Source organism: Amyelois transitella, chromosome 12, assembly GCF_032362555.1.
Source record: "Amyelois transitella isolate CPQ chromosome 12, ilAmyTran1.1, whole genome shotgun sequence".
NCBI classification, from domain to species: domain Eukaryota; kingdom Metazoa; phylum Arthropoda; class Insecta; order Lepidoptera; family Pyralidae; genus Amyelois; species Amyelois transitella.
The window spans coordinates 2,838,247-2,899,194 of NC_083515.1; the positions used below are offsets into that span (position 1 = coordinate 2,838,247).

Consider the following 60,948-nt stretch of genomic DNA (forward strand, 5'->3'; position numbering starts at 1 on the left):
ATTTTATTCAAATCACGAAAATCTATGCATAGTCTAGATTTTCTCCCCTCTTCTTTTTTATAAGCTAGTGTTACAGGGGCTGCAAACGAACTATATGATTCTTCAATTAGTTTATTTTTTAATAATTGTGAAACTTGTAGTTCTATTTCTTTTTTATCCTCAAAATTACATCTGTATGGTCTTTTGCTACAATATGTATCTACAAGTAAATCTATATGTGCCTCATAGCCCTTCACTTTACCTACATCGTATTTATCTTTCGCAAATAACGATTTATACTTGTTAATTAATTCATCTATTTCTGATTGTTGTTGAATTTCTAAATGATCTACTGAAATGTTAAAGTTTGTAATTTCTATGTGTTCGTTAAAATTGACCTCATATTTATCATTAATTACTAAATTATCTTCCCCTATGTTTTTCCTATCATTATTTTCATTAACTAAATATTGCATGTTTTGAATTTTATTACCTGTGAAGCCAGGAATGTTTTCATTGCTTATTTTTTTCTCATTGTTTAAGAATTGTTTTATCTCCAAGTTTTCATTTTGAATTAGTTGAAAAGATCTTATGCAATCTAACCCAATCAAAAAATCGTAATCAAAATTTTGTTTATCTACCACAAAAACATTTATGTATTTCTCTAGCTGAAAAATCTTAATTTTTAATGTTACTATTCCTATAGCCTTTTTTACACCATTAATCGTTTTTAAATTTGCCTGATTATTATAGTTATTATGGATATGATAATTTTTTAAGGATAATAATCTGGAATTAATTAAACTAACATTTGATCCTGAATCATAAACTCCCAATGTTTCTAAGGAATCATTTATTAAAATTTTAATTTTGATTAATGGTGGAATTATTAGTTTTTTGGATCTACTTCATTTAAACTCATTTCCAATTCAGAATTATTAACACTTTTAATCGACTCTTTTTTATATTGATTATCATTTTTATTTCTGAACCAACATACAGACTCTGAATGATATCGAATTCCTTTCTTTTCTTTTTCACAGATTTTGCACGGTTTTTCCTTTAAAGATTTTTCTTTAATTTTATTTTCAACATGTACTTCCTTATTTACAAATTTTTTTTTATTTAGATGTTCTAACCCACGAATACTATTAAATAACTGTTCAGTTTCCTTTATATCACTTCTATCAATTTCATCAGCTATAAAATTAGGTAACCCAGTTACAATTAAATTAATTAAAGTGGTTTTATCTATTGACTTATTTGTCTCTAATAAAAGCCTCTCTTTCTTTAAAGCATATTCTAGTAGCGATCCCTGCCTATACTTAAATAAAAAAGCATATCTTACCGGCGTCCAGCCTTTGTTCATATATGTTTCACAAAAATTCTTTTTCCAAATACACCATTCAGAATTCAATGTATACTTTATAAGCATGGAACTATACCAATCTTGACAAGAATCATCTAAAAATAACCTTAACCCTTGAATTTTGTGAGTATCATCATTTATACCCATACGAGCACATTCAGTTTCGAAGATGATCATCCATTGTGTTGCACTGGACGTTTTTTGTGTAAATTTATCGATTACAAACATTTCAGATAACTTCTTTAAATTGAACAGTTTAGGCTCCTTCTCCGATTCCGCAAAATTAGCCAACATTCTTGAAAGAGCTTCTGTTGTCGTGTCCGTAGAAATCTGCTTTTGTGAAATAGATGTAACTTCTTCCAGTAAATAACCTTTAAATTGCATGTTTCCATCTTCATCCATGTAGGCATCACGTAACTCCGGTGTAACAGAAATCCATACTTGTCGTTTTTCATGTCTCCTTTGCAGTGTAGTTCTTACTTTTTGAAAAATTTTTGTCTGTATTACCACATCGTGTAGTTTCACTGATTGTAATTGCTCCGGAATCAAAAAAGTATTTTTATCTGCATCCATAATTGAGGTTATGCACATTATGTTTGTTTTTGGATCTTCAGCCGGTTTTACAACAAACTCGAATTTTAACTTTTCCATTGTTTACAACAGCTATATTAAATGTTGTTTTGTAATAAGTGAAACAATTGCCAAGTTGTTGCTCTGTAAAGAGAAATTTATTTTACAGAAAACGTGTCACAAATCTGCCATACACATTTTAATAAACTTAACATATTTTAAAGAAATACAATGCAAATACTAACCTGTAAAGAGAAACAACATTTAATGCTATTGCTTCAAACAATCTTATTTATTTATAGTTTCTTATTAGTTAACTTATTAGTAAGTAATTAATCAAGTGCAATCTCCATGTTAGACAATCCAGACAAATCGTTTTGCCGTCACCACAGATAATATATGGAGAAAGCGCGGTTAATTTAAATGACGAACCAAAGAGTTTCATTTACATGCATATATACTTCTTGTAAAAACTACATAGAGAAAAACATCTTCATTTAATGATAGTGATTATCATTAAATGAAGATTTGTATACAAAGATAAAAAATAAAGACTCCTCAGAAATTCCGAATCAATTCTTTCGTTGAATCTGCAAACAAACGTATCGGAATCTTAAATTGACATATTTGATCAGGATTCACGATCACGAAAAATCAGTTCGTTAAAATAGGAAATTTATATCTTTATTTGATTCTAAAATTACTTTGTTTTATTTATAACTTGTAACTGATGCTCTGGATGAGAATATATTACTGAAATCTATATAAATAAATTTTGTGTTCCTATAGAAAGTCTACTTTGATTCCTCCAATCTTGGCAGTAATAGACTAGAAATAAGGTATTAATAAAAAAATAAAATCGTTGGTGGTCAAACGGTAAGGTACCTTGGCCATGTAACAATGACTCCTTTCTGATTTATGTACATTAGTTTGAGTGCCAACCGATGCTCTTACGGTGAGAGAAAACATCGTGAGGAAACCTGTGTGTAACCATGATTTTATATGAATTAGTTTTTATGTAAACGTTGCGAAGGTTAGATGGAAGTCGCTTCGTGTAAAACCTGACTCACCCAATCCAGGACTATGGTTGTAAAGGCGCACCCCGGACTCCTCTTCAGAAAGGTGAGGTGAGTATCTACGAAACAAACACCAGGGGGAAGAACATAGTTTTTGCAAAAAAAAAATATTTTTATTGTAGGTTTATATTATCTTTTTAAAAATAAATTTGTTATAATGAACTTAAGTTTATCACAAAAACAAATGTGCTTATTAAAAAGTTGAATAACAAACATTCTTTTCGCTTTCAACATTTTAACAACTCCACCAAAATCGATACCTTTGAACAAACACTTCAAGTTAAACTTGTAACAACGTTATTATTTTCGGCGCAGCGAGAATTTCAGAAGCCGGTATGAACCGGTTCAAACTGGTTAAAAATACTAACTACCATGAACTGCCTGCCTGTCGATATTGCTAACGATGCTCCTACCCAAATCCTGTCGTAACAAGGGGACCTATTATTTAATTCAGTGAGAGTTGAGTGGAGTGATTCTATTTCTGTTTTTAGTCACATTTTATTTTGAATTTCAATGGTCCGATTCGACATTGAACGTTTAGTTAATGTTCTTTGATAGTAAAGAAAAGTCTTAACAATGCTCCCGTTTGCAGTTTCTCTAACGATAAACTTAAATTTACGGTTATTCTTTCCCGTAAGAATTGTTAAAACGTTGTCAATTTTCAAATTTGGATTCATATTATATATATATTTGTAGTAATTTAGCCATGACATGACAGCCTAACCGATGAATTGCAAACAGACTTTCAGTACTTTCTGGCGTATTTCAGTTAAACATCTACTTCAAGAATAGGACCCCGGCTCTGACACCGAATCGTTTATTGTTTTCGTTTCAGTCAGAATCCTTTTTTATTAAGCACTAGCTTTTGCCCGCGGCTTCGCCCGCGCAAATGTATTTTAGATTATAAGGATACGACATAAAACACCCATTTTTTAATCCCGTATCGTGCGGGACTGTTTTAAGTTTATAGTTGATTTAAATTCATATGGCTTCTCCCGTCTCTTCTCGTTCTGTTCCGTCCCGTCACAACCTGTTGTGTCCCGTCCTGCTCCGTCCAGTCCTCCTATCCTGTCCCATCCCATCCTATTTAGTGCCATCCCGCTTTCCGCAACTGACACGTATTTACTAAAACTGTATACATACCAAATTTCATCAAAATCGGCCTAGCGGTTAGGCCGTAAAAGCGGAACGATGATTCACCCCCCCTTTAACTGTTTTGGGGGCTGTTTTTTGAAAAAAAAAGTAGCCTATGTTTGAACTCGTATCTCAATCTATATGCATTTCAAATTTCATCAAAATCGGTTCAGCGGTTCAGGCGTGAAAGCGGAACGATGATTTTCATACAAACTTTTGACTATTTTGGGGGTCGAATTTTGAAAAAAAAAAAAACGTAGCCTATGTTTGAACGCGGATCTTAAACTATATACATACCAAATTTCATCAAAATCGGTTCAGCGGGTCAGGCGTGAAAGCGGAACGATGATTTTCATACAAACTTTCACCCCCCCATTTGACCATTTTGGGGGTCGAAGTTTGAAAAAAAAAACGTAGCCTATGTTGGAACGCGGATCTTAAACTATATACATACCAAATTTCATCAAAATCGGTTCAGCGGGTCAGGCGTGAAAGCGGAACGATGATTTTCATACAAACTTTCACCCCCCCATTTGAGTATTTTGGGGGTCGATTTTTGAAAAAAAACGTAGCTTATGTTTGAACGCGGGTTTTAAACTATATACATACCAAATTTCATCAAAATCGGTTCAGCGGTTCAGGCGTGAAAGCGGAACGATGATTTTCATACAAACTTTCACCCCCGCATTTGAGTGTTTTGGGGGTCGATTTTTGAAAAAAAAAATCGCCTATGTTTGAACGCGTGTCTTAAACTATATACATACCAAATTTCATCAAAATCGGTTCAGCGGTTCAGGCGTGAAAGCGGAACGATGATTTTCATACAAACTTTCACCCCCCCATTTGAGTATTTAGGGGGTCGATATTTGAAAAAAAACGTAGCCTATGTTTGAACGCGGGTTTTAAACTATATACATACCAAATTTCATCAAAATCGGTTCAGCGGTTCAGGCGTGAAAGCGGAACGATGATTTTCATTCAAACTTTCAACCCCCAATTTGACTATTTTGGGGGTCGATTTTTGAAAAAAAAAGTAGCCTATGTTTGAACGCGGGTCTTAAATTATATACATACATACATACATACATATGGTCACGTCTATATCCCTTGCGGGGTAGACAGAGCCAACAGTCTTGAAAAGACTGATTGGCCACGTTCAGCTATTTGGCTTAATGATAGAATTGAGATTCAAATAGTGACAGGTTGCTAGCCTATCGCCTAGAAAAGGATCCCAAGTTTGTAAGCCTATCCCTTAGTCGCCTTTTACGACATCCATGGGAAAGAGATGGAGTGGTCCTATTCTTTTTTGTATTGGTGCCGGGAACCACACGGCACTATATACATACCAAATTTCATCAAAATCGGTTCAGTGGTTCGGCCGTGAAAGAGGAACAGACAGACAGATAGACAGACTTTCGCATTTAGAATATTAGTACGGATAGTATAGTATTTTCATACGAACTTTCACCCCCCCATTTGAGTATTTAGGGGTCGATTTTTGAAAAAAAAAACGTAGCCTATGTTTGAACGCGGGTTTTAAACTATATACATACCAAATTTCATTAAAATCGGTTCAGCGGTTCAGGCGTGAAAGCGGAACGATGATTTTCATTCAAACTTTCAACCCCCAATTTGACTATTTTGGGGGTCGATTTTTGAAAAAAAAAAGTAGCCTATGTTTGAACGCGGGTCTTAAATTATATACATATCAAATTTCATTAAAATTGGTTCAGCGGTTCGGGCGTGAAAGCGGAAAGATGATTTTAATACAAACTTTCACCCCCCCCATTTGACTATTTTGCGGGTAGAATTTTGAAAAAAAAAATTGCCTATGTTTGAACGCATGTCTTAAACTATATACATACCAAATTTCATCAAAATCGGTTCAGCGGGTCAGGCGTGAAAGCGGAACGATGATTTTCATACAAACTTTCAACCCCCCATTTGACTATATTGGGGGTCGATTTTTGAAAAAAAAATAGCCTATGTTTGAACGCGGGTCTTAAACTATATACATACCAAATTTCATCAAAATCGGTTCAGTGGTTCGGCCGTGAAAGAGGAACAGACAGACAGACAGACAGACTTTCGCATTTATAATATTAGTACGGATGTTTGAACGCGGGTCTTAAACTATATACATACCAAATTTCATCAAAATCGGTTCAGTGGTTCGGCCGTGAAAGAGGAACAGACAGACAGACAGACAGACAGACAGACTTTCGCATTTATAATATTAGTACGGAAGTACGGAAGTACGGATTAGTACGGATAGTTAAAAAATTAAAGGGAAAGACTGATAAACTTGGGATTCTTAGGCGATGGGATAGCAACCTATCACTATTTGAAACTCACTTCGATCGTTAAGTCATATAGCTGAACGTTGCTTTTCAGTCTCTTCGGGACTGACTACCCCGTAAGAAATAAAGACATGATTATGTACGTAATTTTATGTATAATAATAATAATTCTATTAACGGTAATTTTTTTTTGAGTAAGTGACTTATATGAATTGAATAATTTGTTGTAGAAAAGAGACAATAAGTACTTTCTTAGAATATTAATTACCTTTAATTTTTATATTGTTTACGTGCTGAATCTAGGTGTTAATTAATTTGAAACTTAAACCACTTTGCCTAACTCAAAAGGTAACAAATCAATTTTAAGACACATTAAAAAAATATATTAGTACTACGTTTCAACACCAAATAAGCTTTTCTGAATAATAAATTATATAATAGGTAGGTAACTTTATCCAGCATCAAGTCCTTCAGTAAGGTCTGCCTCAGCCAAGACAAGAGTCATGTGTGTAAATGTCATAAAAAGCAACCAAAAGATAGGCTAATAAACTGTTGTCACTATTTGAATCTGAATTTCATTAAGAAGTCATACAGCCGAACGTGGCCTTTCATTCATTGCGAGACTGCTGGCTCTGTCTATCCCGCAAGAGATGCAAACGTGATTATATGTAGTATAATCAAGAGCGTATCAAGCTACACAAATACACTGTCAATTCCCCTCTAATATAACCCGCCACCCAGTTGCACTGTAACTTGACATGCTGACCGTACGTATAAGTGTGATAGTAGATCTAAAACCACACAAGATATAGTATCTTAGTCTCCATAGCCGTTGCCTCCCACGGCGATCCGATGAAGGGTAGTTGACCCAGATTGTGGAGCCGGCTGATAAACAAAACCCGGATGTGTAAGTCGGATGACACTGTGTCATATATCTTTGCTTCTTTACTGAGATACTGTTACCCAAGTTTTGGGGATCCTCAGTCTAAAACGATTGTGGGAAAATATATATTTAGGAACCTTTTTTTAATTCACATGTCAATTGTTTTACATACGATTTTTTTTTTTTTAATATGTAATTTTTTTTTAGTTTTGTTGTATTTAGAGAGTAACATATGTAGGTTCTAATAGAAAGTTTTGAATATTATATTTTTATATATTTTTTATACATCCAGACATAGCTTTATAGTCGTATTTCTCCAGACTGATGAGCCTTCTCATAAATATGACATATATAGGTATTTGAATATTTTTTTTATCCACGATTGTATTCCATTTTCACTTAAAACATGCTTAAGTAAATTAAACAAAATATTGAGGCAAGAGTTATAAAAAAAACAATTGTCTATTTTAATTTCGGAATTCATGACGATGATGATGTATGAAGACTGAATTTAAGGAAAGTAAATAAGTAAAAAAAAATTGAGTCCTAAGGTACGTGTAAAAAAGTTCCTAAAATTGTATGTTTTTTGGGATAATTTTACTAAAAGCCTATTTTGTTCTAACAGCTCACAGAATTAATTTAAGAAAATTGAATCTAACACATTTTCTAGATAAACGAAATCCTGTTAGCACAGACTGACCCTTTCATAAAATAGCTAATCTAGTATTTAGACGAAAATAAATGTACAAGCCTATGTAAACCGAACATATTCTGAATGTTCCGTACCTACTCCCTTCAGAGGCCGTAATCTAACCAAATATTTGTCCGAAACGCTGCGGAGGCACTATGAGATATATCGAAAGGCGATAAAATACTCGTTCCCTTAGGGAAACGTCGTGTTTATTTTTACAAGGGCTGATTAAGTGCAAATATTAGAATAAATAATGATTCTCACGATATGTTCTTGCCTGGAAGAGATTGCATAATGCAATAAGGCCCCCTTATGTATATTACCTTAACATAAGTTTAGGATAAATTTATTGTTATAATTTAATGTGTAATAAAGGGTGATCTATCTATCTCTGACAGACAGATAACGTACAGCCAGAACTACTAGGTTAATTTATAGCCTATGCCTATATTTATTCCTAGGGTTGTGGACATGTTAATTGTACCGTGTGGTTTCTGTAACTTCAGAATAGGACTATTCTATCTCTTTCTTATGGATGTAGTAAAAGTCGAATAAGGTAATAAGCACATTTATCAAGTGCATTCTTACTCTGATACAATACGGATTAGTGATTTAAAAAGGTTTCGGAAGTCAGACGGGGGTAATTTTGTGTAAAATCTTGACTTTATTAATCTACGATCATAGTAAAAATGTACAGACTGAGCTACTCCAACAAAGGTTACCGGTAATAACATCAGGAAGAAGAAGAAAAAGAAATAAGTATTCCCACTTTAAATAAACTGAATTTTTTTCATGAACGCGGATGGAGCCGCGGGCGCCGTTATATATAGCATACATTACTTAAGTAGATTGCTTAATCTGTGTCATAAATATCGATCAAACTTACATTAAGTACAAGCAGTGTAGCCAACTTAACAATTTTAACTTTAGTTTCAGTTTTCAGCTTTGCTATAGATAATAATCTAGAATTTTTATCTCTATAGGTTGTTAGGTTTGTATGTGGTCATAAAAGGCAAGGAAATACGCTTGAGATTCTTCTTGTAGGCGATGGGCTACCAACTTGTCACCATACAGCTGAACGTAGCATTTCAGTCTTTGAAGACTGTTGGCTCTGTATACTCCGGTAGGGATATAGACGGGATTATATATATATATATATATATGTTTATATGTAAAGGTTGAATTATCTCATAAAAAATATCGACCGAAAATATAATAGCATATTACTAAAAAAAACTCATTCTGTCAAAGTGGAACAACAGTTAGGTTTTTTACAGTTTTTTGTTTGTATAGTTTACAGTGGGGTTGGCAACACTCGACACATCGATATAACAGTTACAAACACATTTCCTTGTCACTAATTGAGATCAATAAAGTTAAGAACAAATAGGACACCATCGATCCACAAACAATTAAGGAGTGTACATTTTGATACGTCAAAGTCGGAAGCATTTAGTGACGTTCTAACATTTGTTCGGTTTCCTTTTATTTTTGATAATTGTATTAGATAAAGAACCAATGGGGTGAATAGTTTATCTGGGATTGGTTTTTGAAAACAAAGACTTACTGGAAATATTCGACGGCCTCTGTGGCGCAGCGGTAGTAGGCTTGTCTGTGACATTGGAGGTCCCGGGTTCGAATCCCGGCCAAGGCATGATGAGAAAAGAACTTTTTCTGATTGTCTTGGATCTTGGTTGTTTATCTATATAAGTATTTATTATAAAATGTAGTATCGTTGAGTTAGTATCTCGTAACACTTAATATAAAAATTTTTTTTGCCTATTTTCAGTTTTTGGGTTTAAAACAGCATCTTAAAGAAAACCATAGCCCTCTTTTTTTTCGTCGTCGTTCATAGTAAAATTATCGATTCATACTAGGTACATACTAAGATATTATTACCTAAGCGTATTTAGGTAGCTAATGCCCTTAAAAGGTACGGCGAAGATATTTTGTAAAACTTGTAATATTTTATTATTAATACCAAAATGTAATATGTCATTTAGTCCTGTAATTTCGCCAAGGTACAAGCCTATTTATAAGTAGTATGTTATAATTCGTTCGCCAAGCTAGTAATAAGACAATGGCTGATTACAGTATCGATAGTCCTAATCGGTCGAGTATGATCGATGTTGCTTTTAATCGATGTTCGCAACTTAGCGGAATGATTAAATTATATTGCTTCGACATTGTTCAGGCATTTAATAATAATTAATTATGTAACTTTGCTAATATTGATCCCGTACTGAATTGGTATTCTGTGGCTTAAATTACCATAGAGCACTTAAGTCTTTCCCCATCTAACCATAGTCTAAAAACTAAATGCAGATATTTATCATACAATTTTATCTCCATGGTTATCCTCTTTTAAATATATCGTATTGGTATTTATATAAACAGTATTTTCAAGACTGCTGGCTCTGTCTACCCCGCAAGGGATATAGACGTGATTATATGTATGTATGTATGAGAGGAAGTTTAAAATCTGCCCTTGACACTGCTTGAATTTATTATTAAAATGAAAAGTTAAATTATCTTGAAAATGTATTCAGTGGAATACAATAAATAAACCATTTCTTTGCTCTATCGTAGCGCAAATTGAAAATAAACAAAAAATACGGTCTTAATATAAATCATACAAGATCACTGACCTTTTAACTAGTGTTGATCAACGGTTTTCCTTAAAATATATAGTGTTTAGAATTTGGCGTTGTGCCAGATATAACCTAATGCCATGGTTCGGTAAACTATGAGTATCAATAATGACTGAATAAACATGTTAAGAATGATCGATATGAAGTAAGAAAATGCGGGGAATTAGCTATTGTTTTATGTGTGTTTGACTTAATTCTTTAGTAGGTACTTTATGTAGTGCTAACGTTCGCCCGCGGCTCCGACTGACGTAGGTACATACATACATAAATCACGCCTCTCTCCCCGAGGGGTAGGCAGAGACGACATCTTTCCACTTGCCACGATCCCTTCTCTATCTATTAGCATAAAATTTTGTGTCATAATTTTACATGGCATACCTTTGTTTAGCCTAATAATTGTTACTATTTGGCATAAGTTTTTAGGCAAATTTCTTTAAGCATACCTACTATTAGCATAACCTAACCTAACCTAAGAAGTACTCGCCTTATAGCGCATTACACTACATCTGCTCCGCGCAAAAATAAATAAGTCTAAACTATATTTATGCCTATTGAAATAGTAAGCGTCAAAAAACTATTATGACAAAAAATAGTATGCGTAACTCGTTATGCCAAACTAAAATAGGACAAAAAAAATTGTCGAATGAAAGGGATCCCTCCCTGCACGCTTCTTTCGCTTCATCCACATTCATTAATCTCAATTCTATCACTAAGCCAAACAGCTGAGCGTGGCCTATCAGTCTTTTCAAGACTGGTGGCTCTGTCTACCCCGCTAGGGATATAGACGTGATCATATGTATGTATGTATGTATGCACATTCATTACTCTCTTCATGCAAGCTCGTCGGTTTCGGGTACTCTTGACCTGACTTTTTGCTAGAACGTCTCCGATTGGATCCGACGTAGGTCTGACGTACAAATACACTCATAAAATATAAAGGGCGGAATAAATGCTAACAGCATTATCTAACAGTACTCTTGATCATTGTCATGATGTCTGTCCTGGAGAGGACCTCCAGTTTCATATACGATCTACACAAGGTTCAAGTAGTGGATAACATCCCACCACCACCCACGGTTTTACCAACCTTCCGGACACGAGCTGAATGTTGGGAGGAGTGCACTGCTCTCCTCTCCTCTTTGCACTTTGTCTCAACAAAATCTCTTTACTTTCCTGTGTTACTGTCCCCTTAGTCTTCAGCTACGCACGTGTAAAGGTTACCGCAAATTGCGGCCATTTTGGTTCAACCAATATTTTGTGTATTGTACGTTTAATGTAGGTATGTCTTTATGAAGAAATGCGGAGAAAAATTGAAAAATTGTTTCACGTATTTCAATTATAATGAAACGAGTTGAAATAAAATTGATGGCCGCGTATTTAATGAGTGTTGGCCGAGCGGAATATAAAATAAGCGTTTAATCGAGTTCTCGTGATGGCCATCCACAATTTACATTCTGAATCGAAAATGAATGAGGGCGACCGTCCATTGTAACAGTATTGTGACACGGCCATGTATTTTTCATGTTTTACGTGGAATAAAGTTATTTCAGGCGTTTCTCAATTATTCAGTTAAAGGTTTTAATGGTCTAAGGTTCGTCTGTTACCCAGAATCAGGTGGTTTTTCCGTCTAACCCCTGGTGGCCATTTGGCGATTGGCATGGCTACGCGAGGAGTAACGTATGTATATAACTACAGCATATACTAAAGCACTAAAGAGATTGTCTGAGAGTTAAAATAAGGTGCGCTGATAACTGCAAACGCGAGAGCAGCGCACGCCTCCCATGATTAGGCGACGATAGCCTGAAGGGTGTTAGAATCAAAGGTTATGGTAGAAGAGTTCCTGTTAATATCTGAAAGGGATTAAGTAATCTAAGCGAAATATAGTAAGAAGAAAGCAGGTTGACTAAGCAGATATCTGTACTGATATTATAAAGCTGAAGAATTTGTTTGTTTGAACGCGCTTGTCTCAGGAACTACTGTTTCGAATTAAAAATTATTTTTGTGTTGAATAGACCATTTATCGAGGAAGGCTTTAGGCTATATAACATCACGCTGCAACTATAAAGAGTGAAGAAATAATGGAAAATGTGAAAAAAACGGGGAATATTATTCATCCTTGATAACTATTCCACGCGGACGAAGTCGCGGGCACAGCTAGTACAATATATTTAGCTGATATTGACTGACACATCAACAACATGTGTCATGAATTTCCAACAGGAGCGGACCCCCGGGGCGCAACTAGTTAGATAATATTAATAGACTCATCCCCAGAAAATTATTTTCCGTAACATTATACCACAGCCAAAAGAGAGGGGTGTTATTTCCTTATGCGTGAATCACGCAGCGTGATGCGTGCGAACGTTCTCTCTTGACAATGACCTTGGATGTCCGTCATTCGGGACACATTAGGGTGCGAATCTTGTTTTACTACAAAAATACAGTGGGCCAAATAAAGCATCGGTTGTATTATATCATAAGCGGTTTTTATGTTACATACATACATATAATCACGTATATAGTCTTGAAAATACTAATAGTCCACATTAAGCTGTTTGGTTTAATGATAGAATTGGAATAAAAAGCGACTAAGGGATAAGCTTGAAATTCTTCTTTTAGGCGATAGGCTAGCAACCTGTAACTATTTAAATCACAATTTTTTCATTAAACATTACCAAATATAAAATTGTTTAGTTACTGAATAGCTGACATACAAGGCACAGCCCCAAAACAGTTCTTGAAATTAGTAATTTCGCATGTATACATGTGGTCTAGGGATATACTAAGCTAGGGTTTCTCATTCCTGCGGGAATGGGAATTTATGGGATTTTTGTTTGTGAGAGAACACACATATGCAGATAAAGTTAATTTAAAACTTAAAGCTCTAAGTGAAAACACGAAACCACATGATATAAATTCTTGTCAGAATACGAGTTATTGCTTCTGTGTTGATTTATAGCGCCTTTTACCAACTACCCATATTTCAAAAAGCACGCCACCGTTTTATGTAAAACTTTATAACCTTTTTCGTAAAAGAAGTTTGCACTCATCAATTTTTACTTTTAGAATTTATTATTCGTAAGTATACTTAAAAGAAATACATATTTAAAAGGGAAAACTTAATTCTCTACAGTGTTCTTTCTCAATATTTTTTACAAGATTTCTCGAAAAAATCTACATCTTTCGTGTTTACATTTTTTTTTTTCATTACATTTACATGTTTCGTGCTTTTCATTTATATTTTTGTAGATCACTGGCCAGAAAGAAAAATAATTTAAATACAAACAATGAGTAATGAAAAACACATACATCTAAATCGATCGGGCAAGAAATTCTCTTTTAATTTACATGGTAAAAAAAAGAAAACAAACTAAACTGAATATTTAAAATAAAACGCAGAAACTGAGAAAAAAAAAGTTTTTTTATGAATGAACTGAATTCGTAAACAAATTTGTAAATATACTCGGACGTGGATGAATCAACATAACAATGGCGGACAAACTATTGTTTTTACATCATTTGTTTTACAAACAGACCAGCAATCTGAGTTGAAGAATTATGACAGTGTCCACAATTCTATTTTAAATTTGGTTAAATTGTTTAAATTGACGTTATTGAAGTAAATGCTGCAGTTCTGTTTGTTACCGCGTCTTCTGCACTGACGTTTTGGAAGCGGGATTACAGTACAGTTTAAGTAATTTATTTGACGGCAACGAATGTTATGAAACAAAAAATATGACAATGAATAAGTAATGTTTGAAACGTCCCATGATGATGAATACAAATAGCGTGGAATAGGAAAAAAGACAAAATGTACTTTTCACACGGTCGGAGCCGCGGACGAAAGCTAGTAAGTATAAAATAAAAGAAAGCCTTCAATTTATACCAAAGGTATTTTTCATTCTTCTGTTCACAAAACCACTCGGTTCGCTCAGAGCCATACATCATCTCTAATGCTGCAAAAGACGGCGGAATGCATTTGCGTTTCTATTCCAGCACTAGCATTGGCTCGTGCCTTCGCCTGCGTACCTTTTAGTAAGAGTCGTATTCTTTAGTACCTACTGTTTTGTTGTCAGAATCAAAAATATTATATTTTCATCTTCCTCATCATGTGTGCCGTGTGGTTCCTGGCACTTGAAAAGAATAGGACCACTCCATCTCTTACACGTGAATGTCGTAATAGGCTACTCAGGGAATAAACTTGGGATTCTTCTTGTAGACGATGGGCTAGCAACCTGTTACTATTTGAATTCCAATTCCATCAATAAGCCATAAAGCTGAACGTGGCCCGTCAGTCTTTCGAGGCTGCTGGCTCTGTCTACCCCGCGAGGGATATAGACGTGATTATGTGTATGAATAAATGAATATATTCCCATTTTTCTCCTGTGTGTTCTGACTAGATCCTCATTTTTCTGCAGAGAAGCCTAGTAGTAAGTCCGCCTGACTTGGGTAATTCAGTTTAAATATGCAGGTACTCCACTCCGAGTACCGGTAAGTAATAAAACTAATGTATATAACTCAGAAATGAGTACCAAACATATTTGATCTAATACTATGTTTTAAATATGACTTAATAAAAAGGCGCGAAAATTATCAACAATAACGTCTTACCACGAAAATAGGTATTTCTCTAAAAATGGAATCATAAAAATAACTATTCTTCGTGCATAACCTGAATGATGCATTTGCGGTTATGCAACACAATGCGTTTTGAACTTTATTTCTATAGTGTTAAGACGTCTTTTTTATCTTTTTCAGTATGACCGTGTGTGTAACATATACCAAAGCCACAGATAATGCAAGTGACAGAACTCAGTAGGTCACTCACTCAGATGTATGAATAAGTTATCTAGACACCAACTTGGGAATAAGATACGAATTGGATTGTGATGCATAAGATGCAGTAGTTTTCATCTACATGCATACAAAAATAACAGACGACGTGTGTTATAGATACTTAAAATGTAATATTTGTCTATTTGTAGTTATGAAATAAAAAAAACTAACTTAACTGGAATTTTGCTAAGAGATAAACTTAATATACTTACCTACACATTGAGGAGTAAATTATTTGAATGTCAATTCTATCATTAAGCGGTCTTTCGGCGGTTATCGGTCTTTTCAAGACTGTTGGCTCTGTCTACCCCGCAAGAGATAAAGACGTGACTATATGTATGTTTTCAGGAGTAAACTAGGCTTTTACTTTTAGAAATCCTCTCTTGACCTATGCCCCCGGTAAATACGCACATTTGACGTATTTATTAATTACTTGGTAGGGCAGTCAATATAGTCACAAGACTCGAAAACCAACCTCTAGCGGGATGTCTAGATTTGAGAGTAAAATATTTCAGAAGAGACAAATATGAAATTATTTTTACCGGTGACTCGTTTTTTACAAAAATATTTGAGCTTTCTTAATATTTGGAGACGCGATGAGGGCGGTCCTGCCACACAATTTATAATTTTAACTCCATAAACAAGCGCCTTGTTCTGCTAAGCTCTTCTCCCGGAGCCCTCTCACGACTTGTTTCACACCTTCAGTTAATTAGAACAAGAGAGGAACAACACTTTAAATGAAATTTCTTGTCAAAACCTGATTATTATTAAAAACAAAATCAACATTAACAAAACAATGTACATTTGTCTTATTTTTCTTACACTACATATCGTAAAAATCAGAATAACATTGGCTGCCGGCTATTAAATATAACAGAATTTTTTGAGAAAATCCAGTATGTTGTAGAAAAAATTGCCGCATAACACTAAATCATTCCACTATCCCGTAGTTAGTCTCAGATAACATTCAAACTTATAAACCTTCCTATTGAATCAGTCTTTCTATTAAAAAAAAAACTGCATCAAAATCCGTTTTGTACCTAGATAGTTTTAAATATCTCAGCATTCATAGACACATACGCATAGACAAAGGGCACAGACGCGCGAAGCGACTTTTCTTTATACTATGTTATGATTTTTTTACACACCACAATTTATCCTTTTCGCTAAGTTCAGGTTCTTATGTTAGAAGTAGTCACTTCTCTCAAGTACATTCTCAAATCACTGATCAAATAACCTACGTATGGTGCCTAACCTTTGCGAATAATTATTACAGCAATTTGTCTCAATTTATAAGGGTCGCTACATAATTACGATGGTATTGTACTGCCCTTCAAATAAGGCCTATTCATAATATATAAAGGTACGTATAATTAGCTTTGCAAAGGAAAGATAATATTTTTCCAGTAAATCCTAAGTGTAATTCGGTAGAGAAATAATTTTATTTCGTAGGATAATTGAGGAGATAAAAGTACTTATTTCTACTTAGGTATAAAAGGAGATAGGGTAGAGCCACCAAAGAGTACGCACTTTTTAAACTTTTATTTCTAGAAAAATCAACTTTGATCATACACTTTGTACTTATTATTTATTTAAAACTTTGATTAATTAGGAACATTCTTTGAAATCTCATTCTTGAGTAATAACATTAAAAAATACTTAAAAACGCTTAAACTTAGAACTCCTACCATGCGTACTCTTAGGGTAGTGCTTCGCAAAGAGTACGCGCTGAGTACCTTTCATAGAAGGTAACGCAGCAGTACGCATGAAAGCAGAATGAGATCATCAGCTCTAGCAGTCATCACACGTGAAGGATCCAAACCCGACATAGTCTGTGCACTCATCATGCCACCAGGCTTCATATTTATTACATTGGATCCAATCCTCTTGTGGCGGTTCAACGTAAGTTTCAAGACAAAGAGGGCATCTAATTACTTCTTATTAATAATTAAGGCGTAGGGACGTGACGACCCCATCGCCCTCTGTGGAAGGGTTTCCTTCCCAGTGCAGTCAGTTTCCGCGGGGCGGCTTGTGGCGGAGCCGTTGGTGAGTGGCGACACCACAGACCCTACCTCCTGGGGAACATACAGACATGCGCTGCGCTATACACACAAATACACACAGTGACACTATCCCTGCCTCTGGCTTGCCTTAACCGGCCGGCCACAGTGGAGTCGCAAGAGCAGATCCTATGCTCCAGGATGGAAGTGTATAGCGTAAAGGCGTAATAGCGGGGAAACCAGCACGGGGTCATACCCGCCGCATGGTGGCTTATTAAGGGTGCCCACAGGCTGCTGTATAGCCAATGAGCAGCGAGTCACCATCTGCCTAATCAAAATTACGTGAGAGATTTTCGAGGCAGATGTCCGTATCTCACTCCATAGCCCTAGTAATCCAATCCACTAGCATCCCATCCGCATGACCAAGACTAACTAAATCCCTCTCTGGCAATAGTTTGGCAGCTGTGGAGGGCTGTCCGTTGGTGTATCCCAATCAAGGGATCTCCACAGCTGCAGCCATCTCACTTTTGAACGTAAGGTACCAAAGGGCCTCTTCATGTTGGCTTCGGCCCCATGAACGCCTCCCAAATGACCTCCAAAATGACCCTATGGGCCCGTGCACATTTTACATGTACCAACATAATAATAATATTACTAATTTTCTGTTGGATTTTCTAATATATTTACCCATGATGATGCCAGGTCCTGTTAAATATAAAAAAAACCTGAACAAACCCAAGCAATATAAATTTTTGCTACACACAAGGTAAGAGTACGCGTGCGCACTCTTTGGGTGCGTACTCTTACGAAATAGGGGTATTTAATCTATGGTCATTATAATTTTTGAAAGCAAGTGTTGTAGCGACATAACCTATGAATAAAAACAAAATTTGGAACACATATTTTATGTAAAACAACATTTGATAGGTATAAATTTATAGCCAGTCTTATAAAACATATTTTAAATTGTTAAAAAATAAGATCAAACTAATCTAAAAACTATTTTTAGTTATAAAATTGTAAATAAATACCTCAATGAAGCGCATCCTTGTCCGGTACTTTGATATTACATTTACCACTGACAGATAAGCCAGTCTTTCCAGTACAAGAATAAAAAATACTTTTATGGGCATTGCGTACTCTTTGGTAGCGCGTACTCTTTGGTGGCTCTACTCTATAGTACTATAACGACCTGTCCTAATTCTGCGTTTGAAATAAATTCGTATTTAAAATAATTTGGCGAAATAATTAATCTATACTAATATTATAAAGCTGAAGAGTTTGTTTTGTTTGTTTGTTTGTTTGTTTGTTTGTTTGTTTAAACGCGCTAATCTCAGAAACTACTGAACCGATTTGAATAATTCTTTCACTGTTAGATAGTCTATTTATCGAGGAAGGCTATAGGCTACATTTTATCCCAGATTTCCTACGGGAAACGTCAACAATGCAGGTGAAAGTTGATTGAGTCGGCCATCTGCGAGCTTTCCACGCCAACGCTGCGCAAACCAACAAAGATATAGTAAAACAATGTACTAAAGATGTGAAGTACTCATTTTTTGCCACATAAAAGTCCGCGAGAGCATATATCTATCTCTTAAGGTTTACTTACAATAACCACTTTTATGTTCATTTTTTAAGATTATTTTTTCATTATAAACATAAGTTATTTTGAAACCAATTTTCTTTAATTCAGTATTAATCCTTATCCAAATAAATATGTTTATTACTTTCGGCTTTTCATGTAGACTAAAATTGCCATTTACAGTATATAAATCAGACGAATAGGTTTTGAGATATAGTCGTTATAAGCAATTTGCAGCGAAACATTTAATACGGCGAACCAGCGTTCTTTCTAATACGCGTGGTCGCCTGACCGCCCCCACCCCTTACCCCGCATCTTTCGATCGCCCTGCTCTATCCTACTTCCTATATATAGATAGGTATCATTCTACGTATAGATAATACTTCCTTTGTATGTTTGTCTGTTTGTACCTCTTACCTACTTTAAACTGATTATGTCACTATCTTTTAAGATTGTTGTTGATTATGAGTATTTAATTGTAAACACAACTGTCTTTGATATCACTTAATTTCAATGAACATCTTAGAAGATATTGGTTTGCACAAACAAACACACAAACGCACAACCTCTCACCCTAAACGCATATATACGGTCTCCGTTCGGTCGCGGGTTATGATGAGGGCCAAGTCGTCGCCAAGTCGCATAACAATTAGCAGCTATAATTGATAAAGCCGAGGAGGATGTTTGCAAAAATAAATATGATGCCCAAAATAACTATTCCACGCGGACGAAGTCGCGGGCACAGCTAGTGTAAATTATATGGTAGGGACGGTACAGAAAATTGGACGCGATCTAAATATATCAATTGTCATTGTTGTTCTAGAAGACAATTAAAGAACATGCACAATATGTTATGATAAAGTTTCAAAATCTTCACATGTCGTTATGTCCTACAGGGTAGACAGAGTTAACAGTGTCTAAAAGATTGAAAGACCTCGTTCAGCTGGATCAATTTGTGATCGAATTGAGATTCAAAAAAAATATTTCAAATCTACGACTACCTAAGATAATCTAATTAATTTTTTTGATATTTATGAATTAATTATTTTTAAATTGTACATAGCTTCATTCATTCACAAGAACAACGATATTTTATTTTGCCTGTGATAGTACTATGTCCAATAAATTTTACTTCTCCGCCAAGAGGGCTATAAAATGTTCAGAAAATTCTTCCCAAATTAGAATGGGTGGATTTCACCAGGATTTTCGGGCTTTGTGAATTTTGTCCAGCGCCTTTACGACAGACTTCCTGGAACGTATTTTATAGTGTGAATATCATCATTATCAATTTATTTATAACGTCCGTTATAAAAACCACAAATATTTTTTTTATGTTTTCATCTTTTGGTTTATACGTTTGTTGTATCGCCAATAGAAAACTAAATTACTAGAAGGTTTTGACACCTGATTTCTTATAATTTATGTTTTCGATTTTCATTTAGGTTTGTCTATCTCTTATCTGCGTTTTGTTATATAGAAGTTTTGCTACAGGAGTGATAACTAGCTATGCAGGTTTCTCATTAGACGTTTCGCTTTGTTTAACATTTTGTTTCAGACTCTCTGATCGGGAGGGTAATTTTTGTATGAATGGTAGGTAGTTAATAATATGAGAGCAAATAAAACCTTCATTCTACTGTAAGAAATAGTTGTAGTCCCATTATTTTTGAGATTATTAGCTCTATCTACCCCGTAAGGGATCCCTTGATCAACGTTTACGATCCAAATGTAAAGCGATCTAAGTAAAGTTTCGCCCTCAAACACGTTTCATCGTCTTAAATTAAAATACTTTAACAAACAAAGTTGCTTTGCAGAAATTTGAGGCACGCACGAATGTGTGAAGTTTTAAGCTCCAAGGTTGTGAGTTATATCATATACGTGTAAAGTGAGTGATTGCAATTTAATATTACTTCATAGTCCTAAAATATATCACGTTACTCGCCTAAGACCTCTGTAGTCCACAAAATACGTACGCAAAAGTTCATGGAGGATGAACCGTCAGAGGTTTTGACGTAAAAGATGGGCAAACAAAGACACTTTTCTATTTATAAACCTATCCCTTAGTCGCCTGCTTCGTCATCCATGGGAAACATATGGAGTGGTTAGTCGGCAACAAAGTGAGTAGAGGTGGTTATAAACCTTAGAAAAATGCGTGATAATGTTAGTGTTATACATACATACATACATACATAAAATCACGCCTCTTTCCCGGAGGGGTAGGCAGAGACTACCTCTTTCCACTTGCCACGATCTCTGCATACTTCTTTCGCTTCGTTAGTGTTATTGATATAAGTAAACCTGCAATTTAAGCTGTCGACTTGTTGATTACGTAAAACTGTGAGAAAATAAGCGAATGAATTACTATCCTTACGTAATGGAGTCTTTTGTGATGATGGGGTAAAATTGATGGTTATAGATGTTGCCTGGCAAATTTTATGTAATGTTTGCATGAGACTTAGCTAACCGCCGGTCCATCTTTCGATGTTAATAAAAACATTTCATCTGACTTCATATAAGAAGGGGTTCTCAGTAAAATTTTTGTTGTTATGCTTACTCTGCACATGAGAAAATTCCCAAAAAATTCCAACGAGAGCAAAGCAAAAGCTATAATAATTATAAAGGCATTATGTTACATGTCAATGTTTGCGTCACATCTTTGGTCAGATGATAAGCATGACAGATTTTATTCCCATTCTAAAAAGCAGTAATAAGTAAATAGAGTAAAAGGAAGTGCGAATCCGTTATAACTTCTTTCTATAATTTCTGTCATAGACAAGCTAACATCAGATTTAAGTAGAACAAGTTATTTCCTCAGAGCCGGAACATCTCGTGGGAAATATAGAAAATCCGGTTTGAAAGGCTTCCTATCTGTATGATGTTGCCATATACTCCTTTAATTTTGTACTATCAAGTGTTGAAAAAACTTAGTTTTCTACGTTTTTGTTCAAAATAAAGAAAACTGAGGTTTGGTTTGGGTATGAAGAACTGTAAACACATATTGAGCAAGGTACGTAAATTCAAAGAGATAGGTGTATAGTATATGATTAAGATGTGTGAACCTTCGTATATTTACGCTACGTACATAGAGAAGGCGCCTAATGAAGATAGATTCTTTCTCTGCACGAGCTGCGACACACTTTACTGTGACAAATAGTCGTTGTCCACTTTTAATTAAAGATAGCGCAAGATCACAAATAATTCATTTAGGTACCAAATAATCGTATACTGTAAATTACTTTTCATGTAGGTACTTATTATTTTTATAGGTAAGTTTTTAGTGCACAAGAACTTACCTTATTTTTCCGTAACCTTACCTAATTAAACCTTTTTTTATAAACGTAATTATTAATATGTATAATCATGGGCTTAAAATATTTTTTTAAAGTACAATAATATTTAATGTTTTATTAGTATTTATGTAGTTTATAATATGAAACTTACCTTAAACTTAAAATTCCTGCTTCGACGGTAAAAAATTAACTATAACGAAACAAAACTCTAATTATCACTTAAAATACTTAAACTTCTTAACGATTAACACTTTTTCAAACACAAACTGGGTGAAAACGTAACGTATTATTTAAATTAGTTCGGAATTCGAATTGCGCGCGAAATGCGGCCGGGTGCGTGCGGTCTTCAAGACTTTCAGGCAAACTGAAGGGCGACGCGTCTGAATGGAGGCCGGCTGCTCATGCGCCCTGCTGCCTCAATGAATATTTTCCTAACGGACTTTCAGCTTTTCACACTTTTGGAATATGTATTTTTATTTAAGTGCAGCGAAAAGGTACTTATGAGACAGCTGACACTTGCATTTTTCTTTATGCTGAAAAGCCGAAACAAAGTGAGTATAAAAGTTAATTGGGTACATAAGTACCTTTACCTAGGGAACTGCTCTCTTGCGGTTTATTCTTGTATTTGAAATACAAGTTCGTATGAAGTTATGATTTTTTTTGCGTAAATCTAGACTCTTCAACGCAAAAAGAGGACGATGCTCTTGAAAAGAATAAGCCTTCTGGCGACTAGGCCAATACTAGAGGAGTTTCTTCAGCTGGTGAATCTTCTCTTACCAGTGGTTGATTTTTTGAGCGAAGAACTAGCACCCTTTTGGGGAGGGTGTCCGTTTTGAAGAGCGTTCCGTTCTGTTCTTTAGAGGAGACGCAAACCTCAAGGGTCAAGTACTTGGGTAGTTTGTAGCTTTTTGACAAATCAAATTAACGTGTCTCATCAGACAGCTGTTAAAATATCAGCATAAAGTTATCCCTCCAGAAAGAGGCGTAATTGTATGTATGTATGTACCTAGATACCTATGTATTAACCCTAGTTCATACGAGTGAGGACGTACATGACTTTAAGTACGACTTCAATTTTATTGTAAGCTTTTCAATCGAGACGGACAAATTAAAACGATTCATGCGATTTCGGTTGGCATTAACAATCGGATCAACCGCATCGGTATTCGTTCGTGGCATTTACTGAACGTTTTGCGTATTTTAATTAAACCGTGGACGGCCGAACAAAGAGTGAAAGAATACAAAAAAGGTCCTGTATATACCTAACTACGTAGCTAGTACTACCTATAGTTTTATTAATAGTTACCTTATCCCTCTTTCAAATTAAACTTCAGATAACACTACACTATTGACTACATCTTAAATCAATATTTTTATGTAAATCATCGGTTTACGGTATGTACTCTTACCTATAAAAAATAAAAATATAATCTAATACTTAAGTGCAAATAAAAAAGGTATTTTTGAATAATAAATAAAACATATTATGATAAAAAAATATCCTCCACATAGATCTTAAATGAAGAATGTACATACCTACATAATATAATTGTTTCTATCAAGAAAAAAATGTTTTTTTTTTTTCTTCATTCATTCATTCATTCATAAAATCACGCCTCTTTCCCGGAGAGGTAGGCAGAGACTACCTCTTTCCACTTGCCACGATCTCTGCATATTTTCTTGATAGAAACAATTACGTATATTATTTTCTTTGAAAGAAAACAATTGAAAAATAAGCTAGTTGACATGTGTTTACATTTTATGTGAACGTATTTCTTCTTTTACATCTTTGTTGTTAGCGGATGTTTTACGACGGTATAACATTTATCTGAAGCGACCCTAAATAAGAAATAGTTTTATCTGGGGGCACGGCAGTGTTAGCAAGTCGAGCATTTTGTTCTTACATGTAGAGATAGGGCTTTTGTGTTAGTGTGTTAGAGTAATGGTTTGTTCCCATTCAGTCACACCTCGATCTGTAGCACTGTTACTCAATGGGAAAAAAATTCCCGTTGTGTAGCAGTGGTACACATTGCAACTATCATTTTCCCAATAAGTAACAGTGTTACACAGTGACACTTGTATTCCCGATCAGTAACACTGGTTAAGAATATTTTTTATTAAAGCATTTCTAATGTTCGTTTAATTAGTGCTTAATTGAAAAAGAATAAGACATGTAACGAATTAGTGTAAAAAATACATATTCTTCGATCTAATCTCTTTTTGGCCATCCAGTTCCACGAAAACTATTGTTTTAATTGCACTTTGAATCCCTTGAACTCTGAATTATTTGAACCCGGCGCCAGCTCACTTGCGGCGTATTTCAAAGTGTAATTGAAACACTTATCGTACTACATCGTTACATGTCTTATTTTTTTAACTAAGCACTAATTAAACGAACATTAGAAATGCTTTTATAAAAAATATTCTTAACCAGTGTTACTGATCGGGAATACAAGTGTCACTGTGTAACAGTGTTACTCATTGGGAAAACGATAGTTGCAATGTGTACCACTGCTACACAACGGGAATTTTTTTCCCATTGAGTAACAGTGTTACAGATCGAGGTGTGACTGAATGGGAACAAACCAGAGTAAGCCATAAGACTGGTAAGAAATATTTTCTTATAATAAGCTGATAAGTATAGTAGGTATAGATAGGTACCTTTAATGAGGAAAGCGAGACATTGGAGGAAGCTTGGTGGCGGGGGTGCAACAGAAAACATGCCAAGATGCTAGAGAAAAATAAAAATTCCCGGCCAAGAGACCCCGCATCTCTACCTACTATTATTTAAATTATCCCTTCGTCATCAAATGTCATGTTTGCTTTTCAAATTTTTGTGTGGTTCCTGGCAGTGTAGAATAGAACCACTTTTTTCATTTGAGACACCCAACCCCCCTTTTCCATTTATTACACATCGCCATCCCACTTAGAATCCGAAGTGTATTGAATTCTTTTTTTTTGGCAATGGGCAAGCAAACTGTCATTATTTGAATCTCAATTTCATTCATTACACCAAATGTAGTTTTTTTAGTACGAGTATTTTCAGACTTTCTACACTGTCAACCCCTAGGGATAAAAAAATTATAGATACTAGAATTTTTCAGAAAATTATAGAGTTACTATAACCGAAGATAGATCAAGCACAAATACAGGGCGGGTCTTGCATATACATAAGCATGAACAAAATTCTCTTTTTATTCGGATTACATTTTTCAGGCACAAACATAGGAGTGAGTATTCAAATTCTTCTTGTCTTCATCAATTGTTTATTTCATACCATCATCGTTAACAATCCTGTGTAAAATAGATAACAATACAAACAGGTATTAAAAGGCCATTGTCCGTTTGAAACATATAAATTTAATATGATTTCTATAAACATTACCTATTGTATAATTTATAAACCGAAGTCTTACACTGAAGAACATTGGAATTACAATGTTTGTGACTATGGGACGAGAGTACAAAAAAACTGATTGTGTCGAGTTTGAACCGGATTATTCCGGATTTTTCTGGTGGCCGGAGTGGGGACGCCGGCCGCTAACGTTGAGGAGCAATGGCGACTACTCGATGACGGTTTGTTCCTCTTTCACGAAAAATTCAACAACTTCTTCCACTGTGTTGGCCTGGTCGGTGTCCAGACCGTCTGTATCTACATCTGCAAAATTGAAAAATAAATTAGAATGAGAATGAAGAAAATTATTATATAAATTTGAACTATTTAAGAATTTAATAAAGAAGCATATCTGTCTATGAATGTCCAAAGAGGCGACTGAAGCAGTAAATAAAATGGATTGTTTGAAATTCACACATCATGAAGTTGAGTTTGGTCCAAGAATTCTGAATTAGAAATAAGCACCATACCTAGGGTGGTAATTTGTAAAATTACGAATTATAATCATACTCAGACCAGTTCCTCTCCAAAGAAGCAACTGGAAAAGAGCTTAAGCTTTTGTCAGTCTAATTGCGTAAATTAAGTCCCGGCTGTATATACATACAGCCACACTACTTTGGTGAAATACCCTTGGTGCGCATATGATCACTACCTGTTTTGTTTACTGTTTCACTGTTCCTTGATGTAGTTTTTACACGTTGACTCTCGTCTGACCTTATTTGCAGGGGAAACTAACCTTAATAGTTCTTTACAACCCTTAATAGTTCATTACCTAACCCATCGATAACAGACAATGGCCTTAATAGGACCATGAATCGTAAAAAACAAAACAAGAAATTCAACTTACAATTCCTGAGCTCGAGCCGGCGCGGCTTCTGATCGGCCCACTCCTGAGACTTGGCCTCGCGGTACTCCACGTACTTCTTCATCTGCTCAGTACGCTTGGCCACCAATTCCTAAAAACAATACAAGACTTTAAGTTAGTATGTTATCAAGCATTAAATGCTAGTCAGGGATGGAATCTCACTTGCATGTGTGACATATAGCACTCCATACAATAAAACAGAACCCAGCATGGAATATAAATAAGGAGCATTTTTAATTTTTATATATAATAAATGGGGATTATATAAGTCAGTCTAAGGCTTCCTGAAACGATGGATCCCATGGCGGCCAAGGGTGCAACTGGGTACAAAGAGAAAAGATAGATCCAAAATTACCTTGCTGGCCTTGCTACTGCGCAAGCGATCCTTGGATTCGAACTGCGAGTAATATTTCTTGAGGTTCTTCTTGATTTCCTTCTGTTGCTTCTCAGACAACAGCGTCGGCGGCCGAGGACGCCAGTGGAATTGGGCGAAACCTTCTTTCATCACCCTATCAACAAAATAAGTCGTATTTTTATTATAAACAACCCTATTTCTAAGTTTTTCCGTTTTGATTCAATGCTTTGTTTGTTAATTAACTTTCACCTCCTAAACCATCTACGAAAGACTAGGTACATAATGCTATTAGTAATGAAGAAAAAAATTAAAGCTTTTCGGTTATTTTACTTTTGGACTCAAAATTCCACAAGGTTTTTTTAAGGCTGCCTGGCCTTAGAAACTACAAATTGTAATTTGGACCAGCTTTATAAGAAAACAAAATGTGACAAACCTCCTAAGAATCTTGCCCTGGAAGGACCAGATGTAATAACCACAGTCCATCTTGCATTTGAGAGAAGAGACGCTGGTCACCACATAACGCCCAGTTGGGTCCCATTCAATACCTGACATCTGTTGACAAATAAATAAGCATTTGTTCAAATAACAGTACACTTTCAATTTGTAATTGTATAATTTGTTTTGCGTGTGATTTTTCAACTATAAGTCAATGAGAGGTTGCATTTTGTACAGTCTTTATATTAACTTCAGCATGTGGATGGAAAATTCCTGGCCCGGCTAGCGAGGTTTGCAAATTACCACGAGCGTGTTTTACGTAAATTAGATCCCATTAACTATATTGGTGTGAAAATCTTTTGATATAATAATTTTTTATATGACATGATTACTAAGTCTAGTAAGTAGCAATTGAATTCCTTTAATTCTATATTAAAGGAATATATATATATATATATTCCTTTAATATAGATCCTTTATTTATGATTATTCCTTTAATTTTTCTATTCAGATGATATATATATGAAATGTAAGAAACTAAAAGGCTATTAATTATTAGGCCTGTTATCAGCAATAAGTTTTGTTTAGGTACTTTATGTTCTAAACTGCATGACATTGAGTATACAAATAATAATTTCAGACAATGATATGACAAAAATAACTGATCTAATCAACACAATGTTAAACACTACTGCGAATATATTACAACGTAAAACAAACCTGATAATGATGTGAAACATTCATAATAGTGAAGTCATTAGTATCCAAGAACTCCAAAGCACCACCAGTGAGCCCAAGATTGGCCAAAATTATGAACTGTCCCGATGGAGACCAGAACAAATGATTGAACGGCTTCCTTTCAAACTTCTTCAGCAGAGTAGGAGCTTGGCCAGTGTTCACTTGATAGAAGCTTATACAAATATTCGCCGGATCACCATGAATAATGGAGAACTTAGAACCGACAGGCTCCCAAGCAAATGCTTGAATTGGCTCCTTAATTTCAACAGAATCTACTGGAATCTCCTTTTCCCTCATATGGAAAATCTCAAAGTTGTAGTACATTCCAGAGTATTTTATTTCGTTCTTGTCTTTCTTGACTTTGGAATACCGGTCTACTTTGACGCAGAGGTAATCTCCGCTCTTCTGCCAGTGGATCTTACAGTCGGCAACCGAGAATAAGTTCTTTGATCGGATTTCGGTGCGGTTCGGTAACTCGAGGAGTGTTACTCGGGCTGGGACATCCTTGTCTTCGGCTACCCAGTAAGCTAGGGTGTTATCAGTAGGTGACCAACTGAAATCTCTGTAAGAAAATTGTGATTTAAGTTATACATACAGTCACGTCTATATCCCCTGCGGGGTAGACAGAACAGAACCAACATTGTCGAAAAGACAAACAGGCCACGTTCAGCTGTATGGGTTTATGATGGAATTGAGATTCAAATAGTGACCGCCTACAAGAGGGATTGATATATATGTTCAAAGAAGTTTGAAATGTTATACAAACTCTTTCTTGTTATGTTCTTGTTTATCTGTGGTGCGGCGTCCCATGCGCGCGCATCTTGAAAATACATGTCATTCGTGTCCAAGCTATCCTGTGGTTTTATTGTATGATTATTTATAAATATCTATAAATATATCATTTGGCGACGAATGGGATCAATTTATCCACAATATTGAAGGAAAATGGCATTCCTAGGGAACTTACCGATTTTTGATCACAAAGTAAGCGAATGGCTTATATTCAAGGGTAAGTTGACGCAATTTATAAAGATCAACAGCGTTAAGGAAGAAAACCAAAGCGGTATTCTTTTAACTCATCTTGATGAAGAATCATATCGCTTGTTGCGTAATTTAGCGTATCCCTTGGAATTGGACACATTAGGTTTCACAAGATTAATTGAGTTACTCGATAGTCATTTTAAACCAAGACAAGGCTCATTTGTTGACAAGGCGAAATTTTACGGAGCTAGTAGAAGTCCAGGCGAGAAATTAGGAGACTGGGCGGCGCGACTAAGAGGTCTAGCAAGCTATTGCGACTTTGGCACCGCTTTGGAAACGAATCTGAGGGATCGTTTCGTCCTCGGCTTGGGCGCCGGCCCGGAACGCGATAAGTTGTTTGAGCAAAATGCGTCGACGCTGACGTTGACGAGGGCTATAGAGTTAGCGGAGCAAGCGGCCTGTGCTAAGCAGGCGAAAGTCATGTGTAAAGAAGGATCTGCTATATTGAAGGAAGAGCCGATACTGCGAGCAAAATTTCAAACCGGCCGAGGCGATCAACAGCGGCCCGGCGCGGCGCGCGGCGACGTAGCGGATATATCATGTCGTTGCTTGGTTTGCGGATTAAAAAATCACACAAGTGAGAAATGCCGCTACAAGACTTATAAATGTCAGAAATGTGGTGTCAAAGGCCATCTGAAGAAAGTGTGTACAGCGGCTAAAAAATCGTCCGACCATCAGATTCATCATTGCAATTCGACAATGGAATATCAAGCCCCTGAAAACATTGCCTTGAATTGTGAGGAATGTCAAAATTTTAATTTGAGGTATGTAACCGATAAGCCAATTTTGATTGATGTTTGTTTAGGTGGTAAAATTATTTCCATGGAATTAGATTCAGGCTCTGGTAATAGCGTAATTTCCGAGAAATTATATGAAAAATATTTTTCAACCTATAAATTGCACCAGAGTTATTTAAGAATGTGCCTATATGATGGAAGTAAAATAATTCCCTTAGGATATTTTACTATTGAAGTGTTCTATAGTAATACAAAAAAGCAATTAAAGATTTTTGTAGTGAGAAATGGAGGTCCTCCTCTATTAGGTAGGGATTTTATGTCTGCATTTAATTTAGTGATAACAAGCGGCTTATACTCTGTTACAAATAAGAATGAGTTAGAGCAATTACTGGCAAAGTTTTCGAACTTGTGGCGTGACGAGCTGGGTGCGTTTAATAAGTTTAAAGTTAAATTACAGCTTAAGGATAACTCCAATCCTAAATATTTTAAACCACGTAGTGTACCCTTTGCTCTCAGAGAAAAAGTAGAACAAGAAATTGATAGATTAGTCAAGTTAGGTATTCTTGTTCCCGTTAACCATTCTGACTACGCTACACCTATTGTTCCCGTTTTAAAAAGCGATGGTCAAGTCAAGATTGCTGGTGATTTTTCAATTACATTAAACAAAGATCTTATTATTGATAAATATCCGTTACCTCGTATAGAGGAAGTGTTCGCGAAAATTGGAGGTGGTGAACTGTATAGTAAAATTGACTTAAAAAATGCCTACAATCAATTTTTATTAGAGGAATCGTCTCAGGATCTCACTACAATTAATACGCATAAAGGGCTTTTTAAATATACTCGTTTAGTTTACGGCTTGGCGAACGCGCCGGCAATTTTTCAGAAGTCAATGGAGTCGTTGCTTTCAGGCATTAAAGGGGTAAGTGTCTGGTTGGATGATATTTGTATAACCGGATCAGATTCGAATATTCATTTAAAGAGACTGCACGAAGTTCTGAGTAGGCTGAATGATGCTGGATTAAGACTTCAAAAAGAAAAATGCGAGTTTTTCAAGGAAAGCGTACAATACTTAGGTTATGTTATTAGCAAGGAAGGACTTCAAACTTGTCCCGATAAAGTGAAGGCTATTCTAAACGCGCCAGAGCCGACTAACGTCAGTGAAGTAAAGAGGTTCTTAGGTGTAGTTAACTATTATAGAAATTTTATCCCTAATGCGTCTTCATTATTGAACCCTCTTCACGAGCTATTGCGAAGTGATGTTCCGTGGGAGTGGGGAGAGCGACAACGGCGCAGCATGGCGGCCGTGCGCCGCGAGCTAGCCTCGGAGCGCGTGCTGGCGCACTTCGACCCCGCCGCGCAGCTCGTGCTGAGCGTGGACGCCGGCCCGGCCGGGCTCGGCGCGGTGCTGGCTCAGCGGACTGCTGACGGCGCCGAGCGGCCCCTGGCATATGCATCGCGATCCCTAGCGGCTAGCGAACGAAATTACAGCCAAATTCAAAAAGAGGCGACCGCCATTATATTTGGCGTCAAGCGATTTCACCAGTATCTTTATGGCCGTGATGATCCTTTCATTTTAAAAACGGATCATAGGCCGCTAGTATCGATATTTAACAATAAGTCCGGTATACCGATAACTACAGCCTTGCGTTTGCAAAGGTATGCGATTATATTATCGGCTTATAATTATACAGTACAATATGTATCTAGCGAAAACAATGCAGTAGCAGATTTTTTTTCACGCGCTCCTTTACAGGTAAAGTCAATCGACGAAAATGGTAAGGATGTCGACAGTCTTTATGCCCTGAAATTTTTGGACGCGGCGTCACCGGCTACCGCCTTGAAAGATATCATACTAGCGACCCAACAAGATGAAACCATAATGACTGTAGTAAAATATTTGCAGTATGGTTGGCCCAGAAAAATTAGTTGTACGTCTGTTTTACCGTATTTCCAATGTAAATCGGATTTGCAGTTTGAAAATGGTTGTCTTTTGAGAGGACATAGGATAGTGATACCTTCAAAGCTTAGAAATAAGATGTTACAGGAATTGCACGATTCCCACTTAGGTATAACTAAGAGTAAAAGTAATGCTCGTAGTAGAATGTGGTGGCCGGGCATCGACGGCGACATCGAGCGCTGGGTGGGAGCGTGTGCGGCGTGCGTGTCGGCGCGCGGGGCCCCGCCGCGCGACCCGCCCGCGCCCTGGCCCGCCGCCGCCCGCCCGTGGCAGCGCATACACATCGACTATATGACTATAGGGCAAAGGGTATACTTGGTGGTTGTGGATTCACATAGCAAATGGTTGGAGTGTTTGTATATGCACAATGGAACTTCAACATACATACATACATACATAAAATCACGCCTCTTTCCCGGAGGGGTAGGCAGAGACTACCTCTTTCCACTTGCCACGATCTCTGCATACTTCTTTCGCTTCGTCCACATTCATAACTCTCTTCATACAAGCTCGGCGGTTTCGGGTACTTTTGACCTGACCCTTTACCAGGACGTCCTTAATTTGATCAAGATACGTTCGTCTAGGTCTTCCCACTCCGACCTTTCCCTCCACACTCTCCTTGTATATCTGCTTAGTCAACCTGCTTTCATTCATCCTCTCCACATGACCGAACCATCTTAACATACCCTTTTCTATTCCTGTAACTACATCTTCTTTCAAATCACAACATTCCCTTATCACGCTGTTCCTTATCCTGTCACTCAATTTCACACCCATCATACTCCTTAACGCTCTCATTTCCACTGCATTTATTCTGCTTTCATGCTTCTTTTGCCATACCCAACTTTCACTCCCATACATTAATGTCGGGACCAACACGCCCCTGTGCACAGCCAGTCGAGCCTTTTTGGATAGTTTCTGACTGCTCATAAAGGCATGCAAAGCTCCATTCACCATGTTCCCCGCGTTCACTCTCCTTTCAATATCACTATCATACTTGCCATCTGATGTAAACTTTGATCCTAGATATACAAACTCTTTCACTTGCTCCACTTTTTCTCCTCCAATCAAAATATTACATGCTGTCATTTCTTTCTCCATTTCAAAAACCAGTGTTTTAGTTTTACTTACGTTCACTTTCATTCCTTTCTCTTTTAAAGCTTCATGCATACAGTTTACCATCTCCTGTAACTCCTCCGCTGATGACGCCAGTATAACCTGATCGTCGGCATAGAGCAGACATTTGACGAGTAACTCATTCATCCTTAATCCACTTTTAGACTCTTTCAAATCTGTCAAACAGCTATCCATAAATAGGTTGAACAGCCACGGTGACGCAACACATCCTTGCCTAACGCCTCCGCTTTAATTACTAAGCTTAAAGTATTATTTGCTACTTTTGGTATTCCAGACGTCTTAGTATCTGACAACGACACGAAAATAAATTCTCTCGAATTTAGGTCATTTTGCTCAGCAAATGGTATCAAATATATGACGTCACCTATTTACCACCCTCCTAGTAACGGACAAGCCGAAAACTCTGTCAGAACATGTAAAAAGATGTTAAAATGTATACTTAAAGAAAATTTAAGTCTGTGCGAAATTCAGGAACATCTTTTAGGATATTTATTCAATTATAGAAATGCCGTGCATTGTACCACCGGAGAAACGCCAGCCAAGTTAATGTTTGGTCGTAAACTTCGCACTCGTCTCGACCTTATTTTGCCATCGGAAAGAGAGCACAGCTCAGTGCCTGTGCCGGGTAGGCGATCGTTTTGTATAGGAGACAAGGTGTGGTGCCGATGGTATAGTGCGCGGATGGAAACTTGGCAACTAGGAATAATTAAAGAGAAAGTAGGTAACAAAATGTACAAAATTTTTATAGATAGTTTAGATGAATATTGTATCAGGCATGTTGATCAACTGCTTAATTATACCGGCGGTGAGAATGAAGTAGCTGATGGCCATCTACTTGATGATGTTTCTTTTTCGAGTCCTGTTACTGCTGTCTCTTCCCAAGAACCGGCTGCGATAACTCAAAGTGATGAAACTCAAATGAGTTCACAACCTCAGCATGTAACAAATAATAGAGACAGGGAAGTTGGCAGAGATTGTGAGGAGGAGGAAAGTGAGAGAATCATTGAAATTCAAAATGACTCCTCAGCCGAGCATAGTTCTGAGCAAGTGCAGGGCGTCAGTAGCGATGCAACGGTGGTAGATCCGCCGGAAACTCTCACTCGCCCTAGACGAAATGTTCCACGGGTGGATTACAGAAAGTATTTGTAATTAATATCTACTAATTTAACAAGTTGTTATTTTTAGTTTAAATGTATCTAATAAGTATTATGATTAATGTACATAATTTTCAACAGGTTCTTAAAATAAGTGTGGAGGAATGATATATATGTTCAAAGAAGTTTGAAATGTTATACAAACTCTTTCTTGTTATGTTCTTGTTTATCTGTGGTGCGGCGTCCCATGCGCGCGCATCTTGAAAATACATGTCATTCGTGTCCAAGCTATCCTGTGGTTTTATTGTATGATTATTTATAAATATCTATAAATATATCAGGGATCCCATTTTATTATCGTTTAGTCGCCTTTTACGACATCCTTGGGAAAGATATGGAGTGGGTCTATTCAAAAGTGCCGGAAACCACAGAGCACTAAGTAACTTTAACATTAAAAATATAACTTTATAATTCAAAACTTCTATAGATACATATCTCTGAAGTCGTCAATTGTTTCTACAAAGTCAAAAAATTTGTCAGAAATAATAGAGTAAGATCCCAGAGCCGTAAGACACAACTTATTTTCTAAAGAATGGATCTTTCGATTCTCAGTAGTCTTTCATGTACTTTTAATACCTGCATGTTTGTGAGACTTGCCCGGTGACACCTGCGCAGGTACCAGGCGAGAAAGGTAACTAAAAATCACAGTTACTTAACTTAAATTTTTATGACTGATTTTTATATATATTTTATAGAATATTACTCTGAAGTCATATCAGAGAAGTCAGACGCTTTCCATGCGCCAGAACTTTTGTCAGACGCTTTAAAGCTCTATCAAAAAAAAATTAACTTAATTTATTTTTAAATGTCTGACTTTTATATATGTTATTCAGATAACTATTACAAAGTTGTATTATATCAGTCAGACAGTTTGTAATGACCAAACACCCCTTAAACACAAGAATTACTCAGCCTCGAGTATGAGCGCGATAGCACAATGCGCATGCGCGTCAGAGTAAAATATCTAATATTTGAAAAGTACTTACTGTTTTCAATTTCATATTTTTGCATATCTATTCAAATACGATGAAATTTATAATTAAAATAATAATTAATCATTTTTAAAATAATATAATATATTGCATATAAATAGGGGAAAATGATTTTTTTTGTAGCAATAGCCTTTCAAAAAGAATGATTTTTATTTTATTTAAAAAAATATATCTATTATAATAATTTCAATAAAAAAATGATTAATCAATTGAATAATTATTTTATTGTCTCTTTATCATCTTCATCATCAAAATAATCATTTGAATTTTCATCATTTATTAAATCATAAACAATTAAAAAATAGTATAGTAATAGTTAACCTATAACATATAAATATAAGTGAAAGGCGACTAAGGGATAGGCTTACAAACTTGGGATTCTTTTTTAGGCGATGGGCGAGCAACCTATCACTATTTGAATCTCAATTCTATCATTAAGCCAAATAGTTGAACGTGGCCATTTAGTCTTTTCAAGACTGTTGGCTCTGTCTACCCCGCAATAGATATAGACGTGACCATATGTATGTAGTCTACTTTAATTTCGACACCACCGCAACGGCTTCGATGGTCCAATGGTTAGCGCGTGAGACTGTTAAGTTGGCGGTCCGAGTTCGAATCCCAACAATAACAAGATATATATTAATTTTTATTAAAAATATTTTTTTTTTGTGTTGTTTGAGTATTTATTAAAAAAACTGAAAATCAAAATACTACATATAATCATACGGTAAAAATATTTTGTCTGTACATTTAATATTTTGACTGAAACAAATAGAGAATTTTTTTTTACATTTTTTGTCCGTCTGTCTGTATCAGACTGTATGATTAAGATTCAACTCGAACTTTACGCGGACGACGTCGCGGGCAACAGCTAGTATGCAATATATTATATTATTTTAAAAATGATTAATTATTATTTTAATTATAAATTTCATCGTATTTGAATAGATATGCAAAAATATGAAACTGAAAACAGTAAGTACTTTTTAAATATTAGATATTTTACTCTGACGCGCATGCGCATTGTGCTATCGCGCTCATACTCGAGGCTGAGTAATTCTTGTGTTTAAGGGGTGTTTGGTCATTACAAACTGTCTGACTGATTTAATACAACTTTGTAATAGTTATCTGAATAACATATATAAAAGTCAGACATTTAAAAATAAATTAAGTTAATTTTTTTTTGATAGAGCTTTAAAGCGTCTGACAAAAGTTCTGGCGCATGGAAAGCGTCTGACTTCTCTGATATGACTTCAGAGTAATATTCTATAATATATATATAAAAATCAGTCATAAAAATTTAAGTTAAGTAACTGTGATTTTTAGTTACCTTTCTCGCCTGGTACCTGCGCAGGTGTCACCGGGCAAGTCTCACAAACATGCAGGTATTAAAAGTACATGAAAGACTACTGAGAATCGAAAGATCCATTCTTTAGTTGTGTCTTACGGCTCTGGGATCTTGGACTATAATATAATATTTACTCTTATTTCCAGGCCAATAAATTTTAACTGCATGATGCAGTATGTAGTAGTAGATGCATTCCCATCATACTTCTTTTGTTTAAACAGCTGTGCAACTAATACATTTAGCAGTGTTAAATAAAACACATAACAAAGTCAGAACTTACCTTATACCAGGGATCTTAATAGACTTCTTGTCGAGCAAACCAAAGCCAGGCGTCTCGTATACAGACAACACATCCTGGCCGAGTCTAGCAAAGAACTTGTCATCCTTACTCCAGCGGAATATCGGCCACGTTACGTACTCGTCTGGCGGGGGGAAACTACGCTTCTCCTGGCCTGTCCTGTGGAATGAAACGTTTTATTAATTAAAAATATTAGGGTGATGAAGATAGGAGAGAACACTACTGATAGTTATTGTTGTAAATCCGTAATGGCATTCTCAAATGTTGGCACTAAAAGTTTGAGGACTGGTAATGATAGCCCGATTCATTCAAAGTACATTAAAAAATAAGGCAGTCTACAAAGGACAGCTTTTAGAGAACTTAGCCAACCTTGACACAACCTCACATTACATCAAAAAATATTACTTTAATATAAGCACTAATAAATAGTTTACTTTGCATAACTAATATATATAATAACATATAACATATGATAACCAACTAATAAATTAAAATTTAGTATTAAAAAATAAAACAAAAATACAAACCTAATATCCCAAATGATAAGTTTCTTGTCATCCCCTCTATCGCTGCTTGGTGAAAACGTCACAATATAATTCTCACATGGTGAGAAGGAAATGAACCTAGCTTCCGGATGGAAGAACTTCTGGAACTGGGAGAACTTAGGCCCCGCCCACAGTGCCACACCCCGCCAGTGGAAGGTAGCCAGGTACGTGCCCAAGGGAGACCATACCGCGTAAGTTTCTGTCCAATTCTGAAAAAGACACGTTTCAAAACACAATTTTAAAACAAGGATGGAAACTTACATGTCTTGGGCAATTTTTATTTATTCTCCAGCAACTTCATTCATTACTAAAATTTTGAGCATGAAGACAAGTTATTGAAATACTTACAGGTCTCTCCTGTAATACAACAGGTTCCGGCAGGGCATTCTGCCACACCTGCAGGGCCACACCGGTACCGATTCCGACCAGGAACTGGTCATAACAGTCTGGGTCCATGAGGTACCATTGCAGGTCCGATTGAACCTTGAACGGTTGTGGTGATGGTGGTTCCCATTCTTCAGGAATTTCCGAATATCTGAGAGAGAATAGGAAACAATCTTTTCAGTTGTGTTTAAAGTGATGGCAGAAATAAAATGCTAAATTATGCATTGTACGACATTGGTGACATGACATTGGTGTTCATATTTCTCCATCATTATAAGAAAAGCAATAGCAGAAGAATATAATTTTAAGAATATTCAAAGCAGGGGCATGAAAATATTGTATATATATACAGATAATTCAAAGAGAACTTGATACCAACCAGGTTTTATGAAGACTTATTAGCAATAAACTATATATATAATCTGAATTGGAACCACTATTTGCAATCTAATTGGATTGTTCAAATTGACAATATTTAGTTAGTTTAGTTTACAATATTTACCACTGCAATTTTTTATGTAAAACCACGATTAGGCGATTTCTTATAAGCCCAATTCAATAATCAAGGGTCTGTCACTTACTTTTTAAAGTCCGTGAATAAATTCACTAAAAACGTATGCTGCTTGTCTAATTTACAATTATTTGTCGCTTTGACAGCTTCGGCAGCATTCTGGGGATTGCTGTATTCCAAGAAAATGTAGCCAGTCGTGACTCCAGTCTCCGTGGTTGGGTAATACTCATTGACAATCTTTCCGAACTTGCTGAAGATCTTGTTTATTACACTTTGTAACTTCTCTAAACGCTCGGGCCCGACCTGCGGGCATCCGTCGACCACAATCACATTCTCATAACCATCGGACTCCTTTGGCTTTTGCTCTAGGAGGTCGGCCAACAATTCTGCAACGTCAAAGTTAGGTTATGTATAACTATAGTCATTCTCTCATAATTTCTCCGAACTAACACACCATTTAGCCATGGAAAAATATAAGTCATTCACAGCATTATCCGTAAATTCTACGTAAACAGAATTACAAGCGCGAAATAACCAAGAATTGCGTGGGTGACGCATATGGCCGGCCCAAACCCCTAACCCCCAAAATGCTTACCCTCATCAGGAATGTCGTCGACGAATCCTTCCGGATCATCAAAATTTGGCTCCTCTTCAAAGTTTTGTTCTTCATTATCACTTTGAGGGGTTTGATTCACTTTCTCATCACCTTTTTTCTTAGCCATTTTGACGTTATAACGTGTGTTACCGGAAGATACGCCATTAGTGGACTGAACCATAGACTCAATTTTGCGCCATTCTTTCACTTTTTACGTTTCATTTCATGCAGCAGAATCTGTACATGCAGTACACATAACTTGTAATGAAAAACAATCGCGTTTTTTATTTCATAGCATGAAAATAGGCGCAAGTAAATTCACTATGTAAATACATAGGTATAAACATGTAATCAAAATAATTTATTTCTGCTTGGTCAGTTGGTATAATCTCTTTAGAATATTGCGTTGGCATAGACAAAGATAAGTACAAATTGGCGCGGTTTTCAAAAGGTAATAAAAATATTGAACGTACCGATTTTAAAACTTTGATTAGAAAGTTATTCTACGGCTCCGGTTTTATAGTACAGTTTCTATTGCAGTCAAGACTTGATTAGGCCACATTCAGCTGTCATGATATTTAGAATTAGGTACATATGAATTACTTTACTGCAAGTCTTAATTTTGTGTTACGTCCATTATACCTATATAATGAGTACCATGAGAACCTACACAGGTATAATTAATTTTGTAGATTTTAATATTAAAATTGTTTATCTATCATGCATGGTACCTAACCTACTAAATACGTGTAATGTATGTGTAATAAATGTATACCTGCTTAGCTTACTTATACAAAATTACCACAGGAACGGAAAGTTACAACAATTTTCATTTCATCATACAAAATTTTATCAAAATCATTCTCTAGATGGAAATATGGATGTTCCCACAGTAAAAAATACCTCTCAGGGTGTTCAATTAAGATTGGACGTGGATTGGACGTTTACTTTTTTTTTTGTGAACGCACGTATCGCTCGCTCGACAGATGAAGTGGCATTTGTGGGCGCTGTCGGGTCAGCGCACATGAAAATTGAGGTCAGCTGTGCACGGTGCATACCTATAGCTACGTGCAGTAAGTTTTACAATTACCACTTTATTGTATATTTAAGAGGTGATTCTAAAAATATTCTTGCATGATTGGTCTTTTATAAACATGATTGGTGTGTATTATGCGGGAATCAATACATCCCTACTTAATGCGAAAGTAACTCTGTCTGTTACACTTTCACACCTAAACCCCTAAACCATAGAACCGATTTTGCTTAAATTTGGCAAAGATGAGTTGATCCTCAGAAAGATCATATAGGCTAGGTTCTTTTTAATGCGAACGGTACTTTTTATGCTTTTTATAGGGTGACGCCAACGAAGTCGCGGGCAAAACTACTATTTAATAAATACAAGGAATGCACTTTATAATGCAATTTATGATGTTGTATAATCAAGCCGTTTTGATCCTCATAATGATAAAGCACATCCACTAAAGATTTTAAACACAAGACGTGCCATTAGTATTATAATTCCTAGCATAAATTAACTACCTTCATCAATTATCATAGATACGATGGAATAACATGGTATCGATAAAAATGTTAATCAAGATGAATGAAGTCATACCTCCTTACTTACAAGCGACATTCAACAATGAATCAATTAAGTACTTCAAAACATGGTTTCCCATACTTATATAAGGTATAAGGGCATTTCTTGCTCTGTCAAGGTGCACAGGGCCTTATAATGGTACATACCAACTCACATTTACCCAAAAACGGTGTGTGCTTCAATCTGCTTTATTAACCAAGCTAGTTTCAAACCAAGATTCGTCATGCGTTGCATTGCATGCAGGTGCACTGACCGATCCAAGTTTATGCACCTCTGATAAGACCGTACAATGCAATAAAGTAAGGAATTACCATGGATTTACGCTTATCTTGATTTAAAAGGTCTAAAAATTGATCCCGTAATAAAATCCTAAGTGTACAAATTTACTAGCAGACAAAAGCTATTAAGATTTGGACTTTTATAAAGTACCTATTTTGATTTCAGTTTCAAAGTAAACTCAAAAGTTTTCTTCACACTTAGTACCTACGTATATGTTTTGTAAAAAATACTTTTTAATTAGTTCATTATTTTCAGAAACAACTAACATATAAGATAAAAACCTATGCGAGCGTATTTATACAATGGAAATTCCCACAAATTATAAAAAAGCCTGCCGAGCCTAGAGTTACCTACCTATACAGAGCGTTGCGTCATTTTCGTATCGTAGGTACCTACCTACTAGATCTAACATACTAATAATACCTACATAATAACTGAAACTTAAAGAAATTATGTATTTTATAAATATATATTTTGCCTGTCTTTACTAAAATTAACCTACTCACATACATACAAGTAAAACAATTTAAACTTGCACTTTTATAAAGCCTTAGAAACTCGTAATAAGTGACTAGAGTACCTACCAAGAGTAGGGAGTATTGCTTTGTGATTTTCCGTATTAAAGCATTACAACCAGATAGATCTCTATTACATACATACATACATAAAATCACGCTTCTTTCCCGGAGGGGTAGGCAGAGACTACCTCTATTTACATTCAAAATTCTCTTCTTTACTTAGCTCTAGGAATTAATGCAAAAAAATTTACTTACCAACGAGAGTAAAAGCTCGAAGTGAAATACTTCAGGTCCTAGTTACCAACATGTACGATTACCTCATACCTACTACATTACCTCTTGTTGACTGTGTTGTTTGATGTCATCGTAGAGTCTCGTGCCAAAGGTTTATTTATAAAAATATTGCTGCATCGATATATAATGTAGAGCGATTCTATTCCTGTTTCCTTTAAAAATTCAGTTTTTTTTTTCATTTCTTATCTATGATTTAAACCTACATTCTTAGCTAGCCTTAGTTAACAACAAGTCAAAAGTATTAACTGAAAAGTAGGTGGGTAAACCAACATCTGTGTAAATTATACTTGAGTCATACAATACATAATACAAAATAAAATATTGGCGACATTTTTAGACATACCTAATGTGCATGTGCAATACAAATTCTAAAGTGATGACGATCACTGTCTAACTTCGAATAATTAAGTAATAGTTATCTACTTAATTATATTTTCGGGCATCTTTTGCTGTCTAGTAGAATCAAGAAATTGTGGTAAGTACCTAGTCAGGCAAGCTGGCCTCACAAGCGCGTCACGAACGATCACAATAAAGTAACTTCATCAGTGAGTCCGCCATCGCGTGCGAGATACGTCGCGTTTCCCGCGCTTTGCCCAACCATAGACTAAACGAAAATACTCTCCCGAATTATCCCGCGAAAAGGTAATTAGTGAATAAAATAAAAATCATGCATAGTGATGTGCTGTGTTTATTGTTTTTATTTGCGAATGCTGGTTAACAGTGATAAGTATTTTTTTCCAACACATTATAACGCAAGTTGTACCGCTACTTTGTTATTGTTTGCTTTGGATTGTAACCTTACCTCACTCAGAAATACACAATGATAAGTTTTCACAAATTTTACTTGCAGTAAAAGACATAATAATATTTTGTACAAACTAAAATAAGTAAGTATTTAGGTACTTAATTAAGGCGTCTTTACAAAACTCTTATAGAACCTACTTATTAAAAATAATCAAACATATGCAAGAAAATATTACCATCGACAATTTTGAATCTGTTAGTCTACTAGTGAAAAAATAAATAACCCTGATAAAATTGGGTAGAAAATCATGTAGGTACTTAGATCTTGACGTAATTTGTACCTTGTAAGTGGTTTTAAGTTTGGAACTCTATAAGGTCATTTTTTTTTTTCAATAATACCATAGATCCGTGGTAAAAGTTCAACTTCTGAGTTAAATGATAACAACAACATAACTTTATTAATATTATACATAATATATAACATAGCTGTTGGTCATCCAAATATATAAAATAAAATATTAAGATTTAATTTTACGCTTAAATATAGAGAAAACTGACTACTTAAGGAACATAGGTTTATAACTTCTTTTATCAATAAAACCATAGATCTGTTCCAATATTCCTAAGTTTCAAGTTAAATAACTAACTATTTTTACCTAAGTATGTAATAATATGTTCGTATTGATAAACTTAGGTAGGATAAACTTACTTCTAAATTTAACGCCTAACTTAGTTTAGGCGTTAAATTTAGACTATTTGTATAGCTACGTTTATGTACCTAATATCTACATACCTATAAGAAAAAAAATAAATATTTTTAAGTTGTAATTAAATTTAATCCAGCCGAAGATGAGTTGGTGGCTGTACTTCGCGCTGGCTCTGGCGGCTGCCCACGCGCAGGAGACGTGCCTCTCCGTCAACGACAATCCTTACCTTCTCTACGGATCCAAGACTGCTTATCTGTTCGCCACAAACAACATACCTTTGGGAAAAATTCATGATGTACCCGGTAAGTCTACATCTGTCTTGGGAATTGCATACACTTGATTTTGAAAGGTAAAAGCTAGTTTTAATAATAATAGTGACATGGTTATGAATTTAATGTTTTACATTACCTTTTACTCAATTACCTCATATCAATGAAAACTTCCTGTGCTTATTTTGCAATAAACAATGTCATTATTGTTTAATGGATGATTCTAAGGTATAAAAGAAGAAATGATTATGGTATGCATAGTAAGCATTTACTATGGTCTATGAAAATTATAGGGCCACTACATCTGTTTTCCATGTAGGTCGTAAAAGACGATTAAGACAGGCTTAAAAAGTTGGGGTTCTTCTTTTAAACGATAGGCTAGCAACTTGTCACAGCTGAACGTGTCCTATTAGTATTTTTGAGACTGTTGGCCCTGCCTAAACCGCAAGGGTTATAGACTTGCTTATAATTATGTTTGTACCTAATTACCTACATGATAAGCTTCTATATACCAACCAACTTACTTTTTAATGAATATGTAAAGAGTGTTTTATGCAAGTTACATACATATTTATCTACTTGTATAAAATAATTGGAATTTGTCCAACTTACCACAAAATAATAGCAAGATATCTTAGAAAATTATTACCACAGCATTACGACGGATTATGTTCATGGAAACCAGCATATTTGCGCACGCCCATTGCAGATACAGGGTTAGCATTTTTTCCATATATCTATTCTTTCAATCATTACTTTTTTACACGTAAAGTTTTTAAGATAACAATAATCTTATTAACGATAAAACACATCAATTTGGTCAATGTTTCATCCTTACACATTACGTCTTTGTTCTTTACGGCGTGGAGAGAGCAATTAAGAAGATTCATTGGCAACGATTTGATAATGCAGTAGTAGTTCTGTAGTACGTAGATTGGCTTCTCTGTAAGTCTACATTCACTAAGATTCCTAAATGTTACGTATATAAGTATTAGTAAGTTATATTTTAGAAATGTGCAGGTTAGGCACATTCCTAAAAATCATGTGTCAAAATCAATATTCTCTTAGGGAAAATACCTTAATTATAAGTATGTATTTACAAAAAAAAAAGGTCAGGTGAATTAAATAAATAGTAAAACGTCCGATGAAAATGATGCAGTGTAGTTCGTTCCGCCGCTTCCTCTACACATGCGCTTTGGAAGCGGTAGTAGTTATGATTAGATTTAAGTGATGTGACGTCAATAAGTGATACCTCGTATCCAATTTTGAAAATAAATCTATTCTATTCTATAGAAAATACGCAGTGATGAAGGTGACAGCCCTAAATATTCCAAACTTCTGACGTTTATAATTATAGCAGCTTGACTAAATAACTAGTTTTAATATTTACAACGGGCCTTGTGTTTATTTATTGCATCATTTTACTGTCTCAAATAACCGCGTGAATACGGGATACAAAATGTAAGAGATTTTCACGAACGGGATGAATTAAAATTATTAATTTTAAAGGTTACCTACCTAGTATTCAAAGTATATAGTTATGTATAACATCGAAAATATTCATTGGTAAATGGCTAGGGTTGGATTTGAATCTGTGCCTTTTATGCGCATCACCTTATCGATTCTACCTAATCATCGCGACGCTCTTAAATAGTTAACAATTACCAATAACTTAAAAATCTTTTTAAAAATATTACCAGACTGTATAAAAATTGTATAATTTTCACTCCGAACAGCTGAAATTGTGCACATATTTCTTTTCCCTTTACGGAGTAAAACAAATTCACTATTGATCGTATTGTACTACTAGGTATGTCCGTTGGTACTTAAATTTAATAAAAAATTATTGACAACTTGATTTGTATCTCTATATAATGCCTATGAAGAGAAAGAAATTTATCTAAAACAAATATAGCTCGTAAAAAAATTAAATTTCAACTTAACACCTTTTCTCTACCGTTGAAGCTCTGTCTATTCCGCAAGCCGTAAGAACGTAACATTATTTATATAGGCACGTATTAGCTTTAGCGATCGTAAACAATTATCATCGGCTCCACCAGTCTGACCTACATAAGAATTTACTCACATGAGATCACACCCCTCAAGGCTTCAAGGGTGAAATTAAATTACATAGCTCTACAATTTATTTAATACTTACCTACCTTAAATAAACATATTAATTCTTAAAGACTTTTATCGACCATTAACGGAGCTTATAAGGTAGGTATATTATTTAGTTTCGCTCTTGATATAATAAAAGTGTAACAGCTAAATAAATAAGATTAAAATAATGTTCTTATTATATTTCCGACGATGACTTAAGCACGTAAGTAACTATAAAATAAAGAGAAAAACGTATTTCTTTATTATAATTAAGTAAGTATGCTTTGTATTAAATGTTGGCTGGAAGAAATTGCTAGCAAGAAATTGCTAGAAATAAAATAGCCTTTGCTCAACATATTCATAATGTAGGTTTTTTGGCTGGACAAATGATAAAGCTGCAATACAAATTAAACTAAGTGCATTCGGTGATGAACAAGTGGTTAGATTTCCATGAGAAAAGCTGAAAACATCTCAAGGTTTTTTTAATCTGTAAGAAAATGTATCAAAATCATCTCCTTAAGAGCTTATCATCGAACTTTATAACACTTCTTACTAATTGAGGGCTTAACCACATCGTTGTTGCCATTGCCCTAATTCTCAGGGGATTCGCAAATTGCCATTATTATATTGCAAATTGTATGACATTACATACTCCTAATAGCAAATTTTGCCGGTTATTGGACCACGAACATGACTGTTACAGTTTATAAACAAACAAAACGAGTAAGCTGAATGTGATCTAGTCTAGAAATGCAGTCAGCCGGCAATGATTGAAGTGTTTAGAGATTCAATTCCATTGCGCCACATTTGAATATCTTTTGAGTCTGTTGATTTTACCATTCTTTAAAGAAAATAGTGTGCGGACATAAATTTGATAGTTTTCCTATTCACTTCTTCAGTTTATTTGACCAGTGTTTAATTTCTTTGTTTTTGACCAATATTCTTTTAAAACAAATGGTTTATTCGAGATGAATCGTTATTATACTTACCTACCATAAATGTAATAGTTCTATGCATATGTCCTTACATTACTCTGAAATATGTGTGCAACTTTTATAAACATTTGCCTTTAATATCCATGGTTTCAATTAACACAAACAAATTACCCAATCGCACTTCTAATTACAGCTATCATCACTTAATAATCAATACATCAAATGATTAAAAATCTGATGAGATATATCAATCAACATAAAATCACATTAACCCTTAAACAGGCCCCGATAAACCGCTACTGTATATTAAGTGTTATATATGGATTTAGGCTTAAAATAACGCCCTTTCCGATTCCTTATCAACAAATTACTGAAAAAACACTGAAATAGCTGAAAAAATGATGTGGGAAAACATAATCCCATTGCCTGGGTAGAGACAACTCTAATCTGTAGGTATATCTATATGTAAATGGTGAAGGCTAGTCTGTTCATAAATTATTTATTTTATATATTTAAGTATTTTATCTTACTTATTTACTTTTATTTTCTAAAGAGTTTGAAATGAAACAACTTTATTACTATCTATTATAATCATCAATCAAATCAACTGTAATTATTATAATTTTTTTGATGAAATGTATAAATGAAATATTTTTATGCCCTTGATTTATTTAGGAATTGATTTAGGAACATAGTCTAAAGCTGCACACTCTTCATTCTTTTCATCTTCTTCTTCTGATGAAGAGTCCCATTCTTCCAGAATAACTTCTATTTGTTTATCTTTGAGCAGCCTCTATATAAAAAACAGTAACAAATGCTAATTTTTAAAAGATATTTAAAAAAGTAAAAATATATCCTACTGCAAATCTCAACTTTAGTTACATTTATGTAAAATAATCATAACCATGCGTATTTTCTAATTAAATTTTGCTTATGTTATAAAACACACGAACATAGTAGGGTGAATAAGCTAGTATACAAAAAATAAGGTAATTTGAACAGGCAAAGGAAATATAGTTCCCACAAATAGTGGTAATCAACAGGTTATGGTCATATCTTCCCCACATTTTATTTTACCTTATTTTCATAATATTTTGCAGGAAAACAACAAAAAAACTTTATAATTTTGATACTATAACTCAAAATCTATAATATATCAAAAAATTGCACGACTTACCTTTCTTGGTTTCGCCATAATCGGAAAAAGTATTGCACAGTTACTGAAAATCACCTCTCCAACGGTAGTCAAAAATTCAACTGGCTGTCAATGACACATACATTCGGAAACACCGAGTTTTAGTATTTGGAACCATAGAGTATACAGTTAAGATTAGATTTTGACAGATTGTGGGCTGTGATTCACCAAAACCCGGCTACAACTTTAAAAAATCTATGTGGGAAGCATACGTCCGCGGCCTGCTTAAGGGTTAACAATCTGATGACACGTCCGATCCCTCAATTAGCCGCAAAAGCCAATCAGTATTGGGTCAATTTAGCACTGACTTGACAAACGGCTGACAGGCGTCGTTTGTCTTCCGAGGTCATGATTAGTCATTGGTGTGACCTAATAAGTAACCAAGCTATCACGTTAATAAATTGCTAATGTTAGCTACCTGAAACTTACCGGTAAGTACAGACATATTTATACTTAAGTACTTAACAATTTAAGTAAAGATTTAGTGAAAATTATGCATTCCATTGCAAGTGGCCTTTCAGTATTTTCAAGAAAGTTACCTTCATCTACACCGTAAGTCATAAACAGGGGGCCAACCACAACGTCTTATAGCAGTATTAGTTTAATATTACATTGATTTTTTGCACCACGAGGTCTTCAAAACAAGCTTAAAACAATATTACTTTTTCAGATAGTTTTGGTGACGTCACCTCTATTTCGTTCATTCAAATTGGTACCATGACGTGACTTTACGCCTATAGCATTATTGTTTTAATGTCAAATTTAGCAATCTTAAAAAAGTTCCTCTTTCGCAACGGATACAACATTATTTACTATTATTTGCTGAAATAAGTGAGTAAATCTACATAGTTTCGGAAAAAAGCTTATAAGAAAGTGAACGTGAATATTATAGGTAGTGACTGCAATTGTTTAGCAATGGATTTGAACTTCGAAATTTTCGATTTCTTGGAAGCCGACGAAGCCGCTAACTCCGAAGAGTTAGATCAAGAAAACGCCGTCGTATGTCGTCGTCGTCTTATTTAGTAAAATTATTTTAAACCACATAACTAAAGTTTTATTCTTGAAATTGGTTTTGAACAAAACTCACTTTATTTACATGGTGACGCTGAAGAGACGAATAAGAAAATGAGCCATAAGATTAAAATAGGCCTCACCTATTATGGCTCAGTCGAAGAAAGTTTTATTCACCATTTAAAACTAACATAAATCTTATTTAAAGTTTGAAACACTTGAGTTGGGTTTGTTTACATTTCAAATTTTTTTTCGCCTATGACAGCATGCGACCTTGCGTTCCGTTCACGATTCACCTCGTCATAAAGATTAGGTTTCATACTTATTTATCAACATTTTAAATCATATGTTTGAGATATTAGTTTATATTACATAATAAGTTACGTAAATATCCTAATGTTTTTGTAAATAAACACTTTTAAATAATTTACAGCAACTTTTATACTTATATTATTATAAATTTTTATCATCGTACTTAATGCGTTATACGGAACGACAATTGAAAGCGATTGAAGGGGATGGCGTTATGTATTATATATAGCGCTGTTTCTTTTTATCCTTTAGCAGGGAATAGACAAAGTCAATAAATCATTCATTCTTTCGCAACACTAAGCAGGAATAAAATAAGATTGCGTGATAGAGGTCATGGTACGAATATGAGTAATGTTATTACAAGCTTATAATAAGACTTCCTTGAAATAAGATTGTTTTACAAAAGCTTGTGGTTGGCCCCCAGTTGATCAATGTAGGTATGAATCGTGGCAGTTTCTTCGTTTCATATTTCCGTCCGGATTTCGCTGATTTGCAGAGAGCAGTTTTTTTAATAGGAAGAGTGATTCAAGAGCAAGGTTTATATGTATAAATGCTATCCGTGTGAAAACGGGGCGGGTCGCTAGTTGACTTATACAAACAAATGTAACAACTTGATCGAAAATTTAGTTAGTCACCTGGCTAATTGACAGAGCATGAGGTCACCATCCAGATCGTTCATGAAGCCCAACTATTTATACTGTATCCACGGTGTTTAACGGCCTTTACATTAGCACGTTACTTCCGCCATCGAATGAACGCGTATGGGGTTTTAAATAGTGTGCGTGTCCAGTTCCCGCCTCATTTCTATTCTATAACAATCAAGAAAACTTCTCTCTCCTTGGTTCTCTCTCACATTCTGAATTGTAGGCTTCAAAATGCGTGTTTGATTTTCTTTTTTTATGATTATGAATAATGTAAGGTCAGCATTTGCACCAAATAAAGATTTGCTTTAATTTTATTTTCATCTCATCTTACATTTTCTCTATATTTTGAGTTATACATACCTAGGCTTTTAAGGTGTGCACAAATGCAATTGATTAAAAAATCTCAAGCTCGCTTGCCGATCAACGAAAATCTATTATGAAACTGTCATAGAGTTAGGAAGGTTTTTTTGCTTAGGTACCTACTTTGAACGGTCTTACATTTCGTTACCACAAACATGAAATCAGCAGCTGTTTGTTCCCATAATATGAGTGCATTTAGCTACGACTATGTATAATTTAATGTCACGACCTTAGATCGCTGCAGAACTATGGAATAATGTGAAGATGTGAAATAGATTCACGTTATTTTTAAATTCATTTAAAAAAAAGTGACAAAAATGTGAATATATTTTATCTTTCCTTCCGCGACTTTTTCCGATAACACTTTTCTATTTTAATTATTATTGTAAAAGAATCTCTGTGTTATATTGCATTCGGACAAACAGACAAAGGGAAATTTGCTGACAAAAGGATTTGTCTGTGAAAAAAATCCAAAGCTTACATTTGTTTCCAATATTCCAATATACTTATTATACAACTAAATAGTTCAGCTAATGGTGCCTACGCCATGGTGCAACGGAGATATATCCTACCTCTATGTGTGTCACACACGTGCCCGTCTATTTTTGTTAGTCGGTTTATTAGCTATGTATGACCACGATCGGATGCTGGTTACATCTGCAGAGATTAACTCCGTATGTACTAATGTTACTAACAAGAACGTTGAGTAAAAATGTAGATCAGCTTTCAAAAAAGTGAGGTTGAGAGGTTGGGGTCCATTTTAATGACTTTTTAACGGAATGAGCTTTAATATTGACTTTTGGTTGATAATTATATGAAATCTACGTCATATTACCTTTATTAAGAAAAAAAATCCTGTAAATTTAGATATCAACAATTTATTTATTTATTTACACCAACGCCAACAATAGAACGGTAGTAGTACACCTCTTAAAGTATTTGGCAAAGAATTCTTATATAACAAAATATAATCGTGACAATCTTCGTTTCAAATACAAAAGACAAAGAAAAAGTATAACATGGGCAAGAAACTGAGAAGTTACTTACAGAAACAAACAAGTTGAAGAACATTCACCTTTCTCACAAAAAAAAAAATTTGTCTTCCATATGGATAATAATCGTATTCCATCCATCCACATAAATATCACAATCAGATATTGAAAACAGATTTGAAATGGAATAAAATGTAGGTAGATGTACAGGCTACACTGTTCGAGTGTACTGGCTCTCATAAACAAACAACGTTTGGTACATCACAAAAGAAACATCGATGTTTTCATCAACAAATCTTAGCGTTACAAAGGAACTAATCGCCTCGTCGATAGAACACAACCTTGACAAAATACGATGCGAAATTAGGACAGCCGCACCTCTAGAAAATCTATTATAATGTACGGTACCGATATGCCATTGTGTCATCAAGTCTTATTCATGTGTATATATTTCTCATGCTTTTTCTCATGAGGTTTCGTGGAAATGATTAATACAAAATCGACTTTTCTACTTCTGTGCTTCCCTCTCAATTCGCCAGCTGAGCGTGGCCTATCAGCTTTTTCGAGACTGTTGGCTCTGTGTTCCTCGTATGAAATAAAGAAGTGATTTGTATATGCTTCCTTCAGGAATTGTCGTCCTGCTTATGGCAAGGGCAAGGCGTGATAGTGTGAAATCGCATCATTATAATGCTCTACTTACAGTCAAATCAAAACGGCGACTATATGTCCTGAATCTCTTCTATTTTGCACACCCACACGGCATGCGACGTCGCATATTTCCTTTTTTCTTTTAGAGTACACTTCTTTGTGTCTTTCCATAAACTCGTTTAAAAAATATATTTGCCTTCATACTTCTATGACTATATTATTTAACTACTAGCTGTGCCCGCAACTTCGCCCTCACCTATTTCATCCCCTTGGGATAGAATTTCAGGATAAAAAGTAGCCTATATTCTAATCCAGGCTACTAACTATATATGTGCCGAATTTCGTTCAGATCCGTTCGGTAGATTTTGCGTGATGCGCGTACAAACATACAGACAGACAGATGGACAGACAGACAGACAGACAAAAATTCTAAAAAAAATTGTTTTGGCTTCTATTGACCCTAAAAGACCCCTTATAGTTTTTTTTTTCTTAAATATCTTCAATGTACAGACAAAGTTTAGTTACAGATTTATTATATGTATGGATTATTAGGTAAGTACTATTATATTATATGACTAATTTATCGTCATGGGGTAGACAGAGCCAATCGTCCCGAAAATACTGAAATTGAGATTCGGATAGTGACGCTGCTAGCTCATTACTTACAATCCCACGTTTATAAGTCTTCCCTATGATTGGGTTCCTTCTACTTCTTCTACTAGCTAAAGGCATATGTAAAGTTCAAAAAGTTTTTAATAAATGTTACAGGTTGTCAACCCATAGCATTTTGGCTCGCGTACCGACATGGGGCGAGTAACCCGTCGATAACAGAGATACCTGAACTGAAGAAGTTGTCAGATTTCAAAAATAACATCCTGAATAATTACAGAAGTGGAAATTTTAGGAACACTAATGTAAGTTGAACTTTCTATTCTTTAAATTCTTATCGGAAAATGTGTCTCTAATGAGAAACAAAAAATCTAGTCCAGGAATATTTTTACAGTGAAGGTCTAAAATATTCCTCTCTACTTTCTCTCCGATATCTGCTCCAACAATTTCGTTTTCAATGTTTGAATATATTTTGCTCCCATTTCCCACATCAAGCTTTGCACCTTGGCCAATCAGCTCTGCCACTTGAACAAAAACTTTGACAAAATTTCAAGTCATACCTCGACATGCCGTAGCAATTTTAATATAACCAGCGTATTTGTTATATGGTCCAGATGATTCTAGTTAAAATCCCGCAAATGATTTCATAGCTTTAGTAAACCATCAACATCTTCAAATTTCAGCAACGCATCTGCGCGGCGGATTTAAATCTGCTCGGTCAATGGGAATGGAACCCCAGGATCAACGTGACCTTCGCAGGGAACCTGACCAGCGAAGGCTACATGTCCACGCAGCAGTTGGCGCAGGCTTGGAAGCAGAGGTACCCGGGGCTCCTCACTGACAACCCTCATGACTATCTGGTGAGATAATTTTACTTTGTGGTCAAAATCGTTACTAGTACCTACATACATACATATAATCACGTCTATATCCCTTGCGGGGTAGACAGAGCCAACGGTCTTGAAAAGACTGATAAGCCACGTTCAGCTGTTAGGCTCAATGATAGAATTGAGATTCAAATAGTGACAGGTTGCTAGCCCATCGCCTAAAAGAAGAATCCCAAGTTTATAAGCCTACCTCTTAGTCTCCTTTTACGACATCCGTGGGAGAGAGATGGAGTGGTCCTATTCTTTGTACATTTGGTGCCGGGAACCACACGGCATTACTACTAGTACCTATTCGTGAATAAAAATTAAAATTATAACTCATTCCACGAAGATGGTGTCTTCCAGATTCTACAAAGACTGATATTATACATAGTTTTAACATTTTCTTTAAATTCCTATCATTAAATCTTGCCTAATGAGTAAAGGCTCCTTCGTGAATATGTTAACAGAATATGTTAAAAGACAGTTTGGTATAAACAGAAGAAACTTGAAGAAAATTTGGTTGTTATTGACTGATTGACCGCGTACAATCTATATAAAAACATACAGTCGAATTAAGAGCACACTGTATTCTTAAACTTGGTTTAAGGTTTTCATAAAACCTCATAAGCTGCCAGATGGCAAAACATATCTTTACATTTAATTTCAGAAATGTTCTAAGAGTGTCTTTATCCTAGCATTCAAATATTTCCTAGTAGCAAGGTCCTTCTTATGTGGATCCGAGGAAATTACCGTGTTTCAATAAACAGACCTAGGCACCTAGGAAGGTTTGATAATTTATCTGCGAGAGATTGTATTTAGTTAAATTTATCATTTAATATATTTATAATTTATCATACATTTAGTTTAAATTTATCATTTTCAGATAAAATACGTAGACGATGAAGTATCTGGTTCCACATTCCGCGCCTTCACAGAAGGGCTGTTCAGAACTCAGGCGGAAAATTACGACATACCCAAAGAACTTGATGAAAAGAAATTGAAGGTAAAGATTATTTGCACGAATTTATTGGAGTAAGATAGACTTTATTTTTAAAAATATTAACATAAAAACAGATGCTAAACTACTGCAGACATAGGTAACTTATGTTTTGTTAGGCCCCTAAAATAGTAAGAATAATGTACGGGACCCTATAAAAAATATCAGAAAAAAAGAACAATTAAATAAATTACTTGAAAAATATTAAGTATAGATCATTACATAAGAAGAAACATAAAAAGTGTCACATTCGGTACAGATTACTCAAAAGTTGATAATTTCTATTTTTCAGCCATACAAATCGTGCGAAAATTGGAAGACACAAGTGGAAGATAACAATGATACTCTAACTCAGAAACGCATCTTTCAGTCAAAACACGAGTTTAGAGAGGTAAATATTATGCCATTTACAATAATTCTTATGAAGTCATCCATTCATTCATACAATCACGACTATATCCCTTGCGGGGTAGATATAGTCAGCAGTCTTCAAAACTAACAAGGCGAGTTTCAATTTGAGAATCAACTAAAGCGACTAAGAGCCATACCCTTAGTCGCCTTTTAAGACCTCCTTGGGAAAGAGATGGAGTCGTCCTATTCTTTTTATATTGGTGCCGGAAATCACACGGCTCACTATAAAGTCATCTTAATAGTATTTATTATGAAATTTACAAGATACGAGTACTTAGTATACGACGATAAATACGAGAAAGTTTCAAACTTACTTCGATTCTAACTCAATCTGTATAATATGTCCCGTATATATTTGTATGTATTAAAAAATCTATGAACCATTTACAAAAAGTTGACGTTATGCTCGGATATATTGCCGATAAATTGTCACCAAAATGGTCCAAGCAGGCTTAAGTTTATTTGCGAAGGGCTTTCTTGAAAGAAAGGAATTGCTCCTTATGATTTCTTGATTTACTGCTAATAATTTTTTAAGGATTAAATCCTATATGTGAATGATGATCTCAATTCCATCATTAAGCCATCCAGCTCGACTTGACTCTTCAGCCTTATCAAGACTGTTAGCCCGTAAAGGAAAACACATAGTGTAGTGATAATGTACATATGGAAGAATGTATCGGTGGCGAAAAATTTCAATGTTATCAAATTAGTCTGGAAACGGTCACTTTTGATTTCATTCAAACCTCTTATTTCTGCATGCAGATGATAACGAACATCTCCCTTCGCCTGGGCTTCAACTACGACGTCCACCCCGACCTCGTATACAGCATGTACCAGATGTGCCGCTACAATAAGGCCTGGGACATCACCACTGTCTCCCCTTGGTGTTCGGTGAGTATACTTTGTTATTGTCACTTTTTTTTTTTATTCAACTTACTTACTTTTACTACTACTTTACTTTATACTAACTTTATATTAATTTAATATATTAAAATTATCACTATTATTACTACATAATTTGAAATTTTACATACCTAGTTAGGTAAAATTACCTAGTTAGTTACCTACATACATGTATTTAAAGGTAATTTTATTAAAATAATATATATAAAACGGAGCTGATAAAAAATAATTTTACTTAATATATTTTTATCAGCTCAGCTTCATAAAATGACTGAAACTAAGGAATCAAACAACACAAAGAGTATGGTTAAAAGGTACATAGGTAACTAGAAATGGTGACCACACTCACGTAGATTTTTGTACCTACTTAAAAATTTGTAACTAATAAAACGAAGCGGACCTAGCATGTTTCCCTGGGGCAACGACATTTTTGATTATTATTTCTTTTGTGTGCATACAAAAAAAAAAACTACGGAACAATCGTCTTTGTCATAGAAAATTAACAAAACACTTGCCATTAGCAACATTTAATAAGCAACATCACATCTATACAATCACGTGGGCGAATCTATTGAAGTGTAAAATTAATGTTAATGACACTTACATTGACGTTCTTAGTCCATTGTTTCGATTGTTACCGAATGACTCATGAATTATGAAATTCATGATTTTTATTCTCATCACTTTGGGTCTTATACAGCTTAAATAATATAAAAGCAAAGGCAAATATGAAGTTCATATATTGAACATAACAATCATAGTAAAAGAAAGAAAGAAAAATCGTTTATTTGGTACATTATTACATTATTTATTTGGTATAGTGAGTTTTCATATCAAATTATTCTCTGATCATCAAAGCGTATTCCATATACTTACCTTATATCTTAATTGACTTAAATTTGAGAACAGCATATGTCATGTTAGATGCCAAGATAATATCTCCACTAGGATTAATGCCCGAAATTTGCAACGGAAGATTGGTGTCATATAGGGTAGCATACTCGGTCCTATCATTTTAATGATTATAACATATCATGCAATAGCAAAATACAACACATCGAAGAATGTATCCTCACACATAAATATATTTGTAGGTGTTTACCCGCGAAGACCTAAAGAGATTCGAGTATGCAGAAGATCTGGAGACCTATTACAAGTACGGGTACGGGTCGGAACTAAGTCCGAAGATCGGCTGCTCACTCCTTAATGATATGATCGGGTTTCTCACCAAACACGCGGAACATGGTGAGATCTTTACTAATATTATCATTGATTTAGAACGAGTATTCAATGTTGGGCTACTAGTGAAGACAAATATAAAACTGACTAATCCTAAGGCACTATCGACAGCTTTGGTAGTCGAACGGTTACGGCATCGGACTTCTCAGTCGTCCAAGATCATGGTCAAAGGCGTACCCCGGGCTCTTCTCCAGAGAGGTGAAGATGTAACCAGGATTAACGCTAGGACGAAGATGGAAAGAAAGTATTCCCACCTCGGCCATGAACCAATGAGTTTCGAAGTTATGTAGGTACATTAGTTAGAATATAGAAAGATAAGATAATATATAAGAAGAAGAAAATAAGACTTAGGTATGCCTTATCAACATTGTGGCTAGGGGCTGACTCGGAAAAGGCTGGTTGTAAAATTAACTATTACTAATGGACTCTTCGTGTGTGCAACTTTTCCAACAATATTTTCAAAATTCCACAGAACACCCCCAACAGCCCAAAGCTCAGATTCAGCTGACAGACTCAGAGATGCTTCTCATGCTACTACGAACTATGGGAACCCATCACGACCCCGCCCCATTGACAGGAGACAACTACCACACGAACACCGTGCAGAACAGAAAGTGGGCAACATCGTTGTTGTCGCCGTACAACGCGAATGTTGCTGCTGTGCTATACAAGTAAGTTGTAGCAGATTATAATTTATATATATGTGGGAGAAGCTTTGTTTTTTGTTTTTATTTAAATCCTTTTTGTTAGCTGACCTCTTACTTATTTTTACGTTGGTAACATTAAGAGATAGAATAGTGAGTCTGTGGTACGATGTAAAACGTTATAAGATGCGTTTTTAAGAAGTCCAATAAAATAAGAAGATTTACGATATAATTCCGCACTGTTTTACTTTCATTCCCACATATATAATGTCAATATAAGTTTATAGGTATAGACTATAATGGCTATGTAGCGGGGGCTATGATTCGGCTCGACCCCCACCAAAGGGAAGATCTTCCGCCAGGCTAGTTGTTATGCCTGGAGAACCGCACCTCCAACGATTTTGTGTCGGAGTTTGTATATATGCTCCAATCTGTAAAATCTTTGCTTGCGCGATTTAGGCTTTATTTTTTGACTGATAGCGTCGCGTGATTTTATTTTTTATTGTTGTGACGTGTGGCGTTGACATGTCGCCACAACTAAGGTAGATCTAAAGACATAGGGAATCGATCATATCCAGTCACTGACAGGTGATAACCATTCTAGTCTACTATTATTTCTGTTCTGAACTGTCTTTGGTAGGGACCAAAGTGGTCCCTACCAAAGACGGTTCAGAACAGAAAGTGGCCCACATCTCTGTTATCGCCATAAAACGCGAATGTGCTGTTGAGAAATTCGATGAGAAGGATTAAGATCAGAATAATGCTGTGATGAATTCGACAAAAACTACTTATATAGTTTTCATGTACTTGTTGCCACTGAGATATTAGGCGTTATTCGTCCTAAGCGACTACTTACATTTTGGAGCACTCTCCCGTCAAAGCATCCATTACCATGAGCCACTAAAGTTCCACATTCTTAATCATCATCATAGCGACACCAACCTAAGAAGTGCAACTGTTTTAGATTTTTTTTTATAATGGGTTAAGAATCTTATTTTCATCTCCAGGTGCACATCAAACGGCAATTTCCAAATCAAGGATCGCTACCAAGTTCTCTTCTTAGAAAACGAGCGACCAATGGTCATTGAGGGCTGTCGCGTCGGCCTGTGCGACTGGTCGCTAGTCGTCAGCAGGTTCGGGGAAATCGCAAACAAATGCGATTTACAGTTCTGCAGTGGATCGCAAGCCTTACGTTCATGGGGATTTTTGGCTGTTATAGCGGTTGTTATGAAATTGGTGTTTTAAATAAGGATTTAAAGTTATATTTTCACAGTGAATTATAAATACTGTAAATAAAACCGGTTTCAATTTTAACGCGCATGTTGTATATCATACTACTAATACTATCTCACATACTTTTCTATTGTCGACGAGCCGAAAAAAAGTATGGTAAAAGCGCTTTCAAACGTATGTTTTTTTGAGAACTATGTTTTGAGTTTGATGTTAGGTCATTTACATTGTGAACAGCTGATATATATGCTATAAAATGTGTATGGAAATTCGATGTTTTTAAACTATTTTAATGTATATCCGACAGGTATTATAACCAACAGTATAAATCCTCCTTAGTAGTTATGGTTATAATACCCGTCTTTGCTACACCCTGTATATTGACGTTAAAAGGTTTATTTCATATTTTAGTACTAAGTATGAATAGTAATAAATTCTATCTACTTAAATGTTTCACACATCATAACTAAGGGAGATTGCTCCAAGTTTGCAAAAGTAATTGTTGTAGAAATATATTAAACTTTACATCATGTTATACTTTTGAAAACTCTTATTTTAATATAAGTATATTCTTTAAATCATGTCTAATACAGTCACGAGCATTAAATATGTAGGTATTTGCAGCTGTGTACACATATTTTGGAATTATTGCTTGCGACTGTTCATATTTTAAGTGAAAAAAATGTTACTTAATATTTTAAGAAGTTAGTTATTGACGTTTTAATTGCTATTAATCAAGTAGGTACATCAAGATAAAATATTTTATTTTGTATATTTTTAATTGTTTCATCATTTAAAGTTAAGTAAATTGTAGTCAACAGATCGTTTAAGATGGCTTTTAATTACACAATGTATTTTATATCGTTTTTAATGATCAAATTAACGGTGCTCAGTATTGATTTGCTATGCATTTATTTTTGTGCCATAATTTGGCAATTATGCATCTTATATGTTTATTTATAAAGTTAATAATTAAGCGAGTTTAAGCGAATTAGTTTCAAGTACTTAGTAATCCATTCTCAAAAAGACGAAATTGGGTCGTAGCGCAGATTTTTACGACCATCACACACTTTTAATCGCTTGAAAATTAAAAAAAAAGTTTTAAGATATGTAACAATGTCCCTGCTTATTCTAATTCCGTAAAAAAAATTATCTTTTCAAATTAGATCATGTACCTAAACACATTTAAAAAAAATATGTATAATACATTTTTTTTTTTGCAAAGTTTATAAAAATTCATGACATACTTACTGCATTCTCAGATGAAATTATGTATGTTTAGATTTTTAATATTTTTATTACTGTATTTTTTATTGTATACTTACATAAGTAACATAGAAATAATGTAAACGTTACAGCCTGATGTACCAAATAAACGCAAATAAATTATACCTACCTACCATTGAAAGTTAGTGTAGTTTGGTCAGTTTGTTTGCGATTGTTAAGGTTATACTTTGTCAGTGTTGTATTAGGTCCTCCGATCCCCAAAGACACTAAACTTTAAAACCTAGGTGGTGATAGATGTCAAAGCTAGCTTACGCGGCCATATAAATCTAAATTACATTGCCTTACCTATTACATATCTTGGTAATACAACTCTTGCACCATAAGATAAAAGTAGGTAATCAGGAAACTGAGAATTATTGTAGTTTCTAAAAATTCCCTAATAAACTACGTCTTAGGTCACCTCCGCTCTTAGATCATTGATGCAAGCCTTCGCTCATTCATATGTACAGTCAACGTCAGGAAAACATGAACAAATAATGTCATACAAAACAAAACCATAGGGTTTTCATGCCGTTGACTATTCGCAATTCGTCTGTCACCACCCTTAGAATAGTATTGCTGTTAATTCATAGATATTTACTTAGAGCTATTTGTTGTTGTAACTAAATATACTAAATGTTTTCAGTGTTACTGTTTCCGTATTCTATCGTTGTTGTAACTCGCACCAAATATAATTTGTAGCGAATAAATTGTTGAAATATGTAAATATTATGTTTAATTTTTACGTCCCCTTCGGCTGAAATGAGAAAGAAAAGTATTTCAAATAAACGTTAAACGAAAATATAAAAAAAGACAATGCCTCATGTAACGTTCTAGCTTTCTTGAAAATAAAAAAGTATTAATCCACCTTTTTCGTGAAAGAATAACATACTTATTTTTTACGTCGTTTAATTTTAATTATAATACCTACCCATAATATAATTATAATGATTTATTTTTTATTTATTTTTAATTTGAAGGGACAGAGACAAAAACAAGTTAGTTATCATAAATATTTAAGTTTATTTCATTTACAAAATTAACAACTTACGGCGTAAATCACATCGTGTCATACACATTTCCTACAGCTATTTCGTAGGAATATTACGATGAAAACCATGACAAATGGTTTTTAAATATTGATTAGAGACTAATCTCTATTTTTAATTTAATATAGTACCTTGTGGTGCCATGCACCACCTGTTCACCCAACAAAAAATAATAGGATTACTCCAAATCTTACCCATGGATGTCGTAAAAGGCGACTACGGAATAGGCTTATAAACTTGGGATTCTTACTTTAGGCGATGGGCTAGCAACCT

General features: G+C 35.1%; 3 protein-coding genes across 3 annotated transcripts; 1 reads left to right on the plus strand and 2 right to left on the minus strand.

The window, feature by feature from the left end:
• Positions 1-98: 98 nt before the first annotated feature.
• On the minus strand, positions 99-2,346 carry LOC106137746 (uncharacterized). The gene is made up of 2 exons (XM_013338649.2): positions 2,164-2,346; positions 99-2,062 (listed from the first exon to the last, which is right to left on the minus strand). The coding sequence occupies exon 2, from the start codon at positions 1,997-1,999 to the stop codon at positions 869-871; it is 1,131 nt and encodes a 376-aa protein (XP_013194103.1). The 5' UTR covers positions 2,000-2,062; positions 2,164-2,346; the 3' UTR covers positions 99-868.
• A 23,349-nt stretch (positions 2,347-25,695) lies between these two features.
• LOC106142689 (eukaryotic translation initiation factor 3 subunit B) lies at positions 25,696-39,036 on the minus strand. The gene is made up of 10 exons (XM_013344557.2): positions 38,848-39,036; positions 38,323-38,638; positions 37,706-37,892; positions 37,340-37,566; positions 36,795-36,971; positions 28,128-28,707; positions 27,406-27,524; positions 26,973-27,126; positions 26,600-26,708; positions 25,696-26,016 (listed from the first exon to the last, which is right to left on the minus strand). Exons 1-10 carry the CDS (start codon positions 39,026-39,028, stop codon positions 25,922-25,924), a joined length of 2,145 nt encoding a protein of 714 aa, XP_013200011.1. The 5' UTR covers positions 39,029-39,036; the 3' UTR covers positions 25,696-25,921.
• A 3,018-nt stretch (positions 39,037-42,054) lies between these two features.
• Positions 42,055-60,340, plus strand: LOC106142564 (multiple inositol polyphosphate phosphatase 1). The gene is made up of 10 exons (XM_013344361.2): positions 42,055-42,180; positions 43,126-43,291; positions 52,227-52,372; positions 52,751-52,927; positions 53,820-53,939; positions 54,226-54,324; positions 55,107-55,235; positions 56,342-56,492; positions 56,959-57,157; positions 58,138-60,340. The coding sequence occupies exons 2-10, from the start codon at positions 43,132-43,134 to the stop codon at positions 58,373-58,375; spliced, it is 1,419 nt and encodes a 472-aa protein (XP_013199815.2). The 5' UTR covers positions 42,055-42,180; positions 43,126-43,131; the 3' UTR covers positions 58,376-60,340.
• Positions 60,341-60,948: the final 608 nt, after the last annotated feature.

What these genes read in the sequence shown, in the direction of transcription:
- LOC106137746 (XM_013338649.2), bottom strand. Translation starts at nt 1,999, where the DNA reads ATGGAAAAGTTAAAATTCGAGTTTGTTGTAAAACCGGCTGAAGATCCA.
- LOC106142689 (XM_013344557.2), bottom strand. Translation starts at nt 39,028, where the DNA reads ATGGTTCAGTCCACTAATGGCGTATCTTCCGGTAACACACGTTATAAC. An exon ending in CGACGACATTCCTGATGAGG is followed by an intron (nt 38,639 to 38,847) that starts GTAAGCATTTTG and finishes TTGACGTTGCAG; the next exon opens with AATTGTTGGCCGACCTCCTA. An exon ending in CCGGCTCGAGCTCAGGAATT is followed by an intron (nt 26,017 to 26,599) that starts GTAAGTTGAATT and finishes TCAATTTTGCAG; the next exon opens with ATGTAGATACAGACGGTCTG.
- LOC106142564 (XM_013344361.2), top strand. Translation starts at nt 43,132, where the DNA reads ATGAGTTGGTGGCTGTACTTCGCGCTGGCTCTGGCGGCTGCCCACGCG. An exon ending in CAAAACACGAGTTTAGAGAG is followed by an intron (nt 54,325 to 55,106) that starts GTAAATATTATG and finishes TTCTGCATGCAG; the next exon opens with ATGATAACGAACATCTCCCT. An exon ending in GTTGCTGCTGTGCTATACAA is followed by an intron (nt 57,158 to 58,137) that starts GTAAGTTGTAGC and finishes TTTCATCTCCAG; the next exon opens with GTGCACATCAAACGGCAATT.